The sequence below is a fragment of the Asterias rubens genome, chromosome 20 (assembly GCF_902459465.1).
Source record: "Asterias rubens chromosome 20, eAstRub1.3, whole genome shotgun sequence".
Lineage (NCBI taxonomy): Eukaryota > Metazoa > Echinodermata > Asteroidea > Forcipulatida > Asteriidae > Asterias > Asterias rubens.
The window spans coordinates 2,909,752-2,981,840 of record NC_047081.1 but is presented as its reverse complement, the minus strand read 5'-3'; the positions used below and the strand labels follow the sequence as shown (position 1 = coordinate 2,981,840).

Here is a 72,089-nt window from a genome sequence, read left to right as displayed (position 1 = left end):
GCACTTTTTGAGTCACTTACAAAGTTATGCTGTGCACGTTGTAACCATTACCACTCCGTCAATGGAGTATCATAAAACATTGGTTCTCATAAAAGATTGAAAAATAAAACAGTCGACCCCCCCCCCCCCCCCACCCCCCGTGACCAGGGGTTCGAGAATGCTCCATCATCTGCTCATTCTCTCTATCATGCGAAGTGTCCCTTATCAGACCTCCTCCATCCCCCTGGTTATTTCCTAAAGTGCCCTTGAACTCCCGATTTACAATTCCTCAAGGGTGCACCCCTTTGATGGGAAAACCTCTTGTGCCCAGGCTCCAAAACGAACCCCTCAACACCTTTTTGTTCGGGGATTTAAAGGCAGTGAACACTAAGTGAACAGTACTGGTAATATTGTCAAAGACATAGCCTTCACAGTTGGTGTATCTCAACATTATGCATAAAATAACTAACCTGTGAAAACTTGAGCTCAATCGGTCATCAAAGTTGCAAGATAATAATGAAAGAAGAAAACATCCTTGTCACGAAGTTGATATTCGACCTCAATGTTGTAAATCTGAGGTCTTGAAATCAAATTCGTGGAAATAACTTCTTTCTCAAAAACTATGGCACTTCAGAAGGAGCCGTTTTTGTCACAACGTTTTATACCATCAACCTCTTCCTATTACACGAAACCAAGAAAGGTTTTATTCTTATAATTATTTTGAGTAATTACCAATTATAGTGTCCACTGCCTTTAATGGAGGTAATAATTATCAATCTTTGGTTTAGTGCGGTACGGTTTCTCCTTGCCAGGTAAATTTTGTTGTTAGGGAACTGTTTTGCCACTAGAAGTATCTTACTACCGCGGAGTAGACTGTCAGATTTTCGGGAGACTTCTCAGTTCTGAAACTTCACTCCATACCACAGAATGTGTTCTTCTTTGTCTCAACGTTTCGACTAGCTTGCTCAATCATCGTCAGGAGAATTAGTTTTCTACATAACTATTGCCATTAAGGTCTATACCTAACAATACAAAGTTTGGCGAGCGTCTTCGGTTGGAAATTGCAATTTATTTCAAGATGGCATTCCTTTGCTGGCTTGATGAGAAGCAAAAGGAGTCGTTTGTTGTCGACCCATGTCGTTTATTTTGTATTATACAGTTGAAAAGAGCATGATATCAAATACTGTTAAAACACCACGTTGATACCACCTTTGGTTCAAAACTGTGAAAGTATACACCAAGAAATGCGAGAGCATAAAACTTAGAAAGGGGTTTAAAGTCAAGATTTTGTATATTGATTATTAAATGAACACATATCGGCACATTATTCCAGTTAATTTTGAGGTGATTTTATCCGGATGAAGCTGCCATTTTGCCAATATAAAACAAACAATATTATCTTTTGGCGTTTAAATTTAATATATTTTGTTGTTGAAAATGTCATCCCTGCTACTATAGCCTGTTTTGGCTTGTTTCTCCATACTGATTATTTCCGACAAACAACTTGATCATAATCACCAGTATAGCATAGCCTTCACTTTCTCCAGAGAATACAAAAGTAGAGGCGACAAAAAATAGTGTGGACAAAATCGACCGGTGTCAGATGCAATTGTGTCCACCGTGCAATACTGTCCGCTCCGGACACTTCTGCATATGCAGTCGTGTCCGGGGCTATGCAAAAATCGTCCCGTGGACATACATGACTGTACATAATATGCATGCATGTATGTGCGCACGTAAGCGAGCGTGTATGCACTGAACCTACGTATTATGCAGCATGAATATTCACGAATTTAATGATTGAAGCAAATACCTAATGGCCGAACATTTCCCCTGTCATTCATGACATGCACTAAGTAGTTAGCTTGTAAACAAATGGCGAACGTGTTCCGTCGACCAATGTCGTTTAATTTCCCCTGCGAAAACGATTTTGCACGGGGGGCGGGGGGGGGGGGGCGGACACAACTGCATGCAAATGTGTCCGGGCGGACACAATTGCATTATGCAGCAGTGTCCGGGCGGACACGATTGCATGCAAAACATGGAGGATAATTGCATGCGACACCGGTTAACATCAAGGCTGCCCTCTCGTGATCATCATTGAAAAATAATAATCAACATACATTGTACACACACATCCCTATGCACACACGTCCCGAATGTACACACGCTAATGATCAGACGACAGCTTCACCAGCGGACCTCGACAACATGTCTCACACACACAGACTGTCGACTGACTGACAGAGAAGCTGTTAGCACTTTTCATCGTCCTTTCCAGTTCAGTTGGTAAGTAACTTTAAAAGAGATAAATAACAATAAATTAAATATAAGATTCCTCATTTCAATTGAATTTTGTGGTCCTAAAACGGTCCAAAAACAGTTCAGAACGGGTATCGTGTTGCTTGTCAACTGCACCCGTTTAGTGAAAAAATAACAACCCGTTTTGCGCGGTGCACTGACTGAGCTCACACACACGTGTGGTTTATAACACAAGTTTCCAACACAAGTCATGCACGCTTTTTCTTCTAGCATAATTTATAAACTTATGAACTGACTGTGTGTTTGTGTTCTGTTTTTATACAAATTAATGAATTTTGACTGAACAAAAATTGAAAACATAAACAACTCAACTTGATTTGCAAGTTGGACTTTGGACCACCTCAACTCAGCCTCTGTTCACAGTCAGTAGTCATTTATTTATCTTACAGGCACTGGACACTATTGGTATACTCAAGTCAAAATAATTGGGAGATTGTTAGCAAAAAACTTCCTTGGTAATGAATAATAGAGAGCTGCCAAGTAATAGTATGAAACATTGTGAGAAACGGCTCCCACTGAACCTGAAGTAATGTAGATTTTGAGAAAGAAGTAATTTCTCACTAAAATAATTATATTATTTAATTGAATATGAGACCTCAGCGGAGGTCTCAAGTTCTAGGCATCTGAAAGCACGCAACTTGTGCGACAAGGGTGTTTTTTCTTCCATTATTCTCTCGCAACTTTGACGACCAACCTCGTTCAAATTTTCACATCACAGGTTTGTTATTGCATGTTGAGATACACCAAGTGGGAATTCTGGTCTTTGACAATTACCAAACAAAGGTGTCCAGTGCCTGTCAAATAATGTCCTTCCATTGTACAATAGAACTCATTTTGTAAACAAGAAGTTTTAAAACATGCTCCTCTTGAACGGTTCAACTTTGCTTTTCGAGACAAGATTCAAGGTAAATTTGTTTTCCCCCGTAAAAAACAAAAACAATATCAGCACAAACATCTGTAGTTCAAAAGGAAAATTCTTCACAATAATTATGGATTGCAAGAACTAGATGTAGACCAATACATGTAATGACACTGCAGAGGGATTCATTTTAGAAGCATAGCTTTTAGTTTGAGAAATTGTATTGTTTGGCTCAACTTATTACTCCACGCCCCCTGTCTATTGCCTTGATGCCCCTGAAATGCTATAGCAATTTACAATTTCCTCATCTAGGGTGCACTTTACCAAGGAGAAAAGCCTTGGTGCCCGTGCCCTTTCAAAACGGCCTGTTTGTCACAACTCTTACCATGCTCTTACCAAGCATTTCATCAGGGTCCACCACAGATTTTCTCAAACTGAGGGGTATTTTTGTTATTTTCGTAAAAAGTTTTGCCAAAGGACGCTTAACTGAAACAAAGTCTTTGGAATGTTTTCTACTTGGTATTTGTCCTGGCTTTAAATGCTCCAATGTGCATGCTGGAGCAAAATGGTTTGATCTTGATGATTGTTGTAAAATTAGTCTAAAAAAACAACAACTAAAAAACCCCTTGTTTGAAAATTGGCAGAAATATGCGCGTATCGGTATGCGATTCCCGTGTTTTGGCCTGATGCTAGCTTGTCCATGGGGAGATCCCTGCTTATGTTCACAAACATGATTTGTCTGAAATCAACATGCCTGAATATTAGACACTCATGCTGATCAATAAAGTGTTATAGCGCCACCATGTGGCAGCCATTGACCAGTTCATTGGTTGTGATTGCTTGTGTTGTTTAAAAAAATCTGTAGTGTGTCGTGGGGTGCTATCAGCACATGCTGACATTAATATTTCAATTGTCTTAAAGGCTCTGGACACCTTTGGTAATTGTCAAATACCAGTCCTGGTGTATCTCAACGTGCAAGACCAGTCTTGGTGTATGCATAAAATAACAAACCTGTTAAAATTTAAACTCAATTGGTCGCCGAAGTTGCGAGAGAATAGTGTAAGAAAAAACACCCTTGTCCATAAGTTGTGTGCCTCAAGATGCCTCGAATTCCTTCTTTCTCAAAAACTACTTTACTTTAGAGGGAGTCGTTTCTCACAATGTTTTATACTATCAACAGGTCCAAATTGCTCGTTACCAAGTAAGTTTACTATGCTAACAAATTATTTGAGTAATTACCGATAGTGTCCAGTGCCTTTAAGTGAAAATTTGTTCCAGAGTTGCATTGCACAAAAGTTTATAAAATCATAGCAATAACTCTGATCTTACAATGTATAGGGCCTAACAGGTGCACCTTTAACCCAAACCCTAAACAACAGGGTTAACTTTTAACCTATGGGTTTAACCAGTCACATGAGGGCTTTGAACCCAGATTCTTTTACACTCTCATGGGGGGAAACTAAACTTTCCTTGGTAGAACCTGAACGAGAACTGACCTTAATAACTACAGAGGAACTTTTCAAGAATTTACTTTACAAGAATCTGCAGCTGAAAATTTGCCGAGGGCAGTCAAAGTTCTCCTGTTGAATCAGAGCAGGCCTGATACTTGAAGGCGATTGCCTCCGTGTCCCCTGGTCATTGCTTTGGTGCCCTTGAAATGCTCTGACAGTACAAATTTGCAATTCCATCATAGGGTGCCCTTTACCAAGAAGAAAATGCCTTGATGCCCTTGCCTTTTAAAAAACAAGCTACAGTCAGAGAATTTGTATGCTTTTGGAAAATTTTGGTGACTAACTGTAACGGAACAAATTGCTTTAAAGTGTAACATAGTTGACAGTTTTAGCAAGAAAATTAGGCGACCAGCTTACGTTCACCATGAGTACATTGTGACTTCATTCATTTTCATGCAGTAAGCAATGGAAGGTTAACTTGCTTTTTCATGTGAAATGGAAATGGCATTCATGTAGTATATTGCATTGTGATGTCATTCATTTAATCACCGGAAGGCTAGCATGCCTTTTCATGTTTACGGTTAGCAGCTCGCTGTGAAATGAAAATAACACAGTAAGCACAAAAATGAATGTTTAAGCATCTAGATGAAATTTGGCTCAGGGTCTAATTTTAAAGAGCTGCTTTCAAGCGCAGACAAAATTAAAAACTCTCTACTAAGCAGAAACAAGCAGGATACCAAATGGTACAAATGGTACGTATGTGACATTCTAAATTGGCTTGTGATGTTATTCTGGTAAGTGTAATTTTGTTGTGCTTAGCATCTTTTTGTACCGTAGTCAGCTCTTTGAAATTGAGCCCTGAACATCAGAGAAACTGATGTATTCATCGTGTCTGTAATTAGCATCCAGTGTGAGTGGCCGGCATTGATTTGACTATTTTATTATCATCTCACTCTGGCTTCTTGATTCCCTCTGCCTCCGCTCATTCCATTGATATCCTTTTGAAGATGGCTCAGGGGTATAAAAGGAAAGGAGGGGGGGGGGGGCGTATTTGATTGCAGGAACACCTGACGTTTATTTGTTTGAAGCTCATGACTTCATTCATTATAAAATAAACAAACAAGGATCTTCTCTAATGACGCTTATAAATGTTAACTGTTTCTGGTTGGATTGGACACCTATTTAGGTGTCCTATTTTCATTAGAAAGGGCCCCAAAAACTTAAACACAGTGTGACCTCATTTGACCTTGACTTCCACATTGTGTTAATAATAAAACAATGTTTTTGTAATTTCATTCAATCTTAAGTTGATGACATCACTCACGAACGTCTTGTTTTTGTAGCTGACAAAAACTGAACTTCTAGTTGAGGTCGCTATTATTCTGAGGATAGTTCTGGGGTATGGGGGAGGCGGGGCGTGGTATTGGGTCGCTGGAATACCTTGACGTTCATTTCTTTATTACCAGTAATGGGGAGAGGTTTATAGTATAAAACATTGTGAGAAACAGCTCCCTCTGAAGTGACTTATCACTAGCCCCTGGAAAAAGATGTGCTGAAAAGCAACGCAGAGTGGCTAACCAAAAGTGACTACTTTATGTGCTTTTTATGCTTAGTCCAGGCCTGGAAAATGGAGCAAAATAATTATTTTCTTCAAGTTTGATTGAATGTTTTCTCATAAAATGAATATTGTTTGGAGACCACTCATGATCAATTTCCTCCGTTTACCAGTTAGCTCCAAAATATGCAAAACCAATTTTATGAAAATCTGTGGGGCTTCTTGAAATCCACACAGTTCCTTATAGTTCTGACTCGACGATGTATTAACAAAAAGGAGAAAGACTGTAATGATGTGCTTTATTGCTCATGAAAAGGATGTTCATTGTGCTAAGCTGACAAAGAAAATTATTTGTGAATATTCCCCAGCCGGAGTCCACCCTCCTACCCTGGCTGATTAAGATTATTCTACTGCGCTGGTTTCTATTGATTGATTGGGTTCGGGGAGTGAGACATTTCTACTGTAGCCTACTGTATGCGATTATTATACAGCCTCGATATTAACGCTCCTTGGCCAGACTGAAACAAAATACAGTTTTGGGTGCTTGCCTCTTGACTCTTGTTTAAGGAATTACATGTAGTAAAGTCCTTACTAAAAAAAGTAGAAAGAAGTAATTTCCACAAATTTGATTTCGAGACCTCAAAATTTGATTATCAGGTCTCTAAATAAAGCATCTGAAAGCACACAATTTGTGCAACAAGGGTGTTTTTTCTTTCATTATTCTCTCGCAACTTTGACGTCCAGAGGTCTGTTCAAATTTTCACAGGTTTGTTATTTTGTTCATGTTGAGATACAACAAGTGAGAAGACTGTTCAATCTTTGACAATAACCCATGGTGTTCAGTGCCTTTATAAATGACCCCAGATAACAAAGCAAGAATATTGAGTGGCCATAGTTGACGGAGCACTGAGATGGGTAATTTCAGAATGTGCTAATAAAACCCCGTGTAAAGAGGGTTCATCTTTGACTAGCCGCTGGCAAACAGGCCATCGCTGGAAAATGAGTTTCCAGGTGCGCCGTTTCTCATTTCGCTATCATTACCTTTTTTTGTTATTAAAAGATTAAGACCAAGATGTGTTCGCAGATTTTGCGGCTAGTTTTTGGAATTAAATAATAATATGCAGAAATTGAATGACTTGTCAAATGAGAAAGATATGATCTTGTTATAATCAAAGTGTTTTATGATTTCTAGTGAGAGTCACGGATGATGGAAATAGCGTGTTCAGGTATCAAAAGTTAAACTGGACTGCCAGCCAGAGGCCAGTGATTTTGGCATTAAACCATTGGACACTTTCGGTACAGAAAAAAAATAAAAGTTCACCGATATACAAATAACTTACAGGGTTTACAGAAGGTGATGGTGCAATACTTCTCTTGAAATATTATTCCATGAAATGCTTTACTTTTTGAGAAAACATTAAAACAATTCTCAATTCTCGATATCGAGAATTACGGATTTATTCTAAACACATGTCATGACAAGGCGAAATGTGCGGAAACAAGGGTGGGTTTTCCCGTTATTTTCTCCCGACTCCGATGACTGATTGAGCCTAAACTTTCACTGTTTACCAAAAGTGTCCAATGGCTTTAAGCCAGTAAACTCATACATGGTCTGGACAAGTCCAGCAGTATTGTGTGTGCCTCCCTCCCCCTCCCACAAATGTTGACTCTCAATTTGATAATATCTTTTAATTCTGTTGAACATCAAAGTACATATTTACCCAAAATACTTGAGGTAAATCATCTCTTAGTACATGCTCAAATTAAAACAATCAAAACAATAATCGGAAAACTGTTAACCAATATTCTTGTCTTGTCAAAAACAAACTCTGATGCAGTAACCACTCTGAGCTAACATAGGATTTGAACTGCCTCTAGCTACTGGGCAACCTCGGTAGTCTAGTTGGTAAGACACTGCTCTAGAATTGCAAGGGTCATGGGTTCGGATCTCACGCGAGTAACACGCCTGTGATATTTTTTTTCACAGAACTCGGGAAAGTAGCCTACTGCGCTGTACAAATCTTAGATTATTATTATATTATTATATTCTGACAAATGAGTTTTGAACGCTTATTTCGAGGTGATCACATCACACTGATTAAAGCAGCCCTCAGATCAGGTTGACCTTGCGGTGACACAAACACAGTCGGTGATTAACTTTTCTGCACCTGAGCTAAGACCATTGGGAACATATCAGTCGTTGATTGTTTACGACCCGGAGTTTAACTACCATGATGGTAAAATGATCGGCATCAGGGCCCAATCTTATGGATCTGCTTACCACCAAACTCTGCGCTTACGATCACAATTTTTATGTTAATGTGTAAGCAAAGAATGCCTACATGTAGATGTGTGGAGATAGAGACGCTCAAAAGCCAAAAAATTCCTGCTAACCCGTAAAAAAATAATGATTGACGCAATCGCGGAATTCCCTGCTTCTGTAAGCATCTATCTTTCCTCATTTGGTGTATACATACATCCCAAAATATTCGTAAAATCACAAACCTGTACAAATTTGAGCTCAATTGTTCTTCAAAGTTGCAAGAAAATAATGAGAGAGCTAAAAATCACACCATTGTTGTGTAGAATTATGTGCTTTCAGATACTTGAGAATGGCTTCATGCCTGAAAACCTTTCTGAGGATCAAATCTTTTGGTGAAAATTGTTAAACCTTTTCTCTTAAACTACATATCTTCAAAGGGGGTCATTTCTTACAATGTTTTATAGTTTCAACAGCTCTCCAGTGCTCTTTACCAAGTAACGTTTTAAGGACACTAATTTTTTGAGTGATACCACCCACCTTTAACCAACAAGCTCTTAGCTAACTTTATATTGTAACTGCCGAAGGATGAGCCATAAAACATATGCTGATTTGTGCCCATTTAGAAACTGTCACTATTCACAAGTACATTTATAAATCACAGAATTCCAGGGCATTTTGTCTCAAACTCAAGGGAGATATGAACTGCATTTCAGCAGTTTTAAAAGTTGAGCCTTTTTCCTCTCCCTTCAGGGTTTGTAGATTGGAGACCCAGTTAACTCCGAACTCGGGTTTGAGCTTAATTTACGAGGGCAGTAGTTATGTGTAAGAATTTATGGCACTGTTAAACTAGGAAGATGAATCAAAAGCTTGAAATATGGAAGAGAGGTTATCAAGTGATCATGCTTTAAAGACACTGGACACTATTGGACCAGTCTTCTCACTTGCTGTATCTCAACATATGCACAACATAACAAACCTGTGAAAATTTAAGCTCAATCGGTCATTGAAGTTGCGAGATAATAATGAAATTTTTAGTAATTACCAATAGTGTCCACTGCCTTTCAAGGCAGTTTACAGCTTTCTTCAGATACAAATCTACAGTTGAAATACACAATCTTAGAAATGTCACTGTCAGTAACGCTTCCCCCAGATTCCAAATTTGGTTAACAAGTAATATCTTTTTCCATAACTGCAGTACCTCATTTGATGTAATTAAGTTTCTCAAAATGCATTAGGTACACTAGCCAAAGTTGCTGTACTTCTTACCACGTAATTTTTTATTGTCATTAATTTTCAGAGGCATTCCCCAAAAAAATATGCTTTAACTTGAAAAACAAAATCCATTGTAGTCTTTACTCTTACACATGTTGGAGCAATACACAGACTTTGGGAATATGGTCTTTGAGAAACATATCCAAACGTCCTCTTTCCATGTACCCGTATCTTCCAAATTCTAAGTTGACCCCAGGGCAAAGCTCCCGACTGTACGACAAGAAATTCCGACACAAAAGCCCCTTGTAATCCTAACGCTATATGACAACTTGGCCTATTGTTGTAATGGATCACTGGCTGCTACTGACTGCCCCCTTTTTTTCTACCGACCCATGGAATAATTTGCATTGGGGTCCACTTTTGTGAAGTGGGGGGGGGGGGGGGTACTGATCTCGCTATGTATGAAACCCAGGGTGACTGGCTTTCAGAGGCCACACATTGCTTCTAGGCTTTCTATACTCTATCTAGGATCCTTGGAAGGGAAGTGCGACAGTGTCGATATTCTCTTATGTTTGTTTGGATCTGCATCTGCCAGCAACTGATTGAATAGTGGAAGGGGTAAGGGAGAATTTTTGTTTTTGTTTTTAAAAGTGTAGGCTATGCGACATGCTTTAAGAATTATAATTTTTCTAGGTTTCTTTATTTTTACCTGCCTTAATTAACATCACTACGTTATGTAATACTAAAATGGAGATTGTTGCACACTGGAGCCCAAGTCATACTTTCTGAGAATTTAAAAAAAATTTTGACGTCACAAATTCGTATTGAATATAATTCACATCAGTTGACTTGGCTGAACTCCTGCAAAACACTCGCTTTGAAAACGGCCCTGTGACGACAAAATTCGCTTCGCATTTGCATAATTTGTACACTTGAGCAGGAAGACCCTGACATGGCTCAAATTTAACACTTGACCACAGAGGGGCCAGTAATTTTAGCCAGCCAGGGCCAGTTAACTCAAGACTGGACAAGCCTGGTCAAGCCTGGTCGGTCTTGTGTTTTTTAAAAAATGACCGATTAATTACACCGTTCAAAAAAGCGATGTTCAGATGTTGACTTTGTTGAGGCTGGTGACTATATTAAGACTTTGATATTATTATCATTATTTCATCTTATCACAGCATGCAAAAGAAAGATCACATTTTCATTTGATTATTATTATAATTAATATGTAGTCCGCGTTGAATTATACAGTTGTATTTATTGTTTAAGGAGTAACCAGGATCTTTTTTTTCAAACTGTTGGCCATCCTTGACCCAAATATGGGAAGTTTTGCCGAAGCACACTGAATTATAACAAATTTGTTCTTGGTGTTTATCTTTGGTTTTCAAGCCCTACTATGCAATCTGGAGCATTCTAAATGGTTGCATCTTTTCTGAACTTAAGTTCCCCTACAAAAAAAACCCCAAAATTTATAATTGTTTTTTTTGTTTGCTTCTCATTTCAAATGCAAGTATCAACACGCAAGTCGTGTGTACCGACCCGATACGTTAGCTTGTGCATACACGTAATTATTTCACAATTTGTATTTTTCGGTTTAGAAATAGAAAGACAAATCTTTGTGGTTCTGCTGTAGTAAAGGTAAATGCTGCCCGTATAAACTATCAGCGGTGAAGAGTACACTACAGTCCCAGTGTACAGTACACAGTTCGGGCCAGCGAGGCATGCAAAGAGGTTGCCTAGCAACCAGGCTTTTTTCCTCTTCTCTGGACCCAACTTCCCAGCGTTGAGTCAATATTTACCGTGGAACTATCAATGGGGAGCAAAGGCTCAAACTATGAAATGATAAATGTGTAGTCGTTTCTTTATTTCCAGGTTTTTTTAATTAAAAATTGGAAAGGGTAACTGAAAGATAAGGCACACTGTTTTTGTGATCTTGGATAGAGAAAGTGAGGGGGAATGAGGTTAGAGGAGGGAGCAAGTAGTGTTCAAGACTTATTTTTGTCTCAGACGAGTCTTAGGGATTTAAAGGAACAAAACAGTTGCTGGCAGAGTAAGCACTTTATATTTAAACTGAAAAACCTGTATTAATTTGAGATTGATCGGCCATCTGGGTCACGAGAAAAAAGTAAAAAAAAAACGATTACACATTTTGAATGACATCTATGCAAAACAAAAATGAATAAAATGCTCACTGTAGTGATAAACTCCAAACGGGAAACTGTTTTTATTTATTTCTCATCAGACATTTCAGACAAAAACAATTCAAGGGATGTTTTCTACTATCATTATCATGAGGGGTGTAGGTTTGATGTAAATCTGTGGTGTCCATGATTTTAATTACAAATTCTGTAACGTTCATGAAAAACACAGGTTTGTGAAGCATCTTGCAACAATTTAAAATTTTTGATCAAAATAATTAAGAATCATATTGAAAATCATTCATGTCTTGTTTCTTAACTTAATCACTTCACATCATGCACTAATCAAAAAGAGACCAGCCTTATGATAATTAAAACAGAAACTGATGATCAAAATTCATAGAGTTGTATATAAGAACTAGAGGGCGCACTGGTGATGCTGCTTGCACAAACGCGACGGGATCGCAAGATGACAAGCGCACCATTCTGTACGCGCGTTGAATATGAAATACACGTTTGAGTTTTTTTTATTGAACGCTCACGTGTGCTGTTTGTTCAACTTACAAAATGGCCGCACAAACACATGCTGTGAGATGGCTGTTTTGTCATTTTAGAAAATGGCCGTCTTCGCGTATAGGCCAGTGCGCCCTCTAGTTCTTATATATAACTCTATGTCAAAATCACAAAGAATCATATTGAAAATCATCAAGGTCTTGTATCTGACCTTCATTCATTCACATCATGCACTAATTAAAAAAGGTCAGTCAATGATATTTGAAACAGAACCGATAATCAAAATCATTAAGAAACATTGAAAATCATCAAAGGTCTTGTTTCTGAACTTCACCCAATCATGTCGCGCACAAATAAAAAAAGATCACCCTATGATAATTCAAACAATTCATTTTCAATTCAATTTCAATTCAAATATAACATTTATTTCAATGCTGTCATTTAATACAATTGTACACATTTGTGTTGAAACTTCAAAAGCAATTAATATTATGTGGTATAATATATTACATGTAAGTGTTAAATGATTCAATAATAAGCAGCAATTTAATGACAACTTTTAGGTATTAGGTTTAAAGCCAGTGGACACTTTCGGTAAACAGTATTGTCCAAGGCCCACACTTCGTAATCACAACTTCTATATAAAATAACAAACCTGTGAAAATTTAGGCTCAATCGTTCATCAGAGTCGGGAGAAAATAACGGGAAAACCCACCCTGTTTCCGCACGTTTCGCCGTGTCATGACATGTGTTTACTGTAAATCCGTAATTCTCGCTAACGAGAATTGATAATTGTTTTAATGTTTTCTCAAACATTAAAGCATTTCATGGAATAATATTTCAAGAGAAGTCTTTTACCATTACCTGCTGTAAACCCTGTAAGTGAGTTGTAAATCTGTGAACTTTTTTTTGTTTTTCTGTTCCGAAAGTGTATAATGGCTTTAAAGCAAGATGCTTTTGTTCCCTATGAACAGACAAACAGTTACCGGTAGTACAAAACCATGGTACAGCCAAGGTACGGTAGTTGTATAGCCATAGGAATAATAGCAACCAATGATCAAAATCAGCAAGAATCATATTGAAAATCATTAAAGGCAGTGGACACTATTGGTAATTACTCAAATAATTATTAGCACAAAAACTTACTTGGTAACAAGCAGGGGCGTGAGGTTGGGAGTATAAAACATTGTGAGAAACGGCTCCCTCTGAAGTGACGTAGTTTTCGAGAAGGAAGTAATTTTCCACGCATTTGATTTAAAGACCTCGGATTTAGAACTTGAAGTCGCGAAATCAAGCATCTGAAAGCACACAACTTGGTGTGACAAGGGTGTTTTTTATTTCATTATTATCTCGCAACTAAGCGACCAATTGAGCTCAAATTTTCACAGGTTTGTTATTTTATGCATATGTTGAGATACAGCAAGTGAGAAGACTGGTCTTTGACAATTACCAATAGTGTCCATTGTCTTTAAGGTCTTGTATCTGAACTTCACCCAATCATGTCACGCACAAATAAAAAAGGTCGTCCTATGATAATTGCTTGTCGGGCAATTCAATCACAATGTGTACATATGCAATTTGATAAATCTATGCAATTTGATAAATCTATGCGGTTTATTGCTAAATTGAAGGACCTGCGACTAGTGTATTATTAAACTGGGGATGTTATTATTTAATCCATGGTTAGCGGTGTTTCAATATTGCTGTAGTATCATGCTTGATTGGCTCTATTTGATGTGTACTAACTGTCAAATCGTGGCATTAAAGATGCTATGTCAGATTTTTGGCCCCAAACATTAAAAAATATTTTGTTTTTAGTGAATGGTATTTCAAAGAGTATCACTCGCTCTAACAATTTTTGTTTTAACCTTTACTTTTAATGGCCAGGAACCATGACAGAAATTTAAAACGTTTCTCATAAAACACATAAGAATTGGTCACATAAATTTTGTCGGGATCCGGACAAAAAACTAATTTTGAGCACTTTATTTCACTGCTACTAATAATTGGCAGACTTTTTCGAGCAATGTCTCAAATGAAAGCGAGTCACTTTCTCGACCCCATCAAAATACCTGTTGAATTTTAAATCAAAATTTTTGGGTCAAATTGGCCAAAAATCTGACACAGCATCTTTAAAGGGTCTCAATACTTTTTGTTGGACACAAAACACAATTGCCACAGATTTACATAAAACTCACACAGTTTGAAGATAATGATAGTAGAAAGCTTCCCTTGAAAAATTACTTGCTGAGGTGCTGTAGTTTTTGAGAAATGAGTAAAACAAGTCACAACAATTATTTTAGCATGTAAACGTAGTTTCGTGACATTCTTTTACTAATTTCTCAAAAACTACAGCACCTCACTCAAGTTATAGGTAAGGATTCTACTCTTATTACAGTGTTTCTTCAAATGGTGTAAGTTTATGTTACAAAAAGTACCCAAATCCTTTAAAGGAGAAGTATACCTTTGGTTTTAAGAATCGTTTGATCGTTTTAGTGCTAAGTAGATTAACTCGTAAAAATTAGGTAGAAGCAATTTATATTCATTTTGCAATAGCCGGCCCCATTTTTGTGCAATATGAAATACATTTACAAACTGTGATTATGTGGTCAGGGTGTCAGACAAACATAGCCTCCTTACATCCTTTGGGACTGAACAGTTTATGCAAAAGCATGGATAAACTTTGTTGAAATACGTACAGAAACTCTAGAACTTTTCTTCTTCGTTTCAGTGGAATGCTGATGTCCTCAAACAACTCAGGGGTCAAATTCCTGTCTAGTACACCAACCTTAGGCCTACATTTAATCTAAATCGACAGCTTCAAAAGAGAGAAAGGGAGAATAATAAAGTAATAAAGAAAGGTTTCAATTTTACGCTGTCAGTCCAGCACCTATGTACACACACTACAACATACCCAGAGAACTAAAAGAAGAAGACGAAGAAGGAAAAAAACACCCTTTTTCAGTCTGTATGCCACGGTCAATAAAAGTCATTGTGTCACTTTCTGAGCGCGCTCAGTCGGGGCACTTTCTGCCATGGTCTATGGCCTTGTGTATTTGTTGCATTCAAGTGTCCTGAAAAAAAAAAAAAAAAAAAAAGACGGCATCGTTTTACAATTTTCCCCCTCTTGCGCTTTTGTCAGGTTTTTTTCTCTCTCTGGTTTTCATTTGTGGAGCGTAAAATGACGCAGATCAAATAGGTCTGGCCTAGTTTATTGGGAGCATTCAATTGTTAGACTGACGACTGCGTTGGGGGTAGTTGAATCGGGGAGTTACCAGAATGCTATGTTATTGTAATATCTAAGCAGGTCACTAAATTATTTGAATTGAATTGGAGACCTCAGAGGTCTCGAAATTCAAGGCATCTGAAAGCACACAACTTGTGCGACAACAATGTTTTTTCTTCCATTAAGCTCTCACAACTTCGACAACCAATTGAGCCAAATTTTTCGCAGGTTTGTTATTTTATGCGTATGTTGAGATACACCAAAGAAGACTATTCTTTGACATGAATGTGTCCAGTGCCTTTAAAGATTCAACCCCAGTCTGTGTTACAGTCACTGTGTGGACACTCCTTTGTTCTATACACTTCTTTTCTTCAACACTGTAAAAAACACTATGTGGGTTCTAGTGCTGGGTTAATAGTGAAATTTGGTATTCGGTTATTACCGCTGGCCAACTTTCTGAAACTAACCAGATATTCAAATGTTATTTCCCCCTGCTAGATGGCGTTAAAAAAACAAAACAAAAACCACCTATTTGTTTGCCCGCTAGTGGGCGCTGTTTGTTTGTGAATGAGATCTTATGGGCGGATTGATATTAGTTTTAGACAGTGTCACTCGGTTCATTGATAAAAATAACCGGATCTAATTTAAAGATGGCGAATTGCTTTTTTATTTGATCGTGATTGACTCTACGTGTAGGAAAACTTTAGTAATCTTTGAACAAATTACGTCAGAAATGTCATAGTTTTAACTCTTCACAGAGGTGAGCAAAGTTTAATACTTAATTTATGCTGTTTATGCTGTCTTAATAGAAGTTTCATAAGGATTCAGACAAAACATTCCTATCAGTTGTCGCCCCGACGATCCGGTTAAGAGAAAAAAGGCATTCGCGGTTACGGAAAGGGAAACCTATTCGCCATTGACCGGATATTCAAGTTATTCACCCAGGCCTAGTGGGTTCTCAGGTCCACACTTCGTAGTAGCGTTGACACTCCTTTGGTCTATACACTTAAGGAAAATCTTATTCTTTAACACTGTAAAAAACACTGTGTGGATGTGTGCAAATCCACGGAGCGTTTAAAGATCCTACATTATGTGGACAATACTTTGTATGGGCGAAATTTGTTAGTTTTGGGCAGGCCCTCCCGGCATCGCCCACCTTGGCTAACAACATTGATCATTAAGCAACATTCAACAGCTCAACTTCCATGACTCTAGTCTCATTTATAGTTCAACTGGGAAAAAAAAAAAAATAATACAAAATTACCGGAAAAACAACAACAATATCTGAAGAAATTCAATATTACACAACCCCTTTAAAGTTTCAATCTACGTTATTACCTTGCATGAATTGTGGTTGCTAGCGTATTTCCCCGGAGGATTGACTCATATTATCCTTGTATTCATAAAGAATGCTGGACTTGGTGAGGGAGTTTATGAATGCAGGGGGAGTCCAGACTACAGACATGTATGGTTTTATCATATAGCCAAAAGGACAGCATCTATCTCATGCATAATTGACCCGGAAAAGAAAAAAAATCCTTAAAAACAAAAATCTGCTATTGCAATAAAAATTCCTGAAACACAAACAAGTAGGCCTAACTCTAATTTGAATACAACACATTGTGAATTTTTTATTTTGAAATATCATTAAATGTCATTCTTGTAGATTTGAAGATTATATTAAAAGATTGACATTAATATTAGGTATACCAAGAACATGGAGGCATACATTTATCATGTCAATTTAAATATTATATTCCATGTTTTTTTAAACCTTTAAACTGCCAATCTAAGCTGTAGGATATGAATTCAATTTATTGATCTTTCGATAGAATTAAAGAAACACCTCAGAGAGTTTGTGCACTCTGATTGGTCGAAGACTGGTCACATGGGCGTGTGGGCGTGTGATCAGCGACCAAATGGTTCCTTTAAAAGCATACATGTGTGGAAGTTCTGAATGCAATTGTGCTTGATGTGCAAGAACTACAAATAAACTTTCTGTGTCACTGTTTTTGTTGTTAGTGCTGCGCGCAAATGTCATCTCGTGTCATCATAGTGCGTTTACAAAATTAATTTAAGATAGCTGGGGCCGATTTCACAAAGAGTAGGAGATATGAAAAACGTATGGCTAGTCCTAAGTTAGGACGAGTTGCTCGAGATAAGACTAGTCTTAACTCTTTGTGAAATCCACCACTGGTACGCTCCCATAAAACCAACATAATGTAGAACCTAAAGTTGAACACCAATCAAAGTAATTCTATTTATTGTGCTGTTATTTTGTTAAAGTTCACAGGCTGGTCAAATCTGTGGAAGAGCGTAGGTTCCATGGACAAATTTAACAACTTTAAGAATCCCCTTTTAACATGAAAAAGGCATACCAATTTAACTCTTTAGCTCACTTTGGTTTTATATTCAAATGAATGGGAAAAAGAAAAGAGGCATGATGGCCACACCCTAAGATACTGAATTGAGTTTGTTTATCTTTGGACAAAATTAAAAATTATGTCAGAGGTTTTATGTTATGTTTTATGTTAAGGTTTTATGCTGATAATTATTTGAGTAATTACAAATAGTGTCCACTGCCTTTAAGCACAAACACTCTCTGTTGAACATAAAATATTTAACCAGTCTTTCTTATTTGATTGTTCCATGGTTAAAATTTTCTTTTTTAAAGAATATTTTCTGCTTTGCTGGGGTAAAGTTTATTTTAAAAGTAAGCAATTTTGTTTTGTGTGTGAAGCATTTTTTTGCACTTTTTCTCTGCTCAGCAAATTTGAGTTTTTATAATCTATGCAACGCAATCAAACTTAAATAAGTTTTTATGCAACATTTATTTTTGTTGTTTGTCCAAAAGCAACAACAAGTTTGTGTTCTTAAATGCAAACAAGTACTTGAGCCTTCATTTATGTATTATATTGCATACTGATTGTAGGTCATACAAACTTTTACCAAATGAGAGCAGAGACTGGATAACAGTTGTCAATAGAGGGCCTCATATATAGACCCAGCTCAATAATTGCAGAGTGAGGCTTTGTTTCAAGGTTGAACACTGTAGGTACACATTAAGAAATGTTTCAAGAAGTAACTGTAAATACTTTATAAACTTGCAGGTACAGCCATGTTTAATGTCTCTTTTAAAGGGAGTGTTGGCTCTGAAAAGATCTGGTGTGGTCTTGACATTTCAAACACCATTTAAGAATTGTTTCATTCTATTTAATTTGTTATTTCAAATGATGCGACTGATTATGACTCTCCAATTCATATTGTCATAAAGACACAAAAACAATTTCGGAATCGTCATCCATAAACAAATAAGCCCTCCAGAGTACCACTATTTTCTTCCGTCGTAATTGCCACTATCCCACGTCGTCCACCCAACCGTATTAAAACCAAACCCTCTCAAAATAATTCCTGAGAAAAGGGCCAGAGATGTAGTGTGCGTGCCTAAGCGCAGCATGCTCAGATCAGCAGTGCCCGATTACCATGTGATCTTTAAAATCTTGATCATGTTTGAAATGCTTGCCTGGATTATTACGAGTACACAGGGAACCAGATTTGTATGGTTGGCCGGCTCGTCCGTCGTTAAGTTATATTTGAAATTCATTCATCGTCTGTCCGTGCAGGGTAGAAGTCTGAAGTCGTTTATTGATTACTGTGTGGCAGTAGGCCGGGCCCCTGGGGCCGTTGTACACTGTATGGTTAGTTTGTGTATAGTCTGCTGCGGACAGGCTTATAGAATTGCACATGCACAACAGAGATGTTGTTAATCCCAATGAGTTTGAATAGAACATCAAGCCTTTGGGAGCTTTATCAATGGAACACATCTCATATCAATCAGAACTATTTAGATGGAATTTGCTTATTAAAGGCACTGGACACGTTTTGGTAACTGTCAACGACCAGTTTTCTCCCTTGTGGTATCCCAAAATAAGCTTGCAAAATTTGGGGCTCCATTGGTCATCGAATTTGCAAGAGAATAATGAAAGAAAAAACACCCTTGTTGCATTATTTTGTGTTGCTTTCAGCTGCATAATAAAAGGCTTCAGCTGAATTTGTTAAAATTATTTGAGTGAGAAATTACCTATTTCTCCTAAATGACGTTACTTAAGTTAAAGCTGTTTCTGACAATGTTTTATACTATCAACAGCTCTTTATTGCTCGTAACCAAGGAAGTATTTATGCTTACAATTATTTCTAGTATAATTACCAATAGTGGCCAAAGAGTGCAAAGTTTACCTTTGGTTTTTTGGAATGTTTGATTGTTTTAATCATGCATGTACCACATGTACACAATAAAACTAACATCTCGTTTCAAGAGGTGGTTGTGTTCTTGAGATATTGCCCCAAATTCAGAAAATCTGAGAAAAGATATCTGCATGAATTATTTCTCTTATTCAAATGTTTTTGGGGTGACAAATTATCCAAACCATGTTTACTTTGAAGAATGAGTGAATCCTTTCTCAAAATAGTTACACTGTCAACAGCTGTGCAGTGCTACTCGCCAAGTCATTTTTTTTTTTTTTTTTTGCGGTCACGAACTTTCTTGAGTGGTTTACCATTCTATGACCCTATCTTCAACGTCTGACTTTGTTTTGTAAACTTGTTATGAAACCAATGTCCAATCAACTTGGCAAGTTCCCCCTGAAAACAACAGACGACCCGAACAAAACCAAACCTGAAACTTGTAAAAATTCCTTCTCGAAACCCTTGCCAGAAAACTCTCAGTCATCCCCCCCCCATGGGACACTACAAAAGCGCCTCAAGTTCCACAAAATGCAAACAATTCTTCTTGGAGGAATAACAAAAAAAAAAGGAAGAAATCATTGGATTCTTAGACTCCCAGGAGGTCCCACCTCATGTAAGGCGATCTTTTCTTGGCAATGGGCCTGGGAAAAACAAAAAAGTGAGAAGGGTTTTAAGAAAACGGCAGATAGGAAAATCAACTTGTGACATATGATATTTTCTTGAAAGGTCCTTGTACTCTCGCAAATATATCTAATAACTTGGGCTAATTAAAATATAGGGTGTATAGTAAGTGATAAGTGCATTTTATGATAAGTGGACAAACGTGGTTCATTGTTCTACTATATTCTTGTCCTTGACGAATTGATTTTGATATCCAAGAGAAATGTTTTTAAAGTATTGCAATTGTTGTTTCTACTCGGTGTTTATCTTTAGCTTTAAAAGCACTACTGTGCGATTCGGAGCATTGGATATGATTCTCTCTTTTTGATCGGAAAGTAAACACAAATAATATTATTACAAGTTTGTGGGCGAAACGTTTGCAATCATTCGAATCATTCACAATAAGCGTGTATCGGCCCGATCCACAAGCTTCTGCCTGTGTTCAATACATGCTTATTTCAATTGCTGATACAAGCAATCTTTAATCATGTTTTTCAAATTATATTTTTATAACTTTTAGACATCATCTGTTATAGAAATTATTTGTTTCTGGAGGATTGGTTTGGGTATGAATATAATAACCGGCAAGTTGTCAGTAAACAGTCCTTTCCTTTTTGATGAACAAATTTTGGCAATCGTACTTCATTTTTTAAACCTAACCTTTAAAGGGAAGGTACACGTTTGGCAATTGTCAAAGACCAGTCTTCTCACTTGGTGTATCCCATCATAACCATAAAATAACAAGCCTGTGAAAATTTGGGCTTAATTGGTCATCAAAGTTGAGAGAAAATGATGAACTAAAAACACCCTTGTTGGATGAGTTTGTGTGCTTTCAGATAGGAATAAAAGATTTCTAGCTAGAAGTCTTTGATTATTTTAGTGAGAAATAACCTCTTTCTCAAAAACTACTTACTTCAGAGGGAGTCGTTTCCCACAATGTTTTACACTGTCAAAAGCTCTCCAATGCTTGTTACCAAGTCAGTTTTTAAGATAATATTTGTTTTGAGTAAATACCAAACGTGTACCTTCCCTTTAAATGGTAATAATAACTCCAAAAACTAATAACCATAAAAATTTACTTGGTAAAGAGCACTCGGCAGCTGTTGATATTATATAACATAGAAACCACCCCTTTGATTTTGAAGGAATACATGGTATGTAGTTTTACATAATTTTTCATTAGGCATCAAACCTCTCTTGGGCATCTGAAAGCAGACTATTCTGTGCGACAAGGGTTTTTTTTTCTTCTTTCTGACATTCCTTCTTGCAACATCGATGACCAATAGAGCCCAAATAATCACAGGTTTGTTGTTTTATAATGCATATGGGATAAACCAAAATGAGGATATACTGGTCTTTGACAATTACCAAAAAGCCTTCAACGATGAGAATTATTTACACACTAGATGTTGTACAGTACATGTATGACCCCGTACTTCAATCTTCAATTATTCAACCGACCGAAAGATTTTAATTTGATAGTTGACTACCTTTATTCCGTCGGTCGCTATTGTCCAGTCGCCTACAATAGCTCCGGAAAAATTACAGTGATTACATACTATATCTGAATCTGAAAGTACACAATCCCGATGCATTAAAATTACCACGTGAACATGTACAATCCATTAACCACTCGCTCAGCTGTTAAAATGCTTTCATGAAAAATTCCTAGCATGCTCTTGTAACTTTTCAGCTCACTTGCTCTGTCAAAGTACATGAACGGCCCAGACTATTTAATATGTATACGCAGTCAACATTGCTCTTGAATTTGATTTGAGTGTTTTTGAGCTGCTTTCGGTAACAAGCTTAAATTTGCAGCAGAGCAACTGTGGTGAAACGAATACATTACTACAGCACTTTTATTTTAATTTTAAAAATGTGCCGAACTAGGGCTTGAATTTAGGGGGAAAATCCACACGACCGAACAGGGGTTGTTGCTCAAAATGTTTACTGGACTAGAACTGTTCTAACAAGACTAATATCATAGACCTGCTTAGCAGCCGAAATTGGGCCCTGAAGTCATAATGACAGTTACCATGGCATCCAGATTATTGTTGCTCAATTTGTTGATTTTTGTTCTTACATGTAGATCATCATATTATCATATGGTGACCTCTTAAGGGCACTGCACACTATTGGTAATTGTCATAGACCAGTCTTCTCACTTGGTGTATCTCAATATATGCACAAAACAACAAACCTGTGAAAATTTGGGCTCAATTGGTCATCGAATTTGCGAGAAAATGATGAAAGAAAAAACACTCTTGTTTGACGAATTTGTGTGCTTTCAGATATGACTTGTAGCTAGAAGTCTTTTAATATTTTAGTGAGAAATTAACTCTTTCTCAAAAACTACGTTACTTCAGAGGGAGTCGTTTCCAACAATGTTTTATACTATCAACAGCTCTCCAATGCTCATTTATACCAAGTCAATTTTTAAGTTAATATTTGTTTTGAGTAATTACCAAACATGTACCTTCCTTTTAACTAGCATGTACTGTAGACAGGCTCTCAATTAAGCCAAGTGACGAGTTTGTCTGTGGTGGGTTTCATATTCATTTCATTAGCGCAAACAGCATTTCAAGCAGAATTAATTGCCAGGGTGATTGGTGCTTGAAATAAGTGTCAAAATTACTTTCACAATTTTTGTTTGAAACGAGGTTGTGCCATCCCTTTAAAAAATATGAAGGCAAAGGCAGTTCATGCATGCATGTACAAGGCCAGCCGAGCCTTCCACATTGTCAACAAGGCCACTCCAGCATAAACATAAGACACAGGTATGGTGCCTTGCCCCTTAAAGGCACTGGACACTATTGGTAATATCTCAAAATAATTGTTAGCATAAAAACTTACTTGATAACAAGCAATGGGAGATCTGTTGATAGTATAAAACGTTGTGAGTAACTAACAGCTCCCGCTGAAGTTTTTGAGAAAAAGGTAAATTTTCACTAAAATATTTGTTTTTTCTTTCATTATTCTCTCGCAACTTCGACGACCTATTGAGATCAAGATTTCACAGGTTTGTTATTTTGTGCATACGTTGAGATACACCAAGTGAGAATACTGGTCTTAAACAATTACAAAATTGGTCCAGTGCCTCTAACGATAGTACTACCTGACTGAGGTAGTCAAAGCACTTTTATGGCATGCTGGCATTATTGGATTTAGCATGCAGTGAGAGCGATTAGTCTCCTGTTCAGGTTGACCCAACTCTCTCTTTAGCTCTGGCTGTTGTACGCTTCTTAAAGGCACTGGGGCCGATTTCACAAAGCGCTAAGATTGATTTGTAATTGTTAATCAATCGTAGTTGGTAAGTAAAGTGTGATGTCAAATCCCTATGGTAATACTATCAAATCGTCTTGCAACAATTGTATTGTTTGTGAAATCGGCCCCTGGACACCTTTGGTAACTGTCACAGACAAGGGCCCAATTTCATAGAGTTGCTTAAGGATTATGCTTAGCAGTTTTCTGCGAAGCAAAAATAAGCAGGAAAACAGTCTCATTTTGTACATGTGTGACATAATTCAATGTGTAGCATAATTATTTAGTTCTAAGGTACTTTTTGTTCGTAAGCAGCTCTATGAGGTCTTGTTTTAATGCATCATCAAATGTCACATCTTGCATCTTAACGTTATGTCATGTCACATCATAGAGTAAGGACAGACACCTGATAGACACTGGACACCTTTGGTTATTGTCAAAGACCAGTATTCTCACTTGGTGTGTCCTTGCATAAAATAACTAACCTGCGAATATTTAGACGCAACTGTTCATTTAAGTTGCAAGAGAATTATGAACAAAAAAAACACCCACAAAATTTGTGTCTTAAGACCCATCCTAGGTTAGGATGAATCTGCGTTTTGTGATCTTGGCTGCAGTGCCTTTAAGACCAATGTCCTTGGCAGATGAAACAGGGACAGAGAAGGAGGGAGACTGAATTGGAATGTAGGTCATCCTCTTGTGATTGGATGGAGTTGGTGGGTGTAAAACCTACCTGTATTGATGTACCCTACGCTTAACTTAACGCAGAGAAAAGGTTACGATTCTGGCTGTAGTAATATGGGTCAAGTTCAGATCAATGAATCCATGAGAATTAGCCCAGAAAGTACACAGGCCTGATGCTTCATGGAGGCACTGCAGGCGATTGCCTCCATGCCCTCTGGTCATTGCCTTGGTGCCCTGGAAATGATTCAGTAGTAGAAATTCACAATTTCCTCAAAGGGTGCCCGTTACCAAGGAGAAAATGCCTTGGTGTCCTTGCCCTTTCAAAATTGAGTCATACAGGGAGTACAAATGTTTTTTTTAAATTTGAGTAACTACTTGTATGGAGGAAAGACAATGTATCGGATGTGGTGGGGTTTTAAGGTGGCCTGATTTTTAGAAGATTAAATGTTCAGAGGGCTCTTAGGGTGTTGTCTGAGTGATTGATTGTAAGTGGCGTTTTAAAGGGAAGGTATACGTTTGGTTATCGCTATTAAAATTAATGGAAGTGCTGGAATGACTTCTTTGCAAGTTCCCTGTAACGCTTTTGTACGCAATGGCATTTTACATATTAAGGAATGCCCGGGGCGGGGCACTGGACATTCCAATACGAATTTGCAGAATGCTAAGTCGATGGGTTACATTAAAAGACAATACAAACTTTTGGTTGGAAGCCTACAGCACTGAGCAGCTTTTGATAGTATCAAAGCATTTTGAGAAACATTTCACTTCAAGTTCAGAATCAATGAATCTATGAGAATTAGCCCAGAAAGTACGTTTTTTTTCTTTTCTTTCTTGGATGGAGGGAAGACGATGTATCGGAGTTGGTGGTGTTTGAGGTGGCTTGATTTTAAGAAGATTTGTTCAGATGGATCCAAGGTTTTTCTCAAGTTAAATTGTCCCACTTATGCAGGAGGGTCAGCATAGCAAAACGGTTGTGTCACACCTTAAATACACTAGACACTATTGGTAATTACTCAAAATGATTGTCAGCATAAAAAAAACTTACTTGGTAAAGGGAAGGTTTTCGTTTGGTAAAATTACCAAACGAAAACCTTCCCTTTACCAAGTAAGTTTTTTTAAAAGTTTGTGTTGCCATTAATTTTTGTATTGCCATTAATTTTAAGAGTAATTTTACTCTTAAAATTAATGGCAACACAAACTTTTGGTTAGTATACAATAAGTAGCCTACAGCAGCTTTCAATAGTAGTAAAAAGCATTTTGAAAAACAAGTCACTTCAAAGTCTAATTATGTGTTTTTGTAAACAGATTTTTTTAGGCCCCAAAATTTGATTTTCGGCGATATAAAAAGAAAAAAAAAAAGGTAATATTAGAATTAAATATTCACATGTTGGTTTTATTTTTTACATCTACTTTCAGGCCTGTGTTGCATCACAGAGGCAACGAAGATGATTGCCTCCAATCCATGCCCCCCTGGTCATTGCCTTGGTTTCCTCGAAATGCTCTTAAAAAGTAGAATGCCTTGGTGCCCTTGCCCTGAAAAAAAAAAAAACCCAAAGCATAAAGGCCTGAACATTTATATAGGATTAAAACAACCAAACAGTTCTAAAAATCAAAGATAGACATTGCCGTTATTTAACAATGCCCTGATTTCCATTGACCAGATTCCCATCTTCTGACTGTCCCAAATACTCCACTGTCTAGCCCAAGAGTTCCACGACCCTTTGGGAATAGCGTTTTTTTTTTTCTCTTTCTCTTCAAAACCACATGCTTTGCATTTTCGAGCTTGGCCGAGTAAAAAAAAAAGAATGAAGTTATACCTCACATGTATGAGTCACTTGATGGAGAGTATCGTAGCACGATATTGAATGTTACACACCATCTTTATTGGATTACAAACCTGGGGTTATTGGCAAACGCTAGCCATTGCTTTAGACCACGCTGAAGGTATTATTCTGCAGCGGGCGTTAAACTGCGTGGAGTTTTTTTCTTCTGCTTCTCTGTTGATCTTCTGTGTTTATTGTAATTGTCAGATTTATATTAGTCACCCTAGAGACGATATTGGACCTGGGAAATACAGGCCTGATACTTGACGGAGGCAACTTGCCCTTTGTAATTGCCTTAGTGCCCTTGAAATGCTCCGTAGTAGAAATTTACAATTTCCTCATAGGGTGCCCTTTGCTAAACAGAAAATGCCTTGGTGCCCTTGCCCTTTCAAAAACGAAGCTCACAGCCCTGGAAATATAAATCTGGCTTTATACATCTGGCAATGACAAGTTGCCCCTTGGCATTGCCTTAGTGCCCTTGAAATGCTCCAGTAGAAATTTACAATTTCCTCATAGGGTGCCCTTAGCTAAATAGAAAATGCCTTGGTGCCCTTTCAAAAACGAAGCTCACAGCCCTGGAAATGTAAATCCTGTAAGTGTATGTGAACTGGCTGTAGTGTCGATTTATTAATAATAATAATAATAATAATAATAATAATAATAATAATAATAATAATAATAATAATAATAATAATAATAATAATAATAACAATAATATTTGTGGCTACTTATATAGCGTACATGTCCGTCACCCAGTGATGCTCCTGGCGCTGTAACATACAGTATTTCCTGCCATATTTGGGACTAAGTTTGAATTAGATTATATACACTAAAAACATCCCAGCACATTTCAAAAACATTATTTAGAAACGCTAGAAACTCAAATTTTTGTTGTAAAATGTAAAACTGTTTAAATATATTTGTTTAAATCGAAACCATTATTGTTCACTAACTGTAGATTATTGCTCATTGATTATTATGCACTATGGCAAACTAAAAATTAATGGTTAAGCCCTCTTCACACGCAATGGCAAATAAAGGTCCTTGGACTCCGGCGCCAGTTGTCTTGACCATTGGCGTTGGTCAAAACTCGAAACACAACCTTTCACATGATACAGAAACCATCGTCCCTTGTCACAGAACTTTCATCTTTGGGGTGTCAAAGGCTAACCTTGTTTATCGCCAGCTCACTGGTATATCTGCGCAGCTAGCATGGAATCACTATTACATGTGGGGATTACCAATCATCTTGCGCACATGCGTGTTAGCTCTAGCTTAACAGCGGTCCTTGGTCTGTGAGGCCTGGGGTGTTCATTCACACTGCAAACACAGATGATCGTGGGGTTTTTTCACACGGTTGTGTTTTTCTGTCAATGGCAGGCCTGTGTGCTTTGTTTTTGAAAGGAACACCAGGGCATTTTCCACTTGGTAAAGGGCACCCTATGAGGAAATTGTAAGTTTCTTTTGGAGCATTTCCAGGGCACCAAGGCAATGATCAGGGGCGTGGAGGAAAATGCCTTTAATGCCTCATTGAAGTGTCAGGCCTGCGATGGTTTTGATTGTGGTCAGAAAAAGACCGGGGACCCGTGCTTGTGTACAGCAGAGGCGCATTTTACACGATGTGCATTTCTGGACAACAATGTGTTCTTAGGAGCATCGACCCCCCTCCTGATTTTCCTCGTGTAAAAAGACCTTTAAGCTAGGTCTCGCTAAACATCACAAACTCATTTTGAAAACGATACTTTAATAAAAATGTCTTCATAGATGTGTTTGCTTACATAAGTGGAGCAGTGATATATTTTCCAATAAAAAACCATATCTTAATTCTCCATCATTGGGATTTGAAGTCTCCTCATTGGTCAATTAAGTTTAAGGTGGGTGGAGCCAGTGACTTTACAAAATGAATTGCTCACTCAGAAACTTAGTTGCCTAATTGGTCAAACCAAGAATGTACGTGGGGCCTTCAGATGTCAATCAATCTTGTTAAAAATGGGCATCACAACCTGTTTGCTTGATCGGACCATAAGAACGCCAGGATAGTTGCGGAGGGCACATCAGCAATTTGCTTGGCAAAAGAAAACTCATAAAGAGAGAACAGCTTCCTCGTCAGCGCCGGCAGCGTCACCCTTGAAAAGTGGCCCCGACGCCAAGAATAGCTTTCTTATCTGTCCCAGCAAGCAAACAGGTTGTGATGCCCATTTGTAACAAGACTGATTGACATCTGAAAGCCCCACCTACATTCTTGATTTGACCAATTAGGCAATCTTATCAACTTATAAAGTTACTAGCTCCACCCACCAACAACTTATTGACCAATTAGGAGACTTTAAATCTCAATGATGGAGGTACAGTTTGTCATACTCTCTCTCTTTGAACTGATCTCTGGAGAAAACTTCAAAGAATGTTTGAATTGAACTCGGGAGGAAACTTTACAAGCTATGGTCTGGTCGGCGTAGTGGTATTTTCCCCTCACCTTCAACCTTGGGACCCCGGTTTGAATCCAGCCAGGGGCACTATCATTCCCAAACTGATTGATTGAGTTTTTCTCGTGAATAATTCTCTGTGGTTTTCCTCCCTCACTGTAAGCCATTTTATACACTTTCGGTGAACAGTATTGTCCAAGTCCCACACTTCGTGTATCGCAACTTATATATAAAATAACAAACCTGTGAAAATTAAGGCTCAATCCGTCGTCGGAGTCGGGAGAAAATATCGAGAAAACCCACTCCGCGCGTTTCGCCGTGTCATGACATGTGTTTAAAATTACTCCGTAATTCTTGCTATCGAGAATTGATGTTGTTTTGATGTTTTCTCAAAAAGTAAAGCATTTCATGGAATAATATTTCAAGAGAAGTCTTTCACCATAACCTTCTGTAAACCCTGTAAATTATTTGTAAATCTGTGAACTTTTTTTCCCTTTTTTTTCCTGTACCAAAAGTGTATAATGGCTTTAAAATCCAAACTTCTTTCTTTGGAGTTCTTGGATTCAAATTTCTATTCTGAGAGCTCTTACCGCCACAATCAAATCAATAAATGAAATGAAAGTAACAATCAGAGTGAAAGAGATTTTACCATTGAATAACTCAAGACATTTTTGTACCTGGTCTAACTCTTTCCTCTTGCCCTATTATCGTGAAAGATCAAGTGTCTTGCCAATTTTTTTAACAATAATTTACACAATTTTAAGGAATGTTAACAATGTCATCCATAATTTAAGAACAGTTAGGGAGTAAATGGGTACGAGATTGTGCAATATTGGAGAAAACATAAACATTAATGCATGCAATGATTAAAGCCTATGTGTAACAATTTTAACCTTTGAAGGTCATTGGTTAAGCAGGAGTTCTGGGTACCTTAACTTGGTACCTTTAGATGGGTATACCATCTATAAATGGTTGGGGAGCCATAGGGAGCCCATGGTACCCTATAATTGAATCACATCCCGGTGGGTTTCTGGATCTATAAATGGCTGGGCAACCTATGGGCTTCAAGTACCTTAACCTAGAATTTAATGGCAACCTAGGGTGTCTTAATCTATTTAAACGGGTGGGTATGGGTAAATGTGGGCATCAAGGTTACTTACCCCAGAGGAGCTATTGGCAACCCACTTGCAGGGCCAAATTTCACAAAGCCTGTAAGCACACAAATTTGCATGAAATTTATTCCTTAATAAAAACAGGATTATCAACCAAATTTCCACGTGATTTTCAGGATAAGCAAACAACAGCTGAATGCCAGTAACAAGCAACATGCAACAAATTAATTTTTTGGGGGCAATCTTGTTTTTATCAAGGAAGAAATTTCATGCTTAGCAAATTTTTTGTGCTAACAGGCTTTATGAAATTGGGCCCAGGTGTCCACAGGGTACTTTGCCTGTGAATTAAAAGGCATCTGTATCAAGACAAGTCTCACTACAGTTTGGGCTTCTTAGAGAATTGCTGGAATTTCACCCAAGGGAATCAAGGTGCACTGGGTGAATCAGGGTGCTATTAGGTAGCTCACCTTAGGATATAATAGGCAACCCAAGGTGTCTCTAGGTATCTCTGCCTGGGAAATATTAGCCAACTTTTGGGTGCTTAAGGTTTTTTTTTAACCAAGGAACGATAGGCAACTAGTATGATGCTCAGCCTACACTGGGTGGACTAAGGCAACCCAAGGCGTCACAGGTATGTCTCTAGGTATCTCTGCCTGGGAAATAATGGCCAACTTGGGGGTGCTTAAGGGTTATTTTAACCAAGTAAGGAATAGGCGACTGGTATGATGCTCAGCCTTAACTGGGTGACCCAAGGCGACCCAAGGCGTCACAGGTATGTCTCTAGGTATCTCTGCCTGGGAAATAATGGCCAACTTGGGGGTGTTTAAGGGTTGTTTTAACCAAGGAAGGATAGGCAACTAGTATGATGCTCAGCCTAAACTGGGTGACCCAAGGCGACCCAAGGCGTCACAGGTATGTCTCTAGGTATCTCTGCCTGGGAAATAATGGGGAACTTGGGGTGCTTAAGGGTTATTTTTAACCAAGGAATAAATAGTCGACTGGTATGATGCTCAGCCTAAACTGGGTGACCCAAGGCGACCCAAGGCGTCACAGGTATCTCACCCTGGGAACTAAACGGGCTATCCAGGGCGTCTGGTCTACTGAACTATCCAGGGTGGCATTCGAGGAGGATTCTAAATTGTCCTGTCACAGATTGCCCCTGCGGATTACTGGGACAGTTTATCCAATTAGGGAATCCTTGCGCTGTCAGGGCCAATTGGTATCGGGGGCTGGTGACAAGGAGGAACAAGTGACACCCCTTGGACTTCTTCCAGGAGTTCATACTTCCCGGCCATTGAGGAGGGGGGGGGGAGGGATTTCATTTTTAAGGAATTGCTTGACTGCGATCTTGGCTTGAAAGAAAAACACAACCTTCTGGAAAAAAACACTTACTTTTTACATTTGATTACAAATTCAGACTTTTTTTTTTTTTTTCCCAGATTTTTATTTAAAATTTATGTATATAATTTTTTTTTATGATTCCTATGATTGCTTATTAAAAGAATTTCAAGCAGTTTCTTTCTCATCCTACTTCAAATTATTTTAAGCTGAGATGTACACCGAAACCACTTGTTGTTGCTATTTTTTCTTGGTGAAATGTGAAGTTTGGCTTGAAATGATAACTACTCAAAGAGGTTTTTTGTAACAGGCATGGAAGTTCATCTTTGAAAGGGCAGAACCATTATCATTTTGCAAAGGGCACTTCCATTTGGAAATCTTGAAAAACATTCAAAACATTTGAATGGGGCACCAAGGCCAAGACCAGGGGCAACAGAGGACACATGGCCACCATGACCTCTGGTTGTTCCAGGTCTGCCTGGTGATATTGCAGAATGAGTTAATTTTACCTAATGTTTAAATCTGCCTCTCAGAATTCACAAAAGGTAATTAAAATTATATTATTTTTTTTCTGTTTTCTTAACAGGACTAGCTGAGCATAAAAAAACGTGGTAAGCAGTGATCTGATCTCACTGGCACCGCTGGTAAGTTTTCCTCTTTTATAATCAATTGAAGGTGTAATTTTGGTGTTGTTTTTCATATTACCAGATCATTTTGTTTACCAATACTGCAATCGTATTATCTCTTAAAAATCTGTTCCAGGCAGATTGATTGTCTCAGGTTTGCAGATGAAAATTGTTTTGTGAAGACAGTGTGTGGCACGGCTTCCTTCCTTAATATGCAAACCAACGACAACAACAGCTTCTTTGATTTCACACTAGGGTAAATTAAAAATACCCACAATGACAATTTAATTACAGTTACTGCCTGCGTAGGACCCGACCACTAAACCCGTCCACAGGAGGAATTCAGCCAATTGCCAATCAGCGCGAACGATCAAGTGCAAATTGTTAAGCCTCGCATGAATCATTAATAAATATTTGTCGCCACTTCATTACCTTATAATGGAAAGAATAAAGGAAACGACATATTAACTCGTAAAGAGATGAGCAGATAACCTCTTCTCGCCCCCTCTATAAAAGAAAAAAGTGCAGCGAGCGTTAGAAGAACTTGAGGTCAGAAGGAAAAGTCAATTGGGAAAAAAAGTATCAGAAGATTTCCGAAGCTATTCATCATCTCAGGCCTGTACGCTTCGTTTTTGAAAGGGCAAGGGCACCAAGGCATTTTCTCCTTGGTAAAGGGCACCCAATGAGGAAATTGTTATTTCTACTGGAGCACTTCAAGGGCACCAAGACGATGACCAAGGGGCAGGGAGGCAATCATCTTCATTGAAGTAACATGCCTGTAATCTGAAGTGTTGGGGGGGGAAGGGGGGTAAAATAAGGTGATGTGGTGTCGCTCAGTCGGGTGGGGGAAGGGGCACATAATTTACATCCTAGACACGTAGTTAAACTTTCCTTTAATAGAATGTTTGCGTGAAGTGTGTACGCGCGCCCCCCTCTCTCTCCCTGACGAGTCATCTTTTAGTGATCCCAAGGGGCCGTGGTGGAACACTTTGATAACGCGGGTTCCCGGCCGGGCTGTAATCCTACTCTAGCATTCTGCGACGACAAAAATTGTGAAGCTACAATACTGTCAACCTTGTCTCAGTGGCCTCGTCTTTTGCTATGTGAAGCTATTGACCCCCTGAGGTTTGTGGTAAACACAATGGGAAATATGTACCTCTATGGGTTGGCTCAGTTTGTGCACTAACTCTATAAGCAAGGCCCAATTTCATAAAGCCTGTAAGCACAAAAACTTGCAACGCACAGACAAATATTGCTTAGTAGAAACTGGTTACCAGCCAAAATTCCATAAAGTTTTGGAGCAAACTGGTGCCCAAAATTGCCAAGTATTTTTGTTTTGCTTTTGCTTACCGTAAGCAAAGAATCTGCGCTCAAGGAAGTAGGGGAGTTAGCGGGGAGTTTTGGCTTGTGCCTGTGCATGCTCCAATTTGCTAGGCATTTTGCTTCTAAGGAACAAGAGGGCCCAAATTTTAAACACAAAAAGCCTGTAAGCACAGAAAAGTATTGCTCAGCAGAAACAGGTAACTGTGCCTGACACAATTTTTGCTTTTTGAAGCAGTAGTTTCTGCTTAACAGTTTTATGAAATTTGGTCAGGGTCAGTTTCCTTCCAAAGAGATGTAAAAAAAAGCATTGCGAAAATAAAAACACTTCTTCAGTGGCCAAAGTATCAAATTTCATTGCTATTTGAGTTGGAAGTAGTGAAGTCAGCTAATTTGTGCATTCACATTTCACTGCAAGTAGAGTCAGAACTTCTGAAGTTAGCACTGTACTTAGCGAATTGTTGCTATTTGGCTTGTAGCGAACTTGGCAGCGAAGTTTAGCTACTCATGTAAACTTACCCAATGCTATTTCTGCAGACGGTCAACCGTCTTGGGAACGAGGTTACTGTTAATTTGTGACAGGCCCCGTCAAAGAGCAGTACTCTCACACACCCTCCTTTTCCCTCCTTGGTGGTTGACACCCCCTCCCGCACCTGTCTTGAGATCTCCGCAAAGTTTTTGACGGATTGACCTTTCGGGGTCATAACTACTTATTAGCGTGGCTTAATCCTGTGGTACAGTAAAACCGTTGGCATTTATTCAATTATTCAATTCCTGCGTAATGAGAATGTTCGATGAGAGAGCTAGTTTTCTTGTGGAGGAAGGGGGGCCAATGCACAGAAAGTTCACATGCGCAAACCTCATTTAAGCTTTTGCTTTGATACGAGATTTGTCCAATCCAATGTCAATATTTATCTCTTGTGGTTGGATCAGTTTGTGTACTAACTCAATGATCAGGGTCTACTTTCATGACTCTGCTTAGGGCTTTTGCAAAGAATCGGCTTACGAAAGCAGGGAATTCTGCGCTTACGTCAAGCAAAATTCAGAGAGCTGGTTTTGTTGTGGACGAAAGGGGCCAGGGGTGGATTTCACAAAGATAGTCCTAACTTAGGACTAGTCCTAGGCAATGCTAAGAGATAGGACCAGTCCTAAGTTATGATGAGTTACTGGTCCTAACTTAGGACCAGTCCTATCTCTTAGCATTGCCTAGGACTAGTCCTAAGTTAGGACTACCTTTGTGAAATCCACCCCAGGGCAGGCAAAGTTCACATGCTTGAACCTAAATGTAAGCTTTACATAACATGTTTATTGCTGAAGTATGGATTCGTCTTTGAAATAGATCCATTTTAAAATGCACTCAACGGAGGGAGAATAACATCATACAAAAAGCATAAATCAAATTTCATTACTGTTGCCTCGCAAGTCAAGCTTACTTTTTTTGTTGTCTGGGAAAAAAGCAGGATGAATTACTTGAAGCATTCTCTCGACTAAAAGCAATTTTGGACTTGCTCTTTAAAATGGCTTCTGACAGCTTTGACACGATAGACACTGAAAACATGCACCCTGCCCGGCAAGTAGGTCATGGAACTTCAACTGTGCACGATTTACTAACTGTGAATGTAAGCGATTTGCAATGTGAATATAGGCCAAGCTCTTCGCGGCAGCCCGCTTTGCTTTCAGTCGTCAGCAGCGGCAGCTCATGGCTGTCTAGACGTCCAATGAAACAATGCATGAAATACATCCTGAGTGAAGGTAATAGTGGCTGGGGGGGGGGGGTGTTCAGGTCAAAGGTCAATGAGTGACCTTATTCTATAAGAACCAGTCAAGATGTTTCTTTACCTTTGATAGACCATGAAGGAATAAGAAATAGACACAGTGGATAAAGGACGAACTTAAGAAAGTTTGACAGTTTTTTTTCTTTCATAAGGTGCGTTTGCTTTAACTTAGTTTGTTCTGTACATTTTTTGAAGAGTTAAGACTAATATGGCATGAGGGTGATTGTCCCCCATTTCCTTCTGGGAACTTTCAGGTTTTCTTAGAGGCTTTTACCCAGTTGGTCACCCTTATGGTTTATTACTTGATATTGGAAATAGAAAGTCGCATCCCCTTAAGGTGCTCTCTCTGAGAGACTGCTGCTTCCCAGGTTGTATCATCAACTTTTGGTGTGGTCCCTAGCTATACGGTAGTTACGGGTTGAATGGCTCCTGACTTTCAATATAGTGAGACCGTCAGCATGTAGATAGCTCAGTTAGTAAATCCGGAGGTTGCAGGTTCAAGTCCTACTGTAGTCAATTTGTCAATTTAAAGGCAGTGGACACTATTGGTAATTACTCAAAATAATGATTATCATAAAACCTTACCTTATTGGTAACGAGTAATGGGGAGAGAGTGATGGTATAAAACATTGTGAGAAATGGCTCCCTCTGAAGTAACATAGTTTTTGAGAAAGAAGTAATTTTCCACGGATTTGATTTTGAGACCTCAGATTTAGAATTTGAGGTCTCAAAATCAACCATCTAAATGCACACAACTTTGTGTGACAAGGGTGTTTTTTCTTTCATTATTATCTCGCAACTTCGACGACCAGTTAAACTCAAATTTTCACAGGTTTGTTATTTTATGCATATGTTGAGATACACAAAGTGAGAAAACTGGTATTTGACAATTACCAATAGTGTCCACTGTCTCTAACCCAAAGTTTGAGGGAAACAATTGACACCTTCATGGGATAGCCCAACAAGAGGTATTTATTTCCAAACAGTTAAAAAGTTTAAAAGTTTAAAAGTTTTTCGTTCCAAGAACTGGTGTGAAGAAAAGTTGACTGGATGTTTTGCCTTTATTTATTTATTTATTTGTTTATTTATTTATTTATTTGTTTATTTATTTATTAAGACTAGGACTCAAACCCGAAACACTGCTGATCAGAAACATCAGGGCCCAATTTCGTAGTGCTGCTTATTTTAAAACGGACAATATTTCTGAATTTTTTTCTTTAAAGCAGAAATGAGCAGGATACCATTCGCAAATTGTTTATGCCACATGGTAGTTTGGCCAGATCCTTTTTCTGGTAAGCATCATTTTGTTTTGCTTAGCTGCTTTTTGTGCTTAAGCAGCTCTATGTAATTGTGCTCTTATCTTGAGTCAGAATTCCAATTGTTAGCTCCAGACCAAGCATCAACATTTTTGTCTGTAGTGTACAGGCCATGCCTTGCTACCATATGAGGGACTGTAATGGACGAGTGCCATGACCACGCCCCTGCCACACCCCTCACTCTCTAACCTTGATCCTGTTAAACCTTCATTTTCCCTTTACGTATCCCCTGTTTCCCTCGAGATTATTGTACGTTTTTCCTCGTCATGACAAATCACTACTGTCAGTGTTAGCTCATCCAAGGCTCAGTGCCCACTTTCATAGAGCTGCTTAATCAGAAAATATTGCTTTAAAACAACTTTCTGCTAAGCAGAAATGAGCGGATAACCAGTGACAAATTGTACATGTCACATGGCATTTTGTCTGGTAACTGTAGTTAGGTAAGCATAACAAAAAATGCTGAGCTGCCTTTTGTGCTTTAAAAGCAGCTCTATAAAATTGGGCCCTTGAAGTGGGGGGGGGGGGGTGCGAAGAGGCCTGCATGTCAGGCCTTTAGTCCCAAGGAAAGACCATGGTCAAATTTCATAAATCTGTGAAGCAGAAAATACTGCTTATCAAGATTGTTTTGCTGAGCAAAAATTTAGTGGGGCACCAGTTGCAACAGTAAATTCTTTTGAATTTTGGTTGGTTACCAGTGTTTGGTGATTAATTTGTTTTCTGTGCTTAGCAAGCTTTTATTCATGCTTACAGGCTTTGTGAAACTCAGCCCGTTTTACAGAGCTGCTTTCTATCATCATTATCTTTAAACCGTGTCGGTTTAATGTAAACCTGTGGGCGTTTAATGTAAACCTGTGGACGTAAACCTGTGTTTTGTGTCATACAAAACGTACCCAAACCCATTAATAATCTGTATTACACAGAAGCGCTTTTCTCCTTTCTCATCTTAAACCGTGTCGGTTTAATGTAAACCTGTGGACGTTTAATTTAAACCCGTGTTTTGTGCCGTACAAAACGTACCCAAACCCATTAATAATCTGTATTACACAGAAGCGCTTTTCTCCTTTCTCATCTTAAACCGTGTTGGTTTAATGTAAACCTGTGGACGTTTAATTTAAACCTGTGGACGTAAACCTGTGTTTTGTGTCATACCAAAACGTACCCAAACCCTTTAATGATCTGTATTACACAGAAGCGCTTTTCTCCTTTCTCATCTTAAACCGTGTTGGTTTAATGCAAAACCTGTGGACGTTTAATGTAAACCTGTGTTTTGTGCCGTACAAAACGTACCCAAACCCATTAATAATCTGTATTACACAGAAGCGCTTTTCTCCTTTCTCATCTTAAACCGTGTTGGTTTAATGTAAACCTGTGGGCGTTTAATGTAAACCTGTGGACGTAAACCTGTGTTTTGTGTCATACCAAAAGTACCCAAACCCTTTAATGATCTGTAATACACAGAAGCTCTTTTCTCCTTTCTCATCTTGGTCATGAGGCAAACCCGTGTGACTCGGAGACAAAATGAGAATCTGAATAAGATAGAGAGAGAGGAGAGGCTCAGCAACCCGATCTTGTTTGTCTTAAAATGGGTCAGCACGATCCAAAAATCCACTGTTCAATGGTTTTTTATTTCAGGCCGCCAGCGTTGCTCCTACACGTACGCTCTGAACTCCTGCTGCAGAGCGCCAACATGTAACGGCAGAATTTGTTTTCTGCATGGGGCCGAGGAAAGGGCGGGTTATTTAGTTACACTTGACGATTTCATGGCAACTGATGTTACACAATGAGCTGCTACGTTAAAGTTATGATGATTTACTGAATATTATTGTTTTGTTTTTTTACCCTGCAACCCACATGGGGTTGTAAACACATGTGTCACAATTTAAACAAGCAGTATTTTTAGCTGAGTTTGTGTCATACTATGTATTTGTGTCATACAATGTATTTGTGTCATACAATGTATTTGTTCATACTATGTATTTGTGTCATACAATGTATTTGTTCATACTATTAACATGCCTGGAATTTCCTCTTTGAAAGGGCATGGCCATTTTCATTTTGCAGAGGGCACTTCCACTGGATAATCTTAAAGGAACACGTTGCCTTGGATCGGACGAGTTGGTCTATAAAAAGCGTTTGTAATGTTTTTTTTAATATAAAATGCATGGTTGGAAAGATATGTTTTAAAAGAAGAATACAATGATCCACACAAATTTGCCTTGAAATTGCGTGGTTTCCCCTTTACTTTGCGAACTATCACGGTCGGCCATTTATGGGAGTAAAAAATTGACTCCCAAATTAATGGCCGACCGTGTTAGTCGACGAGGTACCGTGCAATTTCGAGGCATGTTTGTGTGGATCATTGTATTCTACTTTTACAACATCTTTCTACTTATATGCATTTTATAACCGACGGTTACAAACGCTTTTCAAAGACACACTCGACCGATTCAAGGCAATGTGTTCCTTTAACGTCAATGGGAAACTTTTGAAGGGGCACCAAGGCCAAGCACCAAGGTCAAGAGTCTGGTCTTTGGGCCCTGAATGTAGTTCCAGGTCTGAGTTAAGCCTTCATAAGCAATGTTTTACTATTAAAATTAGCAATATTTTTAGCAGAGTTAATTGTTTTTTGTATCAACTTATTATGCTAGAAAACGAACTTCCCGTGATTTCTAGTAAAATTTGGGGTCAGTACTTGGGGTCAATATTTTGCTAGAGAAAGTTCACAAATTAAAATATAATTCTTACCCTAAATCACTGTATTAAACTTTCTGTGTTAAATAAAAAGGGGATCAAAGTTGCTTTTACCTTTGAAATTGGTTTACTCATTTCTCAAAAACTACAGCACCTCAGCAAGTAATATTTTAAGGGAAGCATTATCTTCAAACTGTGTAAGTTTAATGTAATTCTGTGGACATTGTGTTTTGTGTCATACAAAAAGTACACAAATCCTTTATAATATCCCCGAGTCATGTGAACCTTTCTGCCATGAAGTTAAGTAGTGAGTTACAAATTCCCCTATTACTGTTAAAAAGGTTCAGATCAAACCTGCATTTCAGAGCAAACACTCTCTCAAAAGAGATTGTACACAAGGTTGAACCTGCAAGTTTACTATTAGTTTATTCTTATTAGTCGCACCCTACAAACCTTCAAACATCGCTTATGATCACCAAAGTATTTGACTAGTATCAAACTTTGGACTTGCCTTAAAGGCAGTGGACACTATTGGTTATTACTCGAAATAATTATTAGCATAAAACCTTTCTTAGTTACGAGTAATAGGGAGAGGGTGATAGTATAAAACCGTGTGAGAAACGGCTTCCTTTGAAGTAATGTAGTTTTCGAGAAAGAAGTAATTTTCCACGAAATTGATTTTGAGACCTCAGATTTAGATTTTGAGGTCTCGAAATCAAGCATCTGAAAGCGCACAACTTCGTGTGACAAGGGTGTTTTTTCTTTCATTATTATCTCGCAACTTCGACGACCGATTGAGCTCGAATTTTGACAGGTTTGTTATTTTATGCATATGTTGAGATACAACAAGTGTGAAGACTAGTCTTTGACAATTACCACTAGTGTTCATGTCTTTTAAGTCATGTGAACCTTCCACTACAAGGATGCCTACAGTTGAGTTGTGAGGTACAAATTCCCACATGTTCATAGGGACATACTGAAAGGGGCTACATCTACAATTTGTTGAGTGATTTGTTGAGCAATTGACAGTGAATGGACTTGAACCTGCGACCCCCAGACTCCCTGCCACCATGGCCTTACCGCACTGATGACTTATCCAGTTGCGTGTGGATTGTTGAGTTGTTAGCGTCTTTGTCATGAGGGTGCTACATGTACATACATTGCAGAGTTTGTGTTAGAGAGAGATGGGGGTAGAATAGAAAGAGCTGTCGGGATATTCTCCTTACATTAACTGAGAGAGGTTTGCGGTAAAACCATGTGAATATTTCTCTTTATAGGTAGTGTTGGTTATTTTTTTTACCTCTGAAAAGAATGTTAGAGTTGTCTACCACTGGTTCTTTTCAAAACCAACACTCACTTAAAGGCAGTGGACACTATTGGTAATTACTCCTAATAATTATTTGTGTAAAACCTTACTTGGTAACGAGTAATGGAGAGAAGTTGATAGGATAAAACATTGTGAGAAATGGCTTCCTCTGAAGTAACATAGTTTTTGAGAAAGAAGTCACCAAATTATTTGAATTTTTTCTACCATTTTTCTCTCACAGCTTCGATGATCTATTGAATTAGATTTTTTACGGGTTTGTTATATAATGCATGTTGAGATACACCAAGTGAGAAGACTGGTCTTTGACAATTACCAAAGATGTCCTCTGAGTGCCTTTAAACATTGGACGATGATTTCATCTCAACAAACAAGTGTATCCCTTTAGCTGTTTGCAATGTAACAAATCATAACGCCACATAAATTTAACAAGCTCTCGGCACGTGTGTGGCATTTTCCCCTGTCCCCCATGCATTCTCTTTCTGTCTTGCCACCCCCCCCCCCACTCAAACCTCGCTACCTTCTTAGACTAGAATATTGATTAGTACTGAAGAAAAGAAATTATGTTGATACGGCCAGGTCTTGCTTCCACCTGAAATAGCGACCTTTTGAGGTGAACAAATTGCAAACATCTTAAAGACACTGAACAGTGGACACAGTTGGTTATTGTCAAAGACCAGTCTGTTCATTTGGTGTAGTTCAACATTATATATGCATAAAAAACAAACCTGTGAAAATTTGAACTCAATTGGTTGCCAAAGTTGCAAGATAATTGTAAAAGAAAAACACCTAAGTCTCACCATGGAGCTATAAATGGTCTCACGAAGTTGTGTGCTTTCAGATGCTCGATTTTGAGGTCTCAAAATCAAATTCGTGGAAAATTACTTCTTTCGCAACTACGTTATTTCAGAGGGAGCCGTTTCTCACAATGTTTTATACTATCAACAGCTCTCCGTTGCTTGTTTCCAAGTAAGTTTTTATGCTAATAACTATTCACAGAATTACAAATAACTTACAGGGTTTACAAAAGGTAATGGTGAAAGACCTCGCTTGAAATATTATTCCATGAAATGCTTTACTTTTCGAGAAACATTAAAACATTTATCAATTCTCGCTAACGAGAATTACGGATTTATTTTGAACACATGTCATGACACGGCGAAACGGGCGGAAACAAGAGTAGGTTTTCCCGTTATTTTCTCCCGACTCCGATGACCGATTGAGCTTAAATTTTCACAGGTTTGTTATTTTATATATAAGTTGTGATACACGAAGTGTGGGACTTGGACAATACTGTTAACCGAAAGTGTCCAATGGCTTTAACAAGAGCCATTGTAAGAGCCATGTGTGTTTGACACTTTACTGCGAATGCGGTACAAATTATGACAGCACAGGGCTGTTTTTTCCAGCGAATGTTTTGCAGGAGTTGAGCACAAGTCAACTGACACGATTTATTTGGTGTGAATTTGTGACGTCAAAATTCATATCACATGCACATTCGCAGGAAGTATGAATAGGGCATGTTTGTTTAAGTTTCTTGGTATTTAAATTTCTGAATTGTAAAATGTTAAAGCAGGGTATACGTTTTTTATACTTTTAAAATAAATGACAATAAAAAACGTTTGATTAGAAGCTTGCAGCAGCTTTCGATTGTTTAAGAGCATTTTGAGAAACATTTCACTTCGAAGTAAGGTTTCTCAGAATGTGTATTTCTAACAGTATTGGGGATTTTTCTTCCTGCATGGACATATTGGCTCCAGATTTTCAGTGATATATTCAAAAACAGTACCACCCTTGGAAACAAAGGTTTCACATGTGAGTTTTATTCTGTTTTCTACAAATTTATATAGGATTAAAGGCAGTGGACACTATTGGTAATTGTCAAAGACTAGCCTTCACAGTTGGTGTATCTCAACATATGCATAAAATAACAAACCTGTCAAAATTTGAGCTCAATCGGTCATCGAACTTGCGAGATAATAGTGAAAGAAAAAAAAAAAACACCCCTGTCACACTAAATTGTGTGCATTTAGATGGTTGATTTTGAGACCTCAAGTTCTAAATCTGAGGTCTCAAAATCAAATTCGGGAAAATTACTTCTTCCTCGAAAACTATGTCACTTCAGAGGGAGCCGTTTCTCACAATGTTTTATACCATCAACCTCTCTCCATTACTCGTCACTAAGAAAGGTTTTATGCTAATAATTATTTTGAGTAATTACCAATAGTGTCCACTGCCTTTAGACTAATCAAATGCTTCCAAAAACCAAAGCTACATTCCCTTTAAAGGATTGTATTGAACTTCACGATGTCTAAGAATAGCTTTCGTATACAAGCTAATTATTCGGAGAAGAGATTGAACCATACAGGCAAATTGCAATCAAGACACACTATTGGGTGTTGTAAAAACAACAATCTGCTTTGAAATGAAAGACCAGAGTCATCGGAATGTCAAGTGTGTTCCTTAAAGACAGTGGACACTATTGGTAATTGTCGAAGACTAGCCTTCACAGTTGGTGAATCTCAACATACCGGGTACACATAAAATACAAACCTGTGAAAATTTGAGCTCAATCGGTCATCAAACTTGCGAGATAATAACGGAAAAAGGAAAAAACCCTTGTCTCACGAAGTTGTGTGTTTAGATGGTTGATTTTGAGACCTCAAATTCTAAACTTGAGGTCTCGAAATCAAATTCGTAGAAAATTACTTCATTGTCGAAAACTATGGCACTTCAGAGGGAGCCGTTTCTCACAATGTTTTATACCATCAACCTCTCCCCATTACTCGTAATCAAGAAAGGTTTTATGCTAATAATTATTTTGAGTAATTACCAATAGTGTCCACTGCCTTTAAAGGCAGTGGACTCAATTGGTTATTACTAAAAAACAATTGTTAGCATAAAAACGAGCAATGTAGAGTTGTGGATGGTATAAAACATTGTGAGAAATGGCTCCCTCTGGAGTAGCAGAGTTTTTGAGAAGGAGGTAATTTCTCACTCAAATATGAAAAGCCTTTCATTATGAGTTTGCAAGCATACAATTTTTTTGCAACAAGGGTTTTTTCCCCTACATTATTCTTTCATAGGGTTGCTAAGCACAAAAATTTGCTTAGCATGAAATTTCTTCCTTGATAAAAACATGATTACCAACAAAATTTTCAGGATAAGCAAACAACAGCTGATTCACTAGTAGTAACAAGAAATATGCGGTAAATGGACATTTTGTCGTTCATCCTGTTTTTATCAAGGAAGAAATTTCATGCTCAGCACATTTTTGTGCTAAGCAGCTCTATGAAATTGGGCCCTGGTCTTTGACAATTACCATAAGGTGTCCCAGTGCCTTTAATTGACACCCTACTTAGCCAATAGAAAACCACGAAACAAAACAGAAGAGGAAGTAGAAGTGAATTGATTGATTAACGTAAAACCAATCTGATTAGGTCCAAAACAGCCAGAGGTATGTTCCCCATCAACCGCTATCTTCCTACCTGATAAAGAGAAACGCACGGTAGAACTTTATCGAGCGGTCACGAGTTTGTGTCGTCAGAAGCGATTTACCCGAGTGTGACATTTCAGGATGGTATACACAAGGGGGTCGGAGCTCCCCGTGTCCACCCCCCCCCCCACACAGCGTCCCTAGATCAAGAAGCTCCTTATGTGTTTGTACAGATCACATTCCAGAACACCTTTGATAAGAATAGTATACAGTCTTGAAGATCAGTTAAGAATAAGGTGATGCGTTGAGTGTCTTGTACATTAGATTTGTTTAGAGCAAGCTAGTCGAAACGTTGAGACCAATTTAAGAACATGGAAAGAGGAAATTTGGATGTATACGTGTCTCAAAGACGAAATTCCCCGAGTCTGTGTACTGCTCCTACATGTAGAGTAAAGACTCGGGAGGAATTAACATGAACAAAGTTTTGTTAAGTCAAAGCGTCTGCATACGTTTTTGGGACTGCCTCTGAACATTAATGGCAATAAAAATAGTAAAGAACTGACTCCGCGGTAGTGCAGTTAATAACGATCCTATAAGCTAAAGTAGTAGTCCCAACCAATGTTCTATACCTCCCAGGTAGTAGTTACAAAGCAGGACAGTTCTTTCCACAACTGAGATGTTTTCCCGAACAATCCGATAAATCTACTCTGGGGTAGTAGGATATAGAAAGACAGTTCTCTAAGAACAAACTCTACATGGCAAGTGGATACACACTATGGTGTTACCGCAGACCAAATAATATATTCATACCTCACCATGCAATGCCTCATCAAATCGTATATAGATTTCTTTTGTTGCTCGTTAGGGTTTGTGTTTTGATGCAGAATTGTGTTGTCAGTTGATGCATCAGTGGCATTGTTATAATTATCTTCAGGTCATTAGTTTAAAGGCACTGGACACTATTGGTAATTACTCAAAATAATTGTGAGCATACATGTAACAACTTACTTGGCAAGGAGCAATGGAGAGCTGTTGGTAGTATAAAACACGGTGAGAAAGGGCTCCCTCTGAAGTAATATAGTTTTTGAGGAAGAGGTAATTTACTAGTAAATAATTGAATTGATTTCAACTCGAAATCAAGCATCTGAAAGCTTATAACTTCGTGTGACAAGGGTGTTTTTCTTCCATTGTTATCCCGCAACTTTGATGACCAGTTGAGTTCAAATTTTCATAGGTTAGTTATTTTGTGCAAATGTTAAGATGCATGAAGTGAGAAGACTGGTCTTTGAAAATTACCAAAGGTGTCCAGTGTCTTTAAAAGATTATCATAATTTCCTTAACATATCAAGGGTTAATGACTTCATTAAATGTTTAGTATTAATTTTCACCCATTCTTAGCAACAATTTTTATTTCTTGCAAACCTACAAATGTCACTTTGAATAAATTGTCTAGGAAATGTGGCACAATTTATTGTAGGATTGTTTTTTATCTCAAGAATGGCACTCCGTTCCTTTAAAATTGGTTCATGTTCGGATTGATCGGCATACCGAAGAGCTACGGTTTCTGTCTTAGGTTTTTTATTCAGTTAGCTTTCAGTGTTTTTTTGGTCTCCTCAAGAAACATTGTCACTCCTTTCCTTTAAAATTGGTTCATGTTTGGATTGATGGTCATATTGAAGTGCTACGGTTTCTGTCTTGAGTTTTTTTATTCAGTTAGCGTTCAGTGTTTTTTTCCTTATTTTTTCTCCTCTTCTAAATGCCGCAATTGGCCTTTAGGGGAAACGGGTTCATTTGAATAAATGAATGGCAGTTTGGGTGCATGCTGCGCGATGAGGTGTGCAGACTAATCGATAGTCTACCTATTGTGATTGGCAGGAAATCGCTAGCAAAATGAAATAGTCTACATTTGTTACTTCATTTGTATATAAACATTGGAGCGGATTGAGTTTCTTAAAGGGTCTGGGTACTTTTTGTTACACAAAACACAATGTCGTCAGATTTACATTGAACTTACGCAGTTTGAAGATAATGATAGTAGAAAGCTTCCCTTAGAATATTACTTGCTGAGGTGCTGCTGTTTTTGAGAAATGAGTAAAACAAAGTCTTGAAAGTAATGTTTGTGTCAGTTTTAGCATGTAAAACGTTTTTACCAGTCTCTCAGCCATGACTAACTAGAAAAATAGTTGCAACTACCTGCTTAGTGAACCAATTGTGTTGCTCACGACTATTCACAAAAATACAATTTACTTTCAAAATACAATCAGACATCAGTGACACAATCCTCTAAGCGTGAGTTTTACTATTTTGCGCCTGCCGTAAACAGTATACCTTAATGCATTTTGGGAATTACTACTAAGTCACGACTATTTGAGGTGCGCCTAGTCGAGTAGTAAACTTCACTAGTTGCCCATGCCTAGTAACTATACTCAATTGATATGTAGGAAGTCATTTGAACGCACCGCCATTGTAGGTAATAAACACACCTCCTCGGGGGTGTATAATATGCTGGGACCAAGGCTTGTTTTCGTTGGATGGTGACATGAGGATCATGCTGTATTATGGAGCTACCTGTTTGTCAGAGGTGTTAAAAACCAAATATCATGACAGCGAGTCACCTATGCATAACTACCTGCGACAGTTTAGTCCAATCTCATTGGTCAAGAGGAGATCATGTGGCCATGTATAAACATGCAATTATAAAGACAGTGTGTAAACATGATCATGCTTACACTGTTAGCAAAACCAATTGTGTAATGTTCCTTTAAAAGTTAATTTTTCTGTAGAGGCATCATATTAAGTATGTTCGTCTCCCCCCCCCCCCCCCCCCCGCCCTCTTACCCTCCCTCCCCCAAGGGTTTGGTACAGGTGGTGTACATGAAGCACACTAATCACCTTGCTGTCTAGGTGTGTATGATCTGAATTATTCATTAGTGTACATTGTAGAATTAACCATCATGAATTATTCATGAAGTGTTTTCTAATGTGTGTATGATATGGATTATTCATTAGCTAACATTGTAGAATTAACACTCGTGAAAGTGTTTTCTATTGTCTAGGTGTGTATGATATGAATTATTCATAGTATGCATAGTAGAATTAACCATCATTAATTATTCATCGAGTGATTTTTTTTAATGGACTACATTGTAAATGGAGTGAGGTGCATACTGGTCTAAAGTTAAGTGACCTACCTTTAAGCATTGGCCTCATTCCATGGCCAGCGCATGCGCACCGTGTGTATGTGAAGTAGTCTGCAAAGACCCAAATTACAATAAATAGCACCCTCAATACTATTTCAGAGGAAAGGAAAAGATAGCCAACAATACATCTGACGTCACACTTCGAGGCTTGCGAGTAATGCCAGATACCAGCCTTGAGCAACTAAACACACGTCACTTCGGAGTGGACCAATACATTAGACCGATCAATTAGGCTCCGCCCCTTGCGCCACGTGTGAGCAAGAACACATGAGCCTCTCCAATGCCATTGTGCACTAATCTGCTGCGCGCGCCAAGCAAACGTGCACACATGTCGGACTTCATATTTCGGACTTAATGTCTCAGACTTTTGGTTGGGCAATGGGTTATGATTGGTCATCACTCAATGGTGGAGGAGCATAATGGATCACACAGATAAGGAAAGCTTACATCACTGCACGTTTATCCAATGAAATCAGTGTTCCAAAACAATCATTTGGCCTGTCAGACCAAAGTCCTAGAGTTATATGTAAGAACTAGAGGGCGCACGAGTGATGCTTCGTGCACAAACGCCACGGGACCGCAAGATGACAAGCGCGTCATTCTGCACGCGCGTTGAATATGAAATACAAGTTTGAGTTTGTTTTTATTGAACGCTCACGCGATGCTGTTTGTTCAACTTACAAAATGGCCGCACAAACACACGCTGTGAGATGCCAGTTTTGTCAACTCAGAAAATGGCCGCCTGTGCGCATGCCGGAGTGCGGATATAGGCCAGTGCGCCCTCTAGTTCTTATATATAACTCTATGTTTAAGATATATATTAGAGACATTAGACCTATACCTGATACTGTGCGGCGTGTACATGTAGTTAACACATCCAATGCGAGAAAGAATATGTGAAGATGTATAAACTTCATTGATAAGTAATTTGCGTTTCAAACTCAGTTTGTGGGTGTTTTGTTGACAACACCGTCAGACATATTCATTTCTGGTTAAACTTGATTACCTATTTTTCTACTAAACGTTGAGTTATTTCCAAGAAGCGGAGGTAATAATGCGTGTGTTTGTATTCACCGGAATGTTACAACTCAAGATGAGCTCGGGACAGGGCATATCGCTTTACAAATAATCACTTCATTTCGCATGAAATATAAAACCACGGCTTGAAATGGCTTCCAAAATTGTAGAGATTGCTAAGAATCTTCATGTTAGGTGTAATTTATGGGAGAGGAAAAAAAAATAGCAAAAAATAGATACAACTTTGCAGGTCACATCGTCCTCCTTTTGAAAACCACCCGGTAAAAAATGTGGAGATAGAAGGCCAGGCAATTCCCAACAGGAGGCTTTGAACGCGGTGTCACTTTTCATCTGCTTTCAGTCCCTTTCCCCAGCAATTTTTACTTTAACTTTTCCCCAAATCTTTCGTCTGAAGTTTAATCACATTAAGGGATAATTTTCAGGATTTTGTTACCCTGTCTCTCTTTTTCTTCTTCTTGCGTCCGGCGATCCCAGTAGTGGATCATCAGGCCGATGACCGAAAAGAGAAATCTCGACTTGGTCGTGACAGGAACGGAATTTTCCCCATGTGGGTGTATTACTTAGTCACTGCATCCCTTACTCTGCCTGTTTAGGGGTACAGCCTTGTGATAGTTCCATGTCGTTGCGGTCATTTGCGAAGAACAGTTTGAACCTTTTTATCACTTTTATAACAAATCATGCATTTCAGTTCCTTAAAGCCATTATACACTTGCGGTACAGAAAAAATAAATAAAAATAATTCACAGATTTACAAATAATTTACAGGGTTTACAGAAGGTAATGGTGAAAGACTTCTCTTGAATTATTGTTCCATGAAATGCTTTACTTCTTGAGAAAACATTAAAACAATATCAAACGTTGAGACCAATTTCAGAACTGACTCCGCGGCAGTACAGTTAATTACGATCCTATAAGCTTAAGTAGTAGTCCAGTCTAATTTCTATACCATCCGCCCTGGTAATAGTTAAAAGCAGGACAGTTCTTTTCAGAACTGAGAAGTCTCTCGAACCTCCGATTATCTACTCCACGGCAGTAGAATAAAGCAAGACAGTTCCCTAAGAACATCTACCTGGCAAGTAGATACACACATGGTGTTACCGCAAACCAAAAATATACAATATCAATTCTCGATAGCGAGAATTAAGGATTTATTTGAAACACATGTCATGACACGGCGAAAACATGCAGAAACAAGAGTGGATTTTCCCGTTATTTTCTCCCGACTCTAATGACCGATTGAGCCTAAATTTTCACAGATTTGTTATTTGATATATAAGTTGTGATACACAAAGTGTGGGACTTGGACAGCACTGTTAACCGAAAGTGTATAATGGCTTTAAGCCCGGTTCATACTTCCTGCGAATCATGTCAACACAAAAATATTTTCTGCTTAAGCAGCTCTATGAAGTTGGACCCTGGTGTAGCAACCATCTAGGGACTTTTGAGTTCTTGGGCCAATTTCATAGAGCTGCTTAAAAAGAAAATGAGCAGGACACCAGCCGCAAATTGTTTGTGTGACAAACATTGGCTGGTAACCTTATTCGGGTAAGCATTATTCTGTTATGCTTAGCTTTTTTGTACTTAAGCAGCTCTATGGTACTGGGCCCTTGTTGTTAGGGCCCTTTTTTGGCAGCCATACATCAAAACACTTTTCTACAGTGTCAAGGAAACGCTTTATCTTCATCTCTCTTGATAGACAAGATTTCCAGGTTTGATTTAACTCATTGCAAGTCTGGCATGCCAGTGCCTTTTCGTTTAAAGGGAAACGTAAGCCTTTGGTGTTTGAGACTGTTTGATTGTTTTAGTCCTATGTTCCCCTAAAAAAATAGCGAGAACCAAAACTAATTAACAACTCCATTAACAAAACAAACAAAAAACAGGTAAGAGACTACTTGGTTCCTGTGAATGCGAATGCAAAAACAATGTTCGCAAATTCGCAATGAATAATTCGCAGCAGTGGAACTGTGCTCAACTCACTTCAAATATCGCTGCGAAAGTTGAGTTGTGACATCAAATTCATGTGGAGCGGTTACAGTCCACCATTGAAAAATAATCCATAATTGGACTACACAATCTGAGAGATATTTCTAAACAGAAACTTCTTAGTTGTTATTGTCATTAATTTTAAGAGTGATTACCAAATGTATACCTTCCCTTTAATGACTCTAAACACTATTGGTATTTGTCAAAGACCAGTCTTCTCACTTGGTGTGTCTCAACATATGCATAAAATAACAAACCTGTGTAAATTTGAGCTCAATTGTCACATGATGTTGTGTGCTTTCAGATGCTTGATTTCGAGACCTCAAATTCTAAATCTGAGGTTTCAAAATCAAATTCATGGAAAATTACTTCTTTCTCGAAAAACTACGTCACTTCAGAGGGAGCTGTTTCTCTCAATGCTTTATACTATCAACAGCTCCCCATTACTCGTCACCAAGTGGCCGAGCGGTTAAGAGCACCGAATTCAAACTCTGGTGTTTCTGATCAGCAGAGTGTGGCTTCGAATCCCCAGCCGTGACACTGTGTCCTTGAGCAAGACACTTAACCATTGCTTCGTCCTTCGGATGGGACGTAAAGCCATTGGTCCCATGTGTTGTGTAACGCATGTAAAAGAACCCAGTGCACTTATCGAAAAGAGAAGGGGTTCGCCCCGGTGTTCCTGGTTGTGGCTGCTTAATACGCCGTAGCACCTTGTAAACCCTTATAAGGTGCTAAATTATTGGGTCTCAGAATTCATCACTGCAATAACCTATCTTTCTGAAAGTTTGTATATACTCAGCGCCTTGAGTACCTTGTTTGGTAGATACGTGCGCTATATAAGACTTCGATATTATTATATTATATTATATTAAATAAATTGTTATGGCAATAATTGTTTTGAGTAATTACCAATAGTATCCACTGCCTTTAAGCCAGATCAACTTATCTATGCACCAGTTAGAAAAAGCACAACAAGTCTGGGTTGATTTACACTTGTTGACTCCAACTTAACTTTCAAAAACTATGTCACTCTCTATTCCAGTTTCCCATAAATTTTCCCTTTTCAGTTAAGTAAGCTTATGGTGTTATCAGTGTTGGTAATTGCCCAATTTCTTGTTGGTGGGTTATTATGTGTCAAGTAAGTATAGATGAAAGATGTTTGTAGTACACTGCATCCTAAAAAGTAATTTCGTCCGACGTGTTTTCCATTTTTTGCCCCAACAAATTTAAAAATATTTTTAGAATCTCTTCAATGAATCAGTGACTTGTGATCCATTTCCATTGGTCAGACGATGAAAATATATTGATGTTTTCATAATAATAATAACAAATGTACATATAGCGCGTTTCACAATAACCGTATCAATGCGCTTTACATTAGTGCCCTTGTCGAAGGGCCAATAACATCCCTTTTTAATGTTTCTCAGCTCCCAAAAAGATTTCACATAATTCGTTGATGTATCTTCTTTTAGAGATATTTTCGTTCCTTTAATTTAGTTTCAAGAAGCAAACTTTGTATGAAGTACAGATTTATCTGGTATACTAACATCCTGCTCTGTTATTTAAAGGCAATGTATGTATATCTTTGGATTTCAGAACTGCCCGATTGTAGATAAGTACAATAAAACTCACCTGTGATTTTTTTTTATTTAAAGACATTGGACACTATTGGTAATAGACCGATCCAGTAGGCTCCGCCCACGACGCACGTGTGACCAAGAACAGGTGGGGCTCTCCAACGCCTTTCTGCACAACTCTGCCGCGCGCGCCAAGATACGCGCATGCATGTCGGACCTTAGTGTCAGACCTTTGTTGCACTATGATCGGTCAATACGCAATTGGGCGGAGCTTAATGGATTGGTCTATTGTCAAAGACCAATCTTCTCACTTGGTGTATCTCAACATATGCACAAAATAACAAACCTGTGAAAAGTTGAGCTCAATCGGTCATCGGAGTCGCGAGATAATAATGAAAGAAAAAACACCCTTGTCACACAAAGTTGTGTGCTTTCAGATGCTTGATTTCGAGACCTCAAATTCTAAAGTTGAGGTCTCGAAATCAAATTCGTGGAAAAATACTTTAACTACCAAAACTACATTACTTCAGAGGGAGCCGTTTCTCACAATGTTTTATACTATCAACCTCTCCCCATTACTCAACACCAAGTAAGGTTTTATTCTAAAAGTTATTTTGAGTACACACCAATAGTGTCCACTGCTTTTTAAAGTGGTAGCATTTTTTAGAAATCACAAATAATCTGGAGTGGTTATTTCCATGTAGGAAGAATAATCTGCAACGGGAATACTCAATCTGAGAAACATTCCTCAGATTAAAATATTTTTTAATGCCTCTCTCTAAGACAACATTCCTTTAAAGTGACTTGTTTCTCAAACTCTTCTACATTATCAACAGCATGCAGTGCTTCTTACCAAATAAGTTCTTACGCTCACTATTTTTTTGAGTAAATAGCAAAGGTATAGCCTCCCCTTTAAGGGGTTTGAGTACTTTTTACACAATGTCCACAGATTTATATTAAACTTAAACAGCTTATAGATAATGATAGTAGAAAGCTTCCCTATAAATATTACTTGTGAGGTGCTGTAGTTTTTGAGAAATGAGTAAAACAATGTCACCAAAAATACAATTTACATGCTAAAATAATATTTTTGTGACTTGCTTTACTCATTTCTCACAAATTACAGCACCTCAGCAAGTAATATTTGAAGGGAAGCTTTCTACTATCATTATCTTCAAACTGTGTAAGTTTAATGTAAATCTGTGGGTGTTTTATGTTCTACAAAAAGTACCAGGAACCTTTAAGCTCTCAAATTTGTCAGCACACAGTTTACTTGTAAACCATACACAAACGGGGCCCTGGTTCGGGAAAATGATCCTGGTTAGCCCATTAGTCAAGACTGTAAGTACGCTGGCAATATTCTGGAACCTGAGTACCTTAAAGTGTAGGAATTAAGTGTACCGACCAATTATGCGTGAAATCTGTAGAAGACGGACTGAATTTCATCCTCTGCGACAGAGAGTCTTTTTTTACCTTGTGTGGATAAAACAGAGAAGTAAACATGAATAAACTTTAAAGCGATGGCTACCTTTGGTGACTGTCAAAGACCAGTGTTCTCACTTGGTGTATCCCAACATATGCATAAATTAACAAATCTGTTCAAATTTGGACTCAATTGTAAATAGAAGTTGCAAGAGAACGATAAAACAAAACACACCCTTGTTGCACAAATTTGTTTGCTTTCAGATGGATAAATAAATAAAAGGCTTCATGCCTGAAGTCTTTTAATATCAGAGTGAGAAATTATCTCTGATTTGAAAACTGGGTTACTCCAGAGGGAGCCCTTTATGACAATATTGTATAGTTAAAAAATCACAATAGTTGATTTGTTGAAATTATTTTACTAAATTTTCATTGGGAAATGAAAATTTAGTAAGATAATTTCAACAAACCTCCTTTCTATATTCTCTGGCATTTTCAATGACAAATTAAGTCAATTTTTTTATAGAATTGTTAATGTATGCATATGTTGTGATACACCAAGTCAGAATACAGGGCCCAATCTCATAGAGCTGCTAAGCACAAAAGATTTGCTTAGCATTAAATTTCTACCCTGATAAAAAACTGGATTACCAACCAAATTTCCATTAGTTGCATATTGCTCGTTAGTGGTATTCAGCTGTTGTTTGCTTACCCTGAAAATCACTGTTTTTATCAAGGAAGAAATTTCATGCAAAGCAAATTTTTAGAGTTTAATAGAGTAGGAAATTCAAATAAGAGTAGAAACTCGAACACAGTGTTCTTCAGTCAATCACTGTACTCTCTCTTATTGACCTTCAACTTTGTTCATAATAATTCCTTTTGCTGTTAAGGTCAGTTTTTTCATTAGTAACGCCTCAGAAGTTTTTTAATATCAGATTGGTTGCCTTAGATGCTAGATGTTTATACACATAACAACCCCTTCTACTCTCAGCAATTTTTTCAGTCATTTAACTGTGAAGACTTCTTCAGATTTGTAAAGATTTTTTTTTCTTTCTGGGTTAGTTTGCGTGGTTCATGGACAATCTTGTTCATTGATTCAAATAGGTAAAAGCTCTATTCAAATAAAATTGTATTTTTTTTGTAAAAGTTCGTTCAGTAAAGAAAGAGGTCAAATGACATATTTGTTGGTTGTTTAATATTTCACACAAAGCTTTTAAAATTAAATTTACCTAAAATTTAATTTGTTTAAAATTTTTTTGTTGATTGTCAGTAGTTTTAATCGGGATTTGTAACAGGGTTGAACATTAAAGGAATGTATACATCGGGTGATTATCTTTGGATAGAACTTTAGAAGCCTAAAGTAGATTTTAATATCAAAAGCATTTTGAGAAACATTTCACTTTAAAGTAATGTTGTTATGTAAAAAGCAATCAGTTTTTACCCATAAATTTGAACCTGAGACTTGATTATTTTTCCTGCTTGGACATATTCACTCCAGTATTTGGGCCTTCAAAACTAAAAAGATTTTTATTTTAGAATCTTGATATACATTTGAACAGCACCAAACTGCTCCTTTAACCAGTCCCAATATTCTTCCCACTTGAGTCTGATTTCCGATTTTGTTTGCCTTTGAAACATCTTGTACATTTGTGATTAAAAAGCCTGTAATGTCTATTAAACCCTACACCATACATGTACCATTATAGGTTAGTCCTGGTTCTCAATGAATTATTCATACTTTATTGTCGAAGGACCCAATTAATATACTGCATGTTTGTTTAAAGACACTGGACACTTTTGGTAATTGTCATAGACTTGTCTTCTCACTTGGTGTATCTCAACATATAAGCATAAAATAACAAACCTGTGAAAATTTGAGCTCAATCGGTCGTCGAAGTTGCGAGATAATTGAAAGAAAAAAAAGAACACCCTTGTCACACGAAGTTGTGTACTTTCAGATGCTTGATTTCGAGATCTCAAATTCTAAATCTGAGGTCTCAAAATCAAATTTGTGGAAAATTACTTCTTTCTCGAAAACTACGTTACTTCAGAGGGAGCCGTTTCTCACCATGTTTTATACTACCAACCTCTCCCCATTACTCATTACCAAGTAAGATTTTATGCTAACAATTATTTTGAGTAATTACTAATAGTGTCCACTGCCTTTACCTAACCCACACTGAGATCACAATGAGATCATTGTTTTCTCGCACTTGCTCTTTAACAATAATAATAGCTCTATTCCATTCCTTTAAAGTAATTTATACGCTGCGGTTGTACAAGCAAGTCATATGCAGATGGGGCTTTTTTTTTTTTTTTAGTCGAGACCCCCAGCGCGGCTTCATTCTGGTCACGTGCATCGATCAACGTTCGTTGGAGCTCTTTCCCAGGTCAGTCTCGCCAAAGAGCGTAATTGAACAAGAATGGTTGCGCATCATAATAGATTCATGATCAAGCGTGTGTTTTGTGCCATACGGTACAGTGTACATCATGCACGTTCTACACCATCGTCCCAGTGTCATGTGTGTCCCTCTAGGGGAGTGTTTAAAGGAACATTACAGAATTGTTTTTTGAAAAAAAAAAAAAAAAAAAAAAAAAACAGTTGCTGGCAGTGTAATCCACCATATATACATAAACTGACAAACCTGTAGAAGATTGAGATCATTCGGCCATCTAGGTCAAGAGAAAATAGTGAAAAAAACGATTGCACATTTTGCATGACATCGATTAAAAATAAATGAGTAAAACGCTCACTTTTATGTAAATCTGTGATCTTCATTATTTTGTTTTCTTCTTACAAATTCTGTGATGTTCCTTTAAAAAAAATATTGTAAATAATTAACCGATTAGTCTAGATTATGAGGTACGTGCAAAGTCTTTGCTCGGGTAACTGGCTCCGGAGGCTAGAGGTGCAAATCAGATTAAAAAAAAAAAAAAAAAAAAAAAAAAAAAAAACCTGCAGATTTAAATGTGTTTCTTATGAGTTCCTTTTCTGAATGACATTCTTGAGGTTTGAACACGCCTACTGTGAGATTATTCTAATGAGAGGACAAGTTGAGTCTCCTTATGTTGAATTTTAAAAGACAAATTGTAATTAGAGTTGGATCATCAGTATTTTGTTTACATTAAGACTTCAATTATTTGTAACTATATTTTTGTATATTAATTTTGGTTACCCATATACATCGATGTGTGTTAGCACTGTATACTCAGTACTCGCCGAGCTCTGTGAAAAGAAAAATCACAGGCATAATACTCGGGTGGATTCGAACCCACGACCTTTGCAATTCTAGAGCAGTGTCTTACCAACTAGACTACCGAGGTTGCCCGGTAGCACAAGGCAGTTCGAATCCTATATTTCCACAGAACTCGGGAAAGTACTGAGTATACAGTGCTTACACACTTAGGTGTATATATAAATATATGAGTAAAACCCAAATTAATCTTCTTTTTCCCTGATGCAAATTTGTATCCATGATGTTTGTGTACTTGTGGTAAACAGCACATATTTTTAGAGTGTTAAAAGTTGATTGAATACTAAAGAATACTATATGGTTCTACTCATATACACCGAAGTGTGTAAGAGCAATCAGTACTGTCCAGAGGTCCTCCTGTGAAAGTTCTTTTATTACTTTCGTGGCATTCGAACCTACTGCCTTTAAAGCCATTTGACACTTTCGGGTAACAGTATTGTCTAAGGCCCACACTTCGTGAATCACAACTTCTTTATAAAATAACAAACCTGTGAAAATTTAGACTCAATCGGTCATCGGAGTCGGGAGAAAACAACGGGAAAACCTACCCTTGTTTCCGCACGTAATTTACGCCGTGTCATGACATGTGTTTAAAACAAATCCGTAATTCTTGATATCGAGAATTGATATTGTTTTAATGTTTTCTCAAAAAGTAAAGCATTTCATGGAATAATATTTAAAGAGAAGTCTTTCACCATTACCTTCTGTAAACCCTGTAAGTCATTTGTAAATCTGTGGACTTTTTTTCTGGTTTTCTGTACCGAAAGTGTCCAATGGCTTTAAAGCAATGGGCAATCTCGGCGATCTAGTGGTATTCCATCTGCTCTAGGTTTTTTTAACAGCCTATTACACCCCTGCATTGTGTACATGTACCTGTATAAAAACCTAGGTGTTGTTTTTACAAAACTGAAGCAAAGCACACTGAAGTACCAAATTTTACTTTAAAGTTTGAAAGTATCTTTGAAACATTTGGGCCCTATAATGAACAAATACTTATTAAGCCACAAGACACTGAGTGCAAAAATTGTGAATAGACTAGCCAAGTCTTTGAGTGTTTTCAGATTATGTTATTAATATTCTTATGCTTTTGAGTTTAGTTGATCAGTTTTATATTTTATTTGGTATCTTTCCTATCTGATGTCTTGAAGAATAGAACAGTGTTTCATAGAAAGTCAACCAACTCATAGTTTCCTGTGTTTTCTTCTTCAGGAGTCAAACCCCCCACAATTTAATGTATCCTCCGTGGTAACCATTTTTGGTTGCCTGGGGTGCAACATTTGGATCATTTTGATATGCTACTTTTAAATCACCCTTCTAACCATATGCATTTTCTAACATGGTTTAAAATGCTTTTCATAGACAAACTCGCCCGATCCAAGGCAACGTGTCCCTTTAAAGTCAGCCTGACTTTGTGATAAACAAAACACTTTACAACCCTTCTTTAAATCATAATTACCATTTAACCTTGTCAGCGACATTTATTCCTCACTGTATCCAGTTTGATAATGAGTTATGATAATTAGGAACAATTTAATGTTCGTGTTATTATTCATTACTGTTCCTAGTATGCGTTGTTGTTTCTAGTAATAAACCACAAGGGGAAACTAACTGGGTGAATTGAAACTATTTTTTGAGTTGACTAAGACAAATTTACTACAGCAAGGCTTGAGTCTGCAATGCTGCGACCATAAAAAGGCAGTAGTTTACATATTACTAGTTTATAAAAAGCTCTAGTGCAAGGCTGGCTGAAACACACACCTACAGCTCCCATGGGGATACACAGTCTTTCCCTTAAAGATGGAGTCATCTGATTGGATTTTTTTCTCTTAAACATAATGCCGTTTAAAAGGATTTTGGTACTTTTTGTAACACAAAACAAAGGTCCACAGATTTAAAATAATAAAAATAATAATAATAACCGTATTTATAACGCGCCTTTTGCCAAAGGATACAAAGCGCCAGGTGTTATTACTGCAAGGAGTGGGGTGAATTTTTGAGATATAAGACCTAATCCTTAAGCGCCATGTAATGGTTTACAAGGTGCTGTGGCGCAATATGCTGCCAATCCAGCCAGGAACACCGGGGCGAACCCCTTCTCTTTTCGATAAGTGCACTGGGTTCTTTTACATGCGTTTTACACAACACATGGGACCAACGGCTTTACGTCCCATCCGAAGGACGAAGCAATGGTTATGTGTCTTGCTTAAGGACAAAAGTGTCACGGCTGGGGAATCGAACCCACACTCTGCTGATCAGAAACACCAGAGTTTGAATTCGGTGCTCTTAACCGCTCGGCCACGACACTCCCGCCATTAAACTTACACAGTTTGAAGATAATGATGATAGAAAGCTTCCCTAAAAATATTACTTGCCCAAGGTGCTGTAATTTTTGAAAAATGAATAAAACAATGTTAGACGAAAATTAAATTGTGTTTACTTGTTGTACTAATTTCTCAGAAACTATAGCTTATCAAGTAAGTAATATTTTAAGGGAAGCTTTCTACCATCATTATCTTCAAACATACTAGTAAATTTGTGGACATAGGGTTTTTGTGTTCTACAAAAAGTACCCAGACCCTTTAAAGTGTGTATGTAACTTTTGTTGGACAAAAAACACAATGTCCACAGATTTACACTAAACTTACACAGTTTGAAGATAATGATAGTAGAAAGCTTCCCTGAAAATATTACGTGCTGAGGTGCTGTAGTTTTGGGGTAATGAGTAAAACAATGTCATGAAAATAATTTTAGTCTCATGAGACCAAAATTATTTTAAGCATTTACAAAGTTATTTTCATGACATTGTTTTACTCATTTCTCAAAAACTACAGCACCTCAGTGCTTTCTCCTGAAGACGAGCAGAGTATACTGTTCGAAACGTCGAGACCAAACCGGCTCTTTTCAGAGCCACCACTCCATCAAAAGAGTTTTGACCCATAGTTGTACCGGCAAGTTTACTATTAATATTTAGATTTATAGTTGCTCTAAAACATTTATAATTGAGAAACATTCTGATTGTTACGGATTCTCCGTTTCTGCATGGACAGAACCGCTCCAGATATGTGGATATATCTTTTAAACTCTACCTCCTTTTTGAAACTAAATGTTCACAGGTTAGTTTTATTGTTTGTATTTACATGGGACTGAAACAATCAAACGGTTCAGAAAAACAAATGTACACTTCGTCTTTAAAGGCAGTGGACACTATTGGTAATTACTCAAAATAATTATTAGCATAAAACCTTTCTTGGTAATGAGTAATGGGGAGCTGTTGATAGTATAAAACATGGTGAGAAACGTCTCTCTCTGAAGTAACGCAGTTTTGGAGAAAGAAGTAATTTTCCACAAAATTTAATTTGAGACCTCAGATTTAGAATATGAGGTCTCGAAAACAAGCATCTGAAAGCACACAACTTGAAGTGACAAGGGAGTTTTTTCTTCCATTATTATCTTGCAACTTCGATGACCAACTGAGCTCAAATTTTCACAGGTTTGTTATTTTGTGCCAATGTTGAGATACACCAATTGAGAAGACTGGTCTTTGACAATCACCAATAGTATCCAGTGTCTTTAAGGACACAAGTGTCACAACCGCTTCCTGCTGATCTGAAACTTCGAAGCTTCAGTCTAGTGCGCTGGACTGCTCGGCCACAACACTACACATAAACGAAAGAGAAGACACAATGTTTTATTTTTATTAGTCAATGTTCAAGTAATAATCTATTTATTTTCTTGTCATTTTTTTTGGCACAGATATTGTAACTTAGTAAGTGATTGATAAATGGACACCATGTAGTGAAATTCAGCCAGTGACTTACAGGTGAGTTTTCATATAAATAAAGGACCCTTAAAATAATTGTAAAGAAAACGCAACCATTTTGGATTGAACAAAGAAAAAGTCACTAGAGCAGAAAGTATTGGTTTTAGATTTTCTGCTAAGCAAAAATAAACAGGACACTGGTCACAGATTCCACGCCTTACGTGGTATTCTTTGTGTGGTAAGCATAGTTCTGTTGTCCTTGGCTACTTTGTGTGCTTGTGCAGCTCGATGAAATTTGGGCTTGGAGCCTGTAAGCACAGACACTTGCTAAGCACAGAAAATTGTGCTGAGCAAAATAAGGTTACCAACCAGAATACTGTACATTTACCATTGCTGTGACTGGTACTCCACTCATTTCTTGCTTAGCAAAAGAATTTACATAGCAAAATTTTCTGCTGAACAGCTTTGTGATATTAAGCGCTGGGGTCGATTTCACAACGAGTTAGAACTAGTCCTAACTTAGGACTGGTCCTAGGAGATATACAAATTGCATGGATAGTCCAAAGTTAGGACGAGTAACTGGTCCTAACTCGAGATAAGACTAGTCCTAACTCTTTGTGAAACCCACCCCTGGTCCAAAGAAAATACGCTGCAGTCAGGGCCCAATTTCATATTGATGATTAAGCACAAAAAGTACGCTTACCAGAATAAGGTTACCAGCCAAAGTACCGTGTCACAAGTACAATGTATGTTTGGTATCATAGAAGACAATCCCAGTATACTGATCGAAACATCAAGTTGAAACCAACGGTTCTTTTCAGAACCACCCCAACCCATTTAAAGATTATCATTACGTTGTGTTAACGCAAACCTGTACTATATTGTATTTCCACCACGCTAAGTTTCAAATCCCACTTATCCCAGAAAACTGTTAAGCAATATTTTGGGCTTAAGCAGCTTTATAAAATTGGGCCCTGATACTAGTAAGTGTTCAGTCCATCCAACATGGCTGATCAAACCTCACCATTTCCCCGCCTCAAAGTTCCTCTACTTGTATAACTTGTTATTAAGAACCTTCTCAGTTTGCTCCTGGAATCCTCTCTCAATCCACGGTTTGTTGTTTTAGCGACAAAACTCTCCCCCAGAACAAGCCGGTGAACCCTCAAAAACCCAGACAGTACTTTGATAAACTGCGTCCTCCAATGCCCCCCTCTCCGGTCCCATCACCCCCCCCCCCTCCTTCACCACATCCTCTCAATTGGGACCTATCCAAGACTATTAATACATACCTATTATTTCCTACTCCCCCTCTAGTCACAGTGTTTACCCCCCATACCATGATAATGGTTTTGTCCACTGGGTTTCTGGTTTCTTTCTGATACTGGTTTGTGGTTTGGGAAGAATGAACAACAAAAACAAATTTAAAACAAAAATAGATAACATTTCTTAGTTTTAAATACAAATCTGAATATATTGAACCTCAATACTTACAAAAGGGCCAGGATTAAGGAATGGTTTAGTTCATTTTAGAGGAAGTAGGGGGTTCGGGGGGAGGGGGGGGGGTGGGGCTTTACTCCGCCTCAAAATGCCAGTGCCCAGTCGGTCAAGACTGAATGTTGCCGACGACGAGTCAAAAAGGGTAAAACAGGATGCCTTATTAGACTTCGGCTCCACAACAGACACAAACAACTTAAGAGAATGTACTCTGGCCCACCTTGCGTCCTTTTAACATGCAGTGCGTGCCATAGTTTAAAGCCCGGTTCATACTTCCTGCGAATGCGATACATACTTTGCGGTCACAGCCCTGTTTTCGCTGCAACATTTTTCGCAGGAGTTGAGCACTTTTCAACTGATCCGAATTGTACATGTACGAGTTTGTGACGTCAAAATCTGTATCACATGTAGTAGTTAAAAAGCAGGACGGTTCTTTTTCAAACTGAGAGGTCTCCCGAACAATCCGATAATTCTACTACGCAGTGGTCTAGTAGAATACAGAAAGACAGTTCTCTAAGAACAAACTCTACCCGGCAAGTAGATACACACATGGTGTTACCGCAAACCAAATGTATCGGATTTACTCCATTTGTTTTTTAATTACACATTCTCATCAAAGTACGTGGTGGATAAAAGAAAATGTGATGAAATGTGATTTAAAGTGGTGCTCATTAGAGTTGCCACTTTGTGTGTCAGTTTTTACTTGTTTAACATTTTTATGAAATAGTGTTAGGCCGGAAATCAAGGCCTTCGTCATATGTTGTGCGTAATTCGTACTGCGCAATGTGTACAGATTTAAACTCACTTCGAGCACACACATAAATCCATGTGTCCGTTTTGCGTACTGCATTATCCGTATGTGCAATGCTTTGCTTTATTATGAAAATATGGACAATTTAGGGTATTAGTAAATATAAAAAAGTGTATACGAAAATCAATCACAACTACTAATCATAATAAACTACATATTTGTTTTGGTTCTTAGATAAATAAAATAAATATCAAATAAAAACAAAAACAAAAGAAAGACAGAAGCAATTAGCCTGGCATCTAAATTTGATTATTTCAGCCGTTGGTCATTGTCTTACTCGAAAATGATTTGAGTATTCCAAATTGTGTTTAAAATGTTATACTTGATTGAGTTTAGATTAACGCCAAATCATTTCTGCAAATCATTTTCGAGTCCTGATCACCTCGCAAGCGCAGCCAGCACGGCCAGCATGGAGGGGGAAAAAAAAGGAGGGAAAAAGAGGGAATCATGCATAAACAGGATTGAGTTAAATTTCCATCATTCAATGTGGATACACATCCCAAAGCATTCAATTGAAAGTTGCCCGGAACACCCCTCTCAATCACAATGGTACAGTCCTTCTGTGTGTGTATCCATGTGTCCAGCCCCCCCCCCCCTATATGATGTGTGTGTATACTACTATGGGATTAATACACAGTGTGTGTGTGTACAGACCCAAATGATGTTGATATCACAGTGCCTGTCATGTGTTCGTGTATTCCCCCTTATTATATAGCTCCTATGAATACATTGGGATGCAAGGCCTTCACTGAGAGAGACAGCAGACCATGTGTGAACCGCGGGATTGCTTAAATATCTAGGAAGTGGAAAATAGAACCCAATCCACGGGGCCTTGGATATCTGTGTGGATATCAACACAGTTGTTGAGCTTTGGCAACGGCCAGGAAGAATTCTGACAGATTTTTTTGTTGAACTTTACGGAGAGCTTGATCAGATCCAGAGGAGAGTTTTGATCATTGGTGTTCACGACGTTACCAAGGCGATTTTTTTTTTTTGTGGGTGTTTTTGTTGTTGCGTCATTGTACCATCCTCAACTCTAGTATGACTGAACGTTTTGCTCATCTCTTTGTTAATCTTGACAGGTAAGTTTTTTTGTCTTCCTTTATTTTATAATCTGTGAAATTAATTTCATAACAAGGCCATGCCTCAAAAGGAACTTGTTTGAAATGTGTTGAAGGGATCTCAGAGGGAACGTGTGTATAAACCTGTGACGATTTCATTTTAATAGTTGGTAGCTTTTTTTATATATAGATATCGCCAACAAATTTGAGTGGTTATGTACACGCAGGAAGAATAATACCAAATAAGAATACACAATTTGAGAAACGTAGGATTTGAAACTTTGCCTGGTAGAAATACGATATGGAAAGGTTTGCGGTAACACCATGTAATGACTATCTCTAATGAGTTGGGGTGGTTCTGAAAAGAACCGTTGGTTTCAACTCTACGTTTCGATGAGCATGCTCTGATCGTCTTCTGGAGAATTCTGAGAAACGTTTCGGACAGAAATTCTTCTCAGTAAATGTTTCCGACAGAAATTCTTCTCAGATTCAAATATTTTTTTTGGAAAAACATATTTCCCGTGAGAAATGATTCTCAAAATGGTTTAAACTACCGGAAGCTGCTGTACCTTTTGGAAAGTGATTTTTTATTGCCAGTCATTTTAAGAGTGATCACCAAATGTATACCTTCCCTTCAAAAATACAAAAGTGGTTTGACAGGAGTTTTTATTCCAATGAATTGTAATTATTAACAATTATTTGTTATGTGTCGCCGTCATGTAGTTGATTAACTCACGCACTTCAGATTAGAATCCACTGATTAGAAAATGAGTCTTTGATAAACCAGGAATGAAAAATCAGTTAGCCTGTCAAACTCCTGTTACATACCATCGCCAAATAATGTCTTTATATTTTTTATAGTTATAATTTTAAATCTTCGGACATAAAATACATATACAAATTGTCGTTAAAGACACTGAACACTATTTGTAATTGTCAAAGACCAGTCTTCTCACTTGGTGTATCTCAACAATGCATTACATAACAAACCTGTGAACATTTGAGCTCAATTGGTCGTCGAAGTTGCAAAATAATAATGAAAGAAAAAAAAACACCCTGGTCACACGAAGTTGTGTGCTTTTAGATGCTTGATTTCGAAACCCCAAATTCTTAATCTGCGGTCTCCAAATCAAATTCGTGGAAAATTACTTCTTTCTCAAAAACTATGTCACTTCAGAGGGAGCCGTTTCTCACAATGTTTTATACCATCAACCTCTCCTTATTACTCTTCACCAAGTCAAGTTTTTTGCTATTAATTATTTTGAGTAATTACCAATTATGTCCACTGCCTTTGAAGAAGACAAATGTAAAAATCATAGATGTGTAATCATAGATGTCAGACCCAGATTTTGGACTGTACAGAGTCTTAGCTAAATGTAGCAAATATTAATTGTTAATTTTTTTGTATAGATTTATTGTATGAATTATAGGTTATGTCACATTGACGAGAACAGCAACGTAACAATAACCATTAGTTTGTCTTCTCATGGCCCCGATGAACAAACAACAACAATTCAAAACCAGGACAGACTTACACTTCATTTCCAAACTGACACTATCAGTTGTAGACAATGTACACAAATGTTACAGTTTATCCACCTTCAATCCCGCAATGTAACTTATTAATATTTGACCTAATCTGTCAATTATTGATTATAAATGATTAATAATAATGCTGTCATGATCTCATCGCACTTTCATTGATACTGAAGAAGTGAGCTGTAACTAAAAGCTGGCCAGCTCTGTTGTGAATTTCTGCCGATTCATATTTTAGTTAAAGGCACTGGACACCATTGGTAACTGTCAAAGACCAGGGCCCAATTGCATGGCTCTGCTTACCGCCGAATTCTGCGCTAACGATCGCTATTCCCCGCTTACATGCAAGCGCCGAATTTCTGTCCCTTGTAAGCGTAGAAGTACGCACGCGCAGAGGCCAAAAATCGCTGTTAACTTGTGAAATACATTTGCCGTAAGCACAGAATTCTCTGCTTCTGTAAGCGCCGATTCCGTGCTTACGGTAAGCAGAGACATGAAATGGGCCCAGTATTCTCACTCGGTGTATCCAAACATGTGCATAACATAACAAATCTGCGAAAATTTTGACTCAATTGATCATCGAAATTGCAAGAGAATAATGAAAGAAATTTGTGTGCTTTCACATACATAATTAAAGGCTTCATGGCCTCTGTTGTCCCTGGTCTTGGCCTTGGTGCCCATTCATCATTGTCCTATATACTAAGATTTTCCAATGGAGTGCCCTTTTAAAATTGCCCTTGCTCTTGCCCTCTCAAATATGAAATTCCCTGCTTGAAATACAGAGATTCAAGAATTTCACAAAATTGAAAGAAAGATACAATAAAAGTCACCTGTGAAAGTTTCAGCTGCTTAGAGTGTCTACCTGCGCTACGAAGAAAGAAAAACTGTTACATGATTTTCATCAAGCCTGTCGATGCGCAACGTTCGTCACACTGTCGTGCACCGGCCGTGCAGAGCTAACTTACCATGCTTAATGGCACTGTCAAACTTAAATCAAAGGTTTGCGCTAAACGTGGCTTTTTGGGGTCAAATTTAATTAATATTTTCTAATTATTTCAGTTTGGCACGTGCGGAGGCCGAACACTGATACTAATGGTAGAGTGGAGATATGGGGTTGGGGATAACTCACAGAAATTGCATCAGAAATCTTCCCTCAAAGATATTTTAAAAAGTAGGATTTGAAACTAGGTGAGGTGTGGTAGCACCATTTGTAAGTGAGCCAGGCCTATCTACCACTACCAGTAATATTTCCAGTCATTACTTTTTAAAGACAATGGACACTTTTGGTAATTGTCAATGACCAGTCTTCTCACTTGGTGTATCTCAACATATGCATCAAAATAACAAACCTGTGAAAATTTGAGCTTGACTGGTTGTTGGAGTTGCGAGATAACTATGAAAGAATAAAACACCCTTGTCACACGAAGTTGCATGCTTTCAGATGCTTGATTTCGAAGGCCTCAAATTCTAAACTTGAGGTCTCAAAATCAAAATCGTGGAAAATTATTTCTTTCTCAAAAACTATGGCACTTCAGAGGGAGATGTTTCTCACAATGTTTTATACTACCAACCTCTCCCCATTACTCGTTACCAAGTAAGGTTTTATGCTGATAACTATTTTGAGTAATTACCAATAGTGTCCACTGCCTTTAAAGCAGCATCCAGCAACAGAGTCCAGCATCTCCCCAAAGGCGATCAAAGGAAACCTTGAGTTCTCAACCATTATGGTTCAACACCAACACTTCTCAAAAGAGATTTACACATATTCTCACCCGATAATGCTAAAAATAGATCATTTGAAATAGTTTACTTGGTTAAAAACCATGGAGGTAGAAAACTTTCCAATGTCCGGGAATTGATGCATGATCGGGATTTGTGACATTCCCAACCAATCTTAGGTCTTCTCTATCAGAAAGAAAAAAGAAGAAAAAAAAAAACACCATCAACTTATCTTTGCCTTCTTACTGTCCTTCAATCAACTAATTTTTTTGCTGTCTTCGTTACAACAAAATAATACCAACTGTGCACTAGAGGTAGTTTCCTTTTCATGGGGGATATTCCTCGTGGGAAATGAACCCAGGGTCATTGGACTCTTCCATTCTCCCAGCCAGGGGTGGTCATTTGTGGTCAGGGTAGGGTACTTGGCACATTCTGTGGCGAGGTCATGGTAAGGTCATAATTGCCCCCCCCCCCCCCATTTCCACACCAGAAGTTGGTCTAGCTATTTGGTAGTGAGAAGAAAACAATTTGTGGGACTAATTTTTTTTGACTGGTTGTTTAAAAGTATAACATGATGGTTTACTTGTATGATGGAAATGACTAGTTGTCAAATAATTATTTATTCTCAAAATGGGAAACAGGCTTTAGAAAGATCAGGTGAATTTCTTGACCTACAGGTACCAAACAAAGTGCATACAGGTTTTAATGTACATAGGCCTACATGTCATACTTCTATATAAATGATAACATAGAAATTGGCGATGCAAACTGCTTATCAACCAAAAGGACCTATGGTATAAATGCAACAAAAAATAGTTCATGGCCTGACGTTTTCGACCCTAGCAGAGTCTTTCTCCAAGGCTAAATGACAACACAACAAACATGAACAGGGTTACTTCTGTTAATGTTTAAAAGATCAATTTGTGGGCTAACTTTCCAAGTTTTACTGGTTTCTTTTTGCCGTACAAGTCGAAACAAAATAGCAAAAGAAAAGAAAAGGATTCAATCTGTAATACATTCTCTTGCTTGATAATTGGTACTCCAACTGTAGTCATACACTTTTGAAGTAATTGATGTATTCTAAACCCAATTTACGGTACCCCTTTCCTGTTAAAGTACAATGAATCCAACGACCATACTCGACAAACCTATTATAGATATTTGATAAAATATTGTCATTGTTCCATTCCAGACGTGTTGGAGTGGCGTTATTGTGTAACAAGATTCTCGGGTTTCAAAGTCCTACAGGCTCCCGTTTCTTTCGGTTGACCCGACCCCCCTCTTTTGTCCCGGCAACCCTACCATGTTTGCCCTCTAAAAGTCGCTAAGATATCTCTCTATTTTCTTGCATTAGCCGTTCAACAACCTCGCTAACAGTAGAGTAACGTGTTTATTTGACGTGGTCGGGGACCCTAGTTGGCAAATAATAATAAAAGCTCCCTTTTGATTGACTGCCTGAGTTTTTTTTTGGGCAGGGGGGGGGGGGGGTTTACAAACGAACTGTTTGTGTAGTTAACTCAAAAGATGGTTGAGAAAATAGAATTGGCTGTTGCAAACTGTTTATCAACCAAAATGACCTACACATGTACATGGTATTAATGGCCTGATGTTTGGACCTTAGTAGAGTCCGGAGAAAGACTCTGCTAGGGTCGAAACGTCTGGCTATTTTCTGTTTTGTTTTGTGCATCAAAAGATGGCTCTTAACTTTGTGTAATGGCCTCAACTGGTCCCGTGTTCCCTCAGCAACCAATGTTTTTAAAAACAATCTTGCAGGGCTGTATGCTTCGTTTTTGAAAGGGCAAGGGCACCAAGGCAATTTCTCTTTGGCAAAGGGCACCCTATGAGGAAATTGTAAATTTCTACTGGAGCATTTCAAGGGCACCAAGGCAATGACAAGGGGCAACGGAGCCAATCGCCTCCGTTGCCTCCGTGAAGTATCAGGCCTGATCTTGCAATGCTTATTTTTTTACAAGTTGTAGTTTTCCATTTCCTTTTTATGCTGTTTTTTAAAATACTACAAACCTCACTTGATCAATGTTTCCAGAACAATTAAAACTTCTCAACTCCCAGTACAAATTCCTTTTCCCCAATGAGTCATAATAGAGTCTGAAGAAAAAAAAAATTCCTTAAAAAATAGTTTATCCCAATTTGAACAATGCTCTCCAGTTGCTCTATGCTCCAACCAATCCTCACAATTCCGACCCGAGCCGAACCCAACCCCCTTAAAAATAACCGGTAGCTATTGCTGTTGACTTTGTGGAAAGGAATAACTTCCACTAGCATTTGACAAACAATTCGGGTGTTTGATTCTTTTGCCTTCAGCCTTCCATCGGTCAGGTACTACATTTAGCTTTCGCTGATAGTCAACTCAAGGCTAGCCAAGGACCCAGCAGTCGGCTGGCGTAGTGCCAAGAAAAGTTTTTTTCTTGTCATTCTGGATTTTATTTTAAAGGGACACATTGCTTTGGATCAGGCGAGTTAGTTTATTGTAAAGCGTTTGTAACCGTTTGTTATAAGATGCATATGGTTGGTAAGATGTTTTCAAAGTAGAATGTAAATAACGATCCACACAACAATGCCTGAAACTTGCTCAGTTAAATTTTTGACTCCACAAAATGGGGTGCCGTGTTATGTCGCAAAATAAAAGAAAAATCACGCAGGTGATTCGAGGCATAGTTGTGTGGATTTTGATATTCTATTTTTTAAAGACAGTGGACACTATTGGTAATTGTTAAAGACTACTCTTTACAGTTGGTGTATCGCAACATATACATAAAATACCCAAGCTGTGAAAATTTGAGCTCAATCGGTTGTCGAAGATGCGAGGTAATAATGAAAGAAAAAATGCCCTTGTCACACGAAGTTGTGTGCTTTCAGATGCTTGATTTCGAGACCTCAAGTTCTAAACTTGAGGTCTCGAAATCAAATTCGTGGTAAATTACTTCTTGCTCGAAAACAACATCACTTCAGAGGGAGCTGTTTCTCACAATGTTTTATACTATCAACCTCTCCCCATTACTTGCAGGTTTTATGCTAATAAGTATTTTGAGTAATTACCAATAGTGTCCACTGCCTTTAAACACCTTTCGAACCATATGCATTTCATAACAAACGGTTTCAAATGCTTTTCATAGACTGACTCGCCTGATCCAGGGCAACGTGTTCCTTTAACCCAGGTGTGGGCGAGTATTGTGAATAGTAGCAAGGCGTCTGTCATCGCCTTACCTTAGCGGAGGTTCGCTCGCTACGGTTGGCTGGTCCTGTCTTCCTATCTTAGGTTATCTCATCTTCCCAGATATCGGATGCGCCGGCTTTGTGTTTTAAAAAGCTAAAGATACTGTCTTTATAAACTAAGGAGTGTCTTTGACGCCTGAATGAGACTCATTTTAAGGGACGGTATGACATGTGCGGCACCAAATATTGACCAGAAATCTTTGTCTTTGGTTGATTGAAACGTTTTAGGAGACATACACCTTTTGGCATTGGCTATTTTTTTAACTTCAGAGGAACCGTTTCTCACAATTTGTTGTACTATCAGCAGCTCTCCATTGCTCTTAACTTCGTAAGTTTTTAAGATTAAAATTATTTTTATTGATTAGCAATAGTGTCAAGTGCCTTTAATTGTTAAATAGCTACATAGAAACTCATTGGACGAGTGACAGATGAGAGTCATTCTCACAAGGCTGGTTCACATGTTTTTGCTCAAAGGTCAACACATCCTTTGACCTTTGACCTAACCCCATGGGTAATATTCAGACATGGATTTAATAGTCACACACCCATGGGGTACTTTCAAAACCTCCCAGAATAGCTCTCCTTTTTAAAGTCACCTGGAAATATAATTTTGTTTTCTTTTTTTCTTCAAACATTAGAGTAGGCCCTATATGTTTCCGAACAATATAATAATTGTTTGAGTAATTGTTTTTTTAACGATTTCAATGTTTAAACAGATATGTTGTGCATATGTTGATATACACCAACTGTGAAGACTAGTCTTTGACAATTACCAATAGTGTCCAGTGTCTTTAAGTGATTGAACAGGATTCACCCCTTTTATTCAGGAACTTCCCTTTTTTCCCCAGAAGTTAATTCTTTTTAAGGATTTTTAAAAAATCTCCTTGATCTTTCACTGTAAAAGTAAAAAAAAAAAAATTGAAATAAGTTAAAAACGCGAGAACCTAAGATATTTCACCCAATCAAGATGTTTATCCTGATCCCAAAACGTCAATGTATCAATGGGGTAGACACTTGTGTTGAACAACAACATTGCAACTCCAGTTATTTGTTTTCCTTCACAAGAAGCCAAAGGAATAGTTTAGGGGAGAAAAAAAGAAAAAAAAAACAATGTCTGAACAAGTCTCTCATCACAACCCAATAAACTTTGAGTGAGAAAATGTGAAAAAGTACACCCAAGCCCTTAGAGGTTTTGGGTAGAGATCAACCCATGTGGGTTTTTTCCTGGTATGCTCATGATGTGATAAATACTTAGACATAGCGGGGTACCCCAACGGGGGTGAAAGTCAATTATCAACGGAAACTTCCGGCCAAGTTTGCTTTTTCAAAAGAGACAGAAAAAGTCCACCTGAAATTTCTGGTCTTACCGAATCGAAAGTTGATTTGGGATTGAGATCTGTTTTGAATTGTAAACGAATACAAGATGATGACAAAGATCTTCAGCATTTGAGAGCGACACCAACTCTTCAATAAATCTAAAAAGCGAATTATTCATGTGATAGTTCAAGTTCAAATGTTTTAGTTTTCTGATCAACGAGGGAATTTTACAGATGTAAATAATTTCACAGAACGCTTACTACAATTTTTGGGGGTGATTTGGCTTTTGTGGTCATAGCTTTCCAACACTTTGGACCAGCTACCCACTCACAATCAAGCAGCACCTTTATTGAAAACTTTTTTATTCATTACTTTAAAGGCATTGGACACTATTGGTAATTGTCAAAGACTAGTCTTCACAGTTGGTATCTCAACACATGCATAAAATAACAAGCCTGTGACAATTTGAGCTCAATCGGTCGTCAAAGTTGCGAGATGTTAATGAAAGAAAAAACACCCTTGTCGCACCCGTGGTCACACGAAGTTGTGTGCTGTCAGATGCTTGATTTCGAGACTTCAAATTTTAAATCTGAGGTCTTGAAATCAAATTCATGGAAAATGACTTCCTTCTCGAAAAATACGTCACTTCAGAGGGAGCCGTTTCTCACAAGGTTTTATACTATCAACCTCTCCCCATTACTCGTAATCAGGTAAGGTTCTATGATAATAAATATTTTGAGTAATTACCAATAGTGTCCATTGCCTTTAAATAATTACTTACAACCCTACTATTACAGGTTTTGCAATACACACAGTGGATGCCATGGTCTCCCTTGCCCCTGTTCTTGGCCTAAGTGCCCAATCAAAAAATTTCCCATAATTGAAAAATGGCCTTGCCCTTTCAAAGATGAAATTCAATGCCAGCTTTAAATGGAAAGTCCGATTCTCTTGTTTCGGTCTTGACAGGAATCATGATCAATGTATATAAAAAAAGTTTAGTTGATTGATCAGATCCTATAAATCCCCGCTAAATGCTCAAATCTGTGTGAGCTCTGAAGAAAAAAAATAAAGAAGGTAGAAAATAGGAGTCGCTGTCAATGTTTTTAGGTCTCTTGGGAGAATGGGTGT

At 38.0% G+C, this 72,089-nt stretch overlaps 1 long non-coding RNA gene across 1 annotated transcript; it reads left to right on the top strand.

The window, feature by feature from the left end:
- The first annotated feature begins 31,652 nt into the window (after positions 1-31,652).
- Positions 31,653-63,170, top strand: LOC117304095. Its single transcript, XR_004520560.1, has 3 exons — positions 31,653-31,711; positions 59,783-59,849; positions 62,810-63,170. It is a non-coding gene; the product is annotated as an uncharacterized LOC117304095 (long non-coding RNA).
- The last annotated feature ends 8,919 nt before the right edge of the window (positions 63,171-72,089 follow it).